At 37.6% G+C, this 72,089-nt stretch overlaps 1 protein-coding gene across 2 annotated transcripts; it reads right to left on the bottom strand.

The window, feature by feature from the left end:
- Positions 1-34,943: 34,943 nt before the first annotated feature.
- On the bottom strand, positions 34,944-71,739 carry SLC6A15 (solute carrier family 6 member 15). 2 transcript variants are annotated; one of them, XM_074901486.1, is made up of 13 exons: positions 71,585-71,739; positions 66,239-66,337; positions 62,040-62,504; positions 52,599-52,756; positions 51,993-52,119; positions 49,999-50,180; positions 48,802-48,912; positions 45,033-45,274; positions 44,722-44,914; positions 43,340-43,532; positions 40,456-40,615; positions 37,666-37,828; positions 34,944-36,283 (listed from the first exon to the last, which is right to left on the bottom strand). In XM_074901486.1, exons 3-13 carry the CDS (start codon positions 62,326-62,328, stop codon positions 35,912-35,914), a joined length of 2,190 nt encoding a protein of 729 aa, XP_074757587.1. In that variant the 5' UTR covers positions 62,329-62,504; positions 66,239-66,337; positions 71,585-71,739; the 3' UTR covers positions 34,944-35,911. The 2 variants fall into 2 exon arrangements, with proteins under 2 accessions (XP_074757587.1, XP_074757585.1); XM_074901484.1 differs by lacking the exon at positions 66,239-66,337.
- Between the last annotated feature and the right edge of the window lie 350 nt (positions 71,740-72,089).

Below are 72,089 nucleotides of genomic sequence, written 5' to 3'. Positions count from 1 at the left end.
TGGCAAGCAGTAAGTTATTGGCTCCATATGTAAGGTGGTTCACCTTTTGCACATACAAGATTTTGAGTATAGCAAGGAAATATGTAGCTTTTCATAGCTACAGTCCCCCTTAAGATGTGAAAAATACAATCTAGATCAATAAAGAAGTAACATTACTTGAATTATAACAAGACTTTTTGGTTTGTCAAAGCAGGGGTGAGGGGGAGGAAACTTATATTTGGCTATAAATACATTCCCAAATAGGTAACACAGATACTTTATCCAAAGTATTTTTCAGACTATTGCAATAATTAGCTTTTATCTTCTAGATGAGTAAGAATTAAGGATGCTTGCAGTCACCAAGCTAGTGACGCTGCTCTTGAGTAAGACATTTTCCAAGAACTAACTTTTTTTTTTTTTTTTAATGTGTTTTACCCTAATTTTACGAAGGATTACTTATATTTTTCACTATCAAGGAGACTGTGTATCTTTAGACAGTGGTTTGATTGAACATAATTTAATTGCATTTACAACTACATGGTTTTGGTCTGAGTTGACTTTGATAAACATCTTGTCCTGAGCTGATTGTAACATTTTCTTACTTCTTTTATTATTTCAGTACACTAGCTCACTGAGAAAGGACATGTATGTTTTATCTTTGTTCTAAAAGAATTGAAACCAAGCAACACAGAGGTTATACTCTACGGGGAGAATAACTGTTCAAGAACAACAAAGGTTTAATTTAATTCAGCCTGGTGAAGAATGTGTTGTCTGTCTTTGTGGATAAGAAAAATAAGGGAAGAGAAGCTTACAAAGATGCAGATTCCCTGTTGTCACCCTCTGAGGCACCACACATGCTTGACAGCTCAAAAGACATATCCTAGATGCATCACTGATCACTTCTGCTATTCACATCTTCCAGACAAGGACTAACCAAGTCAGTCATATGCATCTTCCAGACAGCTGTTTTCTTTGTGGGAAACAATGGGGGGTTTGGAAGGAAGAGATGCAAACTATCCAAAATGCCTTTAACTCCAACAACAAACAAGGTATTTTATAAGCCACTTATAAGTCATTGTGAAAGAGTGAAGAAAAAAATTATTGTTTTGTTGCAATGGGCATTTAGTTGTTGCTGCTAGACAAACGACTGAGATACAGAGGAGGGCTTCTCTTAGTGATAATGTGAAATACTAAAAATTAGGAAAAAAATTAGACATGGTATTTGTAGAAATTGAGCAACCAAGTGCAGATGCAGCCAGTGAATTTTATTTTGTCCCTACTAATAAAATGCCACAAATGTTGCCCAGCCTGACAGTGCAGGGTCTCAGGACTTACCCAGGCTTGCCTTGCCTTGACCTGGTTTTATCTCATTCAACAACCATCCAGCTGCCAGGTCAGCATTGCCTAGCCTGTTTTAAGCAATAAGGTAAAGGTCTGACAAACATTGACAGTTTCTGTGTAACACACAGTAGCCCTTTTTGTCAAATGAGGCTGGAGAAAACTATTGTGCACCTTTCAAACTTGATCTGTAAACCAATGATAAAGCATCAAGCTGTATTTAAAAACATAAATTTAAAAAAAAAAAAAAACAAACAAAAAAAACCCCAAAACCAAACACTAACAAAAAACACAATCACATCATATTCCTCCTAAGCAAAGAGCTCAGGATATAGACACGTCTTGATGTCATTTTCCTCCCAATTTCTGTTACAAGAGGAGGAAAATCTGTCTTAGGATCCACAGGAGCATTAAACAGGTGAGCAAAACACCAGGGAAAAGGAGTAGAAACTAGAAAAGGCCTTTTTTGTAGGATAGTTCTAACCCTGCTATTACTGAAGGTTTGTATTTATTCTATTAAAGTACTAAAATATTAAAAGTAGTAACAAAAAAATATTGTCTCCAAATATCTGGTGTGTTCTTTGTTCCTCATAAGAAGATTGTTTAATCCTAACAGGAAATTGGAATAAAAATATTTAAAATCTTTAAAGTAAATAAATAAATAAATGAAAACAAAAGTCTTTAAATTGAGATGCTGGTAGTTAGATTGTCATGTGAACAGTATTATGGAATAAGTTTCGGCTTTTATAGGTCCAAACCCATTTATTTTCAGGTATAGCAAACAGTTTGTTTTCTGCAGCTCCTGGTCATCAGGATCAACTTTAAATAGCATTCAGAATCAGATTCTCAAAGTCAAGCAGACAGATAAATATGTGACAAATCAGACCTCTCAGAGGCTTCTGGCTTATGTGCACATCTGACAGATAATCTGGGCCTGAAAGCAGGTGGAGTGGCATTAAATTTTTCACACTTATTTCCTGAAAACTGACATTACAGGCCTTCGTCTATCTCTGAATTAAGCCTGTTGCTGCTTTGCAGTCACAGTGAACATGGGCTTAACATCCATAAACCACATAAATCTGTTGCTGATCTGTCCAGAGGTCACTTTCAGATTGTCTTGATTGTAGTCAGCACTGCTTCTGTCTTTCTTCTATCCCAGACATTAACTGAGAAGTCTACAACAAAGGAAGGAAAAACGGAAACAAATGGACAAGCTGGGGTCCTTTTTTGTTGGGACAAGACTCACACTATAATGAAACCCAGTCTCTAGACAAACACAGAGTGTCTTTTTTATCACTATGAGGCTTTATCTCTGATGAGGTTGCCTGGTCTGCATCCTTTCTTCACCCTTTCTGTAGCAGGAAACCCTTTTTGCAGGACAAAGTTGTGAGACAAGACACACACCAATGTGGTTAACAGTCAAGCTCCAAAGTTTATTAGAAAAACAAGTCCTTATATATTCTTGTACATTCTAAAAATAACAGCAAATCTGTGTGTTGCTCTTGTGCATGCTCATTTCAAAAACTAGTTCCTCTCAACACTTTCGACAAGGACTACTAACTGCGTACTTTCTGCTTTGTTACTTTAAAGAATATTTTATTGTTATTTTAAAGAATATTTTAAAGCTTTCTGCTTTGTTATTTTAAAGAATCCCTTCTTATCTGTTTCTTCCCTAACAAGCACAAATTCTTTCACTTTTAGCAGTCAATCTAGACACCGTTAGTCTTCTAACACAAGTGCGTCATTAATTTAGATGTCATTAATCTTCTAACCTCAATGCTGATACTTTTACATTGTCAGTTATGCAGAAGGTTCGCTACCGGGCATACGCACCCACACCTTTCCTCTGCATGGTCCAGCCTTTGAAGCATCCATAATGAGAGAAGGGGGGCAAGGTTTTGCCAGAAACTAGTCACAGAATTACAGCATTACAGAATCACTCAGGTTGGAAAAGACCCTAGGGATCATCGAGTCCAACCATCATCCCTACTCTACAAAGTTCTCCCATACACCATATCCCCCAACCTCTCATCTAAACGACTCTTAAACACATCCAGGGATGGTGACTCCACCACCTCCCTGGGCAGCCTATTCCACTGTCTGACCACTCTTTCTGTGAAAATTTTTTTCCTAGTGTCCAGTCTGAACCTCCCCTGTTGGAGTTTAAAGCCATTCCCTCTTGTTCTATCGTTAATTACCTGTGAGAAGAGACCAGCACCAACCTCTCTACAATGTCCTTTCAGGTAGTTGTAGGGTGATGAGGTCTCCCCTCAGCCTTCTCTTCTTCAAGCAGTCCCAGCTCCTTCAATATCTCCTTAAAGGATTTGTTCTCCAGGTCCTTCACCAACTTTGTTTCCCTCCTCTGCACTCGCTCCAGCACCTCGAGATCTCTCTCGTATTGAGGTGCCCAAAACTGGACACAATGCTCCAGGTGTGGCCTCACAGTGCAGAGTACAGGGTCACTATCACCTCCCTACTTCTGCTGGTCACACTATTTCTAATACAAGCCAGGATGCCGTTGGCTTTCTTGGCCACCCGGGCACACTGCTGGCTCATGTTCAGCTGCTTGTCAGTTAGAACCCCCAGATCCTTCTCTCCCAGACAGCTCTCCAGCCACACCTCCCCAAGCCTGTAGCCATGCAGGGGGTTGTTGTGGCCCAAGTGCAGGACCTGGTTGAAGCTCATCCTGTTAACATTGGCCCACTGATCCAATCTATCCAAGTCTCTCTGTAGAGCCTCCCTATCCTCAAACAGATCGACACTCCCGCTTAACTTGGTGTCATCTGCGAATTTACTGATGACACACTCTATGTCCTTATCAAGATCATCAATAAAGATGTTGAACAGAAATGGTCCCAACATCAAGCCCTGAGGAACACCACTTTTGACCGGCCGCCAGCTGGATTTAGCTCCATTGACCACCACTTTCTGGGACCGTCCATCCAGCCAGTGCTTGATCGAGAGACCGTACGCTCATCTAGGCCATGAGCAGCCAGTTTTTCTATGAGAATTCTATGGAGGACTGTGTCGAATGCTTTTTGAAAATCCAGTCTTCACTCTGAAGTTGTTCTCCTCTACCATGAAGCTACTTTGCAGATAATGTAAATGGATATTATGGCAAAATATGTAGCTGTTCCACAAAGAATGATTTCGTTTCCCATGGCTCCATGCTTCAGAAGGTCCTGAAGGGTCTAAATCCTAAGTGTCCTCTCAGTGTCCTAGTGGCTATATAAATATATAAATACAGTGGATAAACTGAAGATATTTATTTCCTCGCAGTCTGACTCATTAGAATCATAGCTTCAAGGGACATGAGGAAACTAAAATATTGCCAACAGGCAAGACACAAAACACTCATATGATAATGGCAATGTCTGTACCTATTGTGCAATGTAGGACCCTGTCTCTCAGAAGGAAGGGATTCTAGATATGTCACTCATTCCTATCTTCTGGGATCTCTACATAACAAAGTCTGTCCATACATATCCCAAGGCTCACACTGGCCCTGTTTTAGACCATGCAGGCCAAAAGAGGATCTTTTCACTCTGTTAACTGAAGTGACATGAACGGCATATCCCCTTTCAGGGAAGTCTATGTCTGGCTGTCCTGAAGCTTATGAAATATCTAGATCCCTCCTACAACTCTATCAAGGGAGAAATAAACAGTAGCAAAAGCCAAAACTACTGTAGCTGGAATACTTCTGTATTAGCCTTACAGCCGAAGCCAATAGCCTCTGAGTGTCTACCTGTTGATAACCAGCCTATTACACTAGGAGCAATGAGCCTGAGGGACTAAAGCAGAAGACTAGGAAAGAGACGCTTATTGATTGTCACTAGTAAGCTGTGGAGATTTTGACTTAGTGATTCTAGCAAAGTACATACTGTAGAAATTTGTAGAAAAACAAGCTGTGATGAGTATTTGCATCTGACTATCAGCTCCACTGATAGTGGGACTGCTACCAGTCCCTTATGCAGTGGAGAAAACCTCCCAGAGAGTTCTCCAGACTTTGTGCCTGCTCACTCCTTTGTGGGTAGCAAACTTTCCACGTCTTTGAAACAACCGTAGAAAATCATATGTGGCAAATAGAATCACATAATTATTTGGGTTGGAAGGAACCTCTAAAGACCATCTAGTTCCAACCCCCGTGTCATGGGCAAGAACACCTTCCACTAGACCAGGTTGCTCAGTGCCCTGTCCAGCCTGGCCTTGAACACTGCCAGGGATGGGGCACTCACAACTTCTCTGGGCAACCTGTTCCAGTGTCTCACCACCCTCATAGATCTAAATCTACCCTCTTTCAGTTTAAAATCATCACCTCTTCTCTTGTCAATACAGACATTGGTAAAAAGTCTTTCTCCATCTTTCTTATAAGTCCCCTTTATTGCAAAACCATAAGTTTTCCCAGGCACCTTGTCTTCTCCAGGCTGAACAACCTCAGCTCTCCCAGCCTTTCTTCATAGGAGAGGTGATCCAGCCTTCTAACCAATTCTGTGGCCCTCCTCTGGATCCACTCCAAACAGTCCTTGTCTGTCTTATACTGTGGACTTCAGAACTGCATGCAGTACTCCCTGTGGGATCTCACAAGAGCAGAGTAGACGTGGAGAATCACCTCCCTCAGTCTGCTTGCCATGCTTTTTACACAGCCCAAGACACAATTGGCTTTCTGCGCTGCAAGTGCACATTTCCAGCTCATGTTCAATTTTTCATCCACCAGTATCCCCAAGTTCTCTGTAGGGCTGATCTCAGTCACTTCATTCCCCAGACTCTAATGATATTGGGGATTGCCTCAACCCAGGTGCAGGACCTTGCACTTGGCCTTGTTGAACATCATGAGGTTAAATAGAAAGGGAATCCTGGAGATGTCAACTCAGTGAGGTAAGCTGTGTCTGGTTATCACATCTGTTAATATCATTAAAAGCCTCTTAGTAAATCTTTTCCAGAAGAAACAAAAACAGATATCATAACTTTGGCTAAATGCTTGTATATTTAAATGATTTACATTAAATATGTTAATAGCAACAATAACAGGACTTCGACGTATAATTAAACTACTCATGCTTGGCAGGAAGTAGTAAGCCAACAGTTCAAATGGAAACCAATAACCCTGTCTTAGGAAAAAGAAGAAAACACCAGCAGCTATGTAGACTCTACGCCTGGTTAAAATATAACCATTTTAGAAAACAAAAGAATCTGAATTTATATCCAAAATCCAAAATCTAGAAGCTAACTAAGAAATAAATATCTAAACCTTCAAGCATGCATGTATGAGACATTAAACCAGTTTAGGGATGAAAAAGATTATGGAGAACTCAGAAAAGGATGCCCAGTCATTAGTCCAACAACCTCACAGCTCCTACCAAGTTTTGTCTTCAAAATTGGTGGATGTCTTTAGGAAGGTGGGGTCTCCTGAAGTGTCTCAGGAAGCCTATTGAAGAGGCTTCAATATTGAAATATTGAAGAGGCATCTGGTTGTTACATTTAAGCAAGACCTGCATTTCATATTTGGTTTACTTGTAATCTTTCTGCCTCTACCTAAAGACTTTTCTTCCTAATTAAATATTTTTGTTTTACTGTTAAGTTTGCCTCATACAACGAATCACTATGAGCAAGCACCAGGTGTGCCTCGCCCAGCTGCTGGAAATTGTAATCAAAGAAGCGAGCTTGATAGGTTCTTGCAGGGATGCTCCCATGTATATATAAAAATCTAAAAAGCAGATAACTATTAATTTGGTAGTGCAGATCAATTAAATGTGCAGTTATTTTTGGTTTTCCCTTTTCTGTCAAGACTTTTAGCTTTGGCTCCTTGCTGAGATTTTTTTTTTTTATTAACTTGGGAGGGAGGACACCCAGGATGAATCTGAGTAATGGAAACTTCAGTGCTCTATATGAAGTAGCCTATGCAAGTATTTTCAATTATGAGTAGGTAACCAAGTAGGAAGAGCAGGTAGGTGAAGTTGAGAGTAAGGAGTCTGGGGTTACAAAATGTCATGTTTGAATACAAATCTTCCTCTTGTAAGTCCAGATCTAGTGCCCTTCTTGTAAGAAGCAGTTAACAAGGTATGTTAATGCTCCGAGTCTGCTTCTAATCTTCATATGAAATATAGGGAATGGTGCAAACACGTAGTCTCCTTCAAAAGTAGTAAAGAGCATCTATATTTGTTTTGATGTAAATTTCTCCCTGCTAAAGGCCAAAGCAGCTTAAACTCAAGGCTGGGCAAACTCTGTTTCTGCTAGGATCAATAATGCGAGACTCCGATGGTGCTAACTTGAACATGGTAATTGAGACGAGGTTGCTTTGCATAAAGTCCAGTTTCCATGGTTTTCTCTTGTATATAAAGCTCTTTGTGTGTGGCTGAAGAAACAGTTAATATTTACTTAAATCAGCTTGTTTGAAACACTGGGAACTGGCTGGGAAGAGGCAAAACTAGGGGTCAAAGGCAGACACAGGGACTATTACAGACCCGTTTGCTATGACTGGTACAGATGATACTTTCTGGCTCTGTCAGCTGAACACTTACCACGGCTGAAGTCCAGATGTGACACTCCTGTGTTCCCTCTCTGCTAAGCTTCCAATAGATTATTACTCACAAATAAGTCTTTTAGGCTGATTTTGGAGAGATCCCAAGGTAGTCCCACAGATAGTTCCCACAGATGTTTTCCTGGATATGCTGTATCTAAGCCTCAGAGGGAAAGGGGTATAGGAAACCCCTAGAACTGATTGACTCAGCAGAACTAACATCCTTCTATTGTTATTTCTTTTTGTTGACACTACAAAAAAGTAATGGATGGATGCTGTGTAAGTTGTTACATCTGCTTGAATTCAAAGAGTTCACTGTAAAAAAACAGTCCACAAAGTGTCTATTGTAGTGTGCCCTCACACTCTCAGCAACAGTATTCATGCCTCACTTTTGTAATCCATGCATAGTATTATTCCTATGTGTAAATATTTCTTATCAAATCCAGATGTTACATAATCCTCTTTCCTAAACTTGCCAGGACACCTGATGCTAGAGCTGTGAAGGCATCCACCCGCTGTCCACACACATTAATACCTTGCTCTCCTAATCACATGACTAACCACCATTTCAATTTACATTCATACTAAAGGAACTTCTATAAAGTACTAATTTTGAGAGCCTCTTGTTTCTTTGCTGTTGGTCTTGTACTACATTGAGCATAGATGGTTTGATACTGTTGAATGGCTTGCCTAACTAGAGAGTAGGCTGGTAAGGGTGACCTGTTGTGTAGCCCTGACACAAGCTTGCAACTGTAAAGACTGGGCTGTCCTGTGTACCCCGGTAGTACGTCCTCTGTACCCTGTGGGGGGCATGGTCAGGTACAGAGATTTGAAGATGGCTTTTAGACAGCTGTTCAAAGACAATGTTTTAATAGCACTGGTGCTTTACCCCCTTGAAATCAGTGGAGTTAGAACACTACTGAATTCCTTCATCGTGACTGACTTGCATCTTGAAGTGTTTAAGAATCTGACTCTTTGAACTAGGAAATTAATTTCATAAATAACACAAACCAGCTACACTCAGAACAGAGCAGATATTTATGCTCTCTTTAATAAATGTTACATCACCAGGGAGCAACAAAAAAGAGAAGTCCCTCTGAAAAACAAAATAGTATTTTTCTTTTTTTTATATGAGACCGTAATGTTGCGTTTCTGTCACAATGGGATGATGTTCAAATAAGAAAATTAACAGTACTTCCTGTATCACTTTGTCCCTCAAGGATCTACCCTGGAGCAAAAATTATTCCAAAATTTTTAATGCAGATAAAATCCAGAGCACCCAGCAAAAGGAACAGGCAATACTGTCTTGCAAAAATGTATTCTAGTTAGTTTCCCATCTCTGCTGGAACTCCTTACTAAACTTCAAACAAGTTTTCATATTATCCAGATTATTTTCTTCTTTAATGTTTTTACTGCATTTTTCCACTGAGGTCTCTCTGTGATGGTAGATTACTCCCTCACTGTCTCTGGCTTATGTTTCTATTTATCTTTCTGTCCATCTAGCTATACATGTGTGTGTATGTAATATATAGAAATATAAACCAATGAGCTTTCATCTAGAGTCCTTATGTAATATATTACATTTATACATTTTGTTATGTGGATTTTATTACCTTAAACTAGCATGAAGCAAATGAGTGGTTATATGTATAATTTTTAGTCTGATCAGCTATAGACATTTTATTTTCTAACTATTATTTTCCTCAGTGTCTGTTGTGCCTTCTTCATCTTGCAGAAATTTTTGGGATACCTTTATAGTTGAAGGTGTTGACAGTGAAGACAGCTGTTTACGTACATGTTAAGATTTTTTTCTGTTGAGTACACAACTACTGCTGAAAAGTACATGAATGAGAACTGAGCAAAGCCACAGAAAAGAGAGCTTAGTAATATTTTACACTCTAACCCGACATAGAGATCCTCAGGAGTAAAAATATTTCTCTGCGTAGTTGCACACATTCTGACAAAGAAACAAGGGGCCAAAATGATTAATTGGTATTTTTTATTACGTTGAATATTTTACAAAGAATGGCTATGACTATTAAATAACTTTCTTAACTATATTTCTTAATGTGAAAGAAAATATTGATTTATTTATTTAGCATCTATGTTGGCATGTGCTCTCAGACCTGTCTTAGTCCTTATTCTTGAAGTAGACTTGCCCTTCTGAAATTGCTGTAAGTCTGACAATACTAAAGAAAATAAATTGAACATATGATGATTTGTTCTTAATACAGGACTCATGTATATCAGCAGAATAATGTACATTTTTCATAATTGTTAATAATGGTATAGGAACCAAATTTAGGCAGGTCAATAAAATTTAAATGTTTATTAACCCCAATAATGTGAATTGGTAGTAAAAATGTGGAAGTCTCAGGACTTCAGTTAAAACAACTGAGAAATTGAACAAGTTCAAATGGCAGAGTCTATAGGGTACAATTTCATTACATGCAGACCTTTATAAACTCAACTTCTTGTAATATACTAGAGTTAATTGGAAAGTAAAGACAGAGAAGTTTCCTCATAAGCATATTTTCCCCTTTCGTCTACACTTTTTAATGGGAAATCTATATTTTTTGTCAAACCTAAAAACCCAAACTCTGATGATTTTTCTGCTTTAGGAAACGGAAACCTGGATATTTTTGTCCATAAACTTAAAAAAATTGTGTATGTGTTGGCTAAAGCATCGGCATTCTTGCCAAACTTGGGTGCTGGTCAAAAGAGTAAGAAAACTATGCACTCTTTTCATTTAATTGGAAACTAATTTTGTTATTGAAAAAACGTTGATGCAAGATATTTCTTAGCACCAATAATAAGCCAAATACTGTGTGATTTAGCTTGTCCACCCAAAGGAGCAACCATGTATTAATTTCTCTGCCATTAAACATGGTTTTGAAAGTATTTAGTGACGGTGATGGCCAGGATAATAAGTCAAGTTTGTGTGTTCTGTAATTCTATTCTGAATTATGAAAGAGCCTTGGAACCTTTCTCTTTATTTCCCTACAGCTGAAACATTTTAGGGAAAATCTGACTTCAAAAAAAAAGAAAAAGAAAAAGCAAGACATTATAATGAAATTTTTGATTGCACACAAATGCCAATTTGATATTTCATTTTGTTTTAAAGTAAATACTATAACCTTAGAATGCAAAGACATTATCTCAGTTTTTAGGTTATGTAGTTATCTAAAGTCAGTATAAGAACTTGACTTAAGCCTATACTTCACTGCTATAAAGGAAGTAATAATTTAACTTAAATCCAACAGGATGCTGGGTTCTATCAAGAAGGGCATCACCAGCAGACATAAAGAAGTCATCATCCCACTCAGTGCTTGTCAGGCCACACCTGGAATACTGCGCTCAGTTTTGGTACCCATTGTATAAAAAAATATGTAGAAGTCTGGAGAGGGTCCAGAGAAAGGCCACAAAGATGATGAAAGGACTGGGAAGCCTGTGAGGAAGGGCTGAGAGAACTGGCTTTGTTCAGCCTTGAGAAGAGAAGGTTTAGGTGAGACCTTATCATCAAGTTCCAGTATTTAAAGGATGGCTACAAAGAAGATGGAGACGCCCTTTTTACAAGGGGTCACATGGAAAAGATGAGGGTTAATGAGAACAAGTTACTCTTGGGGAGATTCCGACTGGACACAAGAGGAAAATTTTTCACAATGAGAACAATCATGCGTTGCAATAATCTTCCCAGGGAAGTGATGGATTCCCCAATATTGGACACTTTTTAAGATTTGGCTGGACAGGATGCTGGGCCATCTTATCTAGACCATGATTTTGCCAAGAAAGATTGGACTGGATGATGCTTGAGGTCCCTTTCAACCTGATGTTCTATGGTTCTATGATTTATTTAGCTTTTTCTTAAATAAACATTAAAAAAATAACAGTTTCTCAGTTTACAGAAGTACAAATATTAAGTCCCACAATACAAAAAAAAATCTTTCTGGTTTGACCTTAAGAAACATTTCACTGTGTGGTCTGGTCAAGTCCTTCTGATCAAATTGTAATAATGTGAAGCAGATTTCATCTCTGCTTCTGGCGTGAAAAGAGAAGGCAATTAACATGGAATCACATTAGGAGTCATACAGTAGAAAGCAATGTACTGTATTACAAGAGGCTGCAAAAGATAGGGATTAACCTAATGAGTTTTTAATGAGACGTACTCACCCATTCTGCCTCATGGCATGAGGCTGAATAAACCATGTTTCCATACCTAGCCAATATATCTTTAATTTATGCTGTAGCTTTGGGAATACCTGTACACCAACCTCATTAAGCCAATAAAGGTTAAAGATCAAAACACTTAAATAATTCACCTGCTTTTTCAGAAGAGATTCTGACACTGCAAAAGAAGCTTAAATAGAAAATAGAGGACAACAGGATTTTCCTGTGAAAGTCATTGAATACTCCAGATGTCATTGTGTAAGTATAATCTAACAAAAGCAGGGATCTGTTTAATGTCCTGTAAAATAAAGGGGAATCTTTCCTTTGAACATTGACCCCTGTCCCATGTCGCACAATGTGTATTCACCATTGAAATGCTAGGTTCAGTTCTAAAAGCCATTCCCTTTTCAAATGGTGTGAAACTGAAATCTGAAAGGAAATATAGTATTGTAGTATGTGTAGAAGAAAAGCTTATTAGACTTCAGAAATAGTTAATAAAATGCATTCTTGAAATAGAAAATAAACTTAGAAAACAGAAATATGAGATAAGACTTTTGTTTCAGTCAAGAGGACTTTTCCAAAAAGTGTGAAATGTAACAGAGAACAGGATTACTTCTTTGTCTCATTTTTAACAGCTTGAAAAAAAATTACCAGAGCCAAAATGTGCCTTTAATGTTATTTTCAGTATTCCATCATGATTTTTATCAGTCCTCTCCCTTCATAACAAGGCCTTTTTTCTCTTTCCATGTTGGGGCCAATCTTAATACAGTGCAAAACAGATCTCATTTCCTTTTTCATTTTTAACACAGTCAAATGGTGAGAAGAAACATGCCAGACTGAGACTGATATGTTCCCACCCTCTCTTTTTTCTCTTTTGAAATAAGATGTCATTAAATTCCTAAACTGTTTCAAAGTGTTAGTTACAGAAAAGCTAACTATCTTAGGTGTTAAACATAACAGGAAAATCACAAGCCATGTTTTAAAGAGCATCAGTTTTTGACTGTTTTCAAAAGCACTAGGCAAAGAAGCTGAAAATAAAACAAAGTATGTTCAAAAATAAGAAAAAAATATTCGAAGGAAGACTTCTTCCAGCATGGGGGAAAAAAGCTAATACAATAAAACCCAAGGTTTTTTAATAGGTGTGGGGGAGGTACTTCCAAGCAGTTGAAAAGAATTGGAAAATGAGAAATCACGGTGAAAAAAGTTTAAAAGGTGAAAATAATGAAATGTAAATAAATGAAACATAAATCAGAACCAGACTGGCTAGAATAAATTGAGCAGAATTTACAAGGGAAGGAGGAAATAAAAAGAGGCATATTTACTTCAGAAATAAAGGTCCTTCAAAGGAATATGAAATGTAACAGAAAGTTGACCTAAGTGAAATGATGTGTAGTTAAAACTAGAAACATAATTAAAAGTAAAGTAATTGGAAATATTATTATGCAAATAAATCTGAAGACATATAAATTGAAAAGAACTAAAGAATAACAATTAATACCAGTGACTGAATTATAAAACCCCAACTAAATAAAATGAAAATTTGATTCAGAGTGCAAAAAATAATACAGCATGAAAAGTTGCAACGTCTTGAGTTTGTTCATTTCTAAAAGCTGCCCCAGTGGAATAATTCTGACCTTCATTATAAATATACAAATCTATATGGGAAACCATTCTTTTTCACAGGCAAAAAGCAAAGCTAGCTTTTTTTTTTTTTTTATTTGCAGTACAGTTAAGATTTTTATTTCTTACAATTTCTCAACAGAGAAGTTGAAGAAAGTCACACTAAAACCACAGATTTTTTTTTTTATTTTTACTGGCATTACTTTGGCAAATACATACCCTGAAACAGACCAAGTTAATACCCTTTTAAACCTAGTTTAGGATAAGAGAGTATCCTCTTCCCTAATATCCTAGTATCAGGCCCTATATATTTAATTTTCACTTTTCCAGGGCAGCCACCTGTACAGGGCCATCTTGACTGTCAAGCACCTACACCTGAGCACAGGACATTGTTCATATAGGAGCTGATGTTTCCTTTGCATGTATTTTTATACTAAAAGACAAACTTATCCTTCTGCTCATTAATTGGAAGTATAAGGGAGAAAAATCAAAATTTTAACAACTTTCGTGAAGGACCTATGAAAGATGCTATTTAAATTAAACCCTTTCTTAACTGCCCAAATGGGCAGGATCAAGTTCATGTTAATTTTATGTACTCTTAGAGGCTACCTGAGGTAGGAGCCTGTTCTTTTTCTGTGCTCAGTAATTGATGGAGAGTTCTGAAGATTTCATATCTTCCTGAAGGTTCTTGTGGAGGAAGATTAGACTTTTAACTCATCATTAAAGACTTAGAGGTATGCATCTGGGTTTAAATGTAATTTCATTTAAGCTATCTATTAACTTCAATTTTAAATCAGTGAAAACTAAGAAACTGCAATGTGAGTCTGGTGAATAAGGCTGCCAGAGTGTGTTTCAGATACTTCCACTTATTCTGGTTTTAAAAATTTAAATTTACCAATGACATTTTTTTATTCATAATATTGCTTTGAATATATTACCTGTATTAAGTATCTCTACAATTAATAGCTTTACTTCTTGTTTCAGTGTCATTTTCAGGTTGTAATATATGGATCAGAACTAAGGAAAAGCAACACTCTGAAATTAAAATACCATGCCACCTTCATTTTCTAAAAATAGCTTTAAGAATACAGTACAAAGTTATTCTGATCCACATTTACAGTAAGTATACATGTGAGAAAGACTTTCAAGACATAAAATCTTATTAATGAGTATTGTATTTCCTACTATTGGAATAATAATATACCATTCTCTTTTTTAAATGGAGTGTTATATTTCAAAGAGTATTAACTTTGGTTACGATTATACAAGCAACCCCAAAGGTTTTAAAGATCCTTTTAAAACTTGTTCTGATGACAATAACAGTGAACATGTGTTTCCTTTGAAAGCTCTGAAATGTATGGAACAAGCAGTTACTTGAGTAGATATCCTTAAATAGGAAAGATTACCTAATCCAACATGGAACAGATGATAGCTGCTCTCCATACTATGGTAACATTTTCTAATGTCGTATAAACAAAATGGAAAGGACACTGTTGTTTATGATTGTATCCTTAAATGTACAGTACCATATTCTAAGCTGGCAGTGAGCAACAGAATTAGAGAAATTAATGTTGCCTGATGATTTGACTTTTTCATACTAAGACACAACTTCTTTCCTAGTCTATGCAATTCAGCTGGCAGAAAGATTCACACTGGAGAAAAATAATAATCTTTCATTTTGTTGAAAAATATAAACTTCAGGGACATAAACCTATACTGGGATTGCAAATGTTTCATGAATCATAGGGCTGACATATAGGGTCATAAAATTGCCCCAGCAATAAAAAACACTGATGTAGTAACAGGCTAAGATAAGATTCTTAAAATGAGGGGAAGAAAGGGTGGACAACCATTAGTGCAGCTGCATTGCTGCCTATTCCTGGACAAATTCCTACAGACTATATTCCACAATATATCAGACTTAGGTGTCAGGAAATTTTAAGTTTTTCTTGGTTTCCTTTTGCCATACACTTATTTTAATAGTGCCAATGCTGATGGATTTTGACGTATTCAGACAAGGATTCTGTGTCCCTAAGTTAGATCCTTCACTGAAGAAGAGAGAGTGTTTGCTATAGACACTATACAGCCTCCACTGCCTCAAGCAAGTTTCTGAAATATCTCTGTGAACATGAACTTTTCCTAAGCACAGGATGGGGGAAAAGGCAAAAAAAATTCAAATTTGTTCTTCTGTCCATACTTACTGGGCCAGAGAGGGTTTCTGCACACAGTTTCAAATTCTTAATAAGTGTGCCAGTTAAAATATGGCCCTATGCTTTAGCATAACTTTTGGTACAGTGTTTTCTTATCCACAGTAAATCATCTATATCAAATGTGATTGTGTCAGATGAAAACTGTCTGAGGGAACACTATCAAAGGTCTATGAAAAAAGGTACTGAAGTTCTAGAAGGATGATTAACTGCTGCTCATCACAAAACTGGTGTGTGATTTAGAAGTTTTAAATACATTTATTAGTTATCTAGGAAAAATGAGCAGATGTGACTACAACATGTATTTGCCATTAAGCTGAGAGGGCAGTTAAAAATAATAAAGGATACAAAGGAATCTAATATGTATGTTACTAATGATTTTTAGTATATCAGTGAAATGACAGAGAACATGAAATTGTTCTTCATTAAATTTGCAGGTGACACAAAAAGAGAAAGGGTATTTGTATTGGATTTACATGGCACGGTTTTGGCAAATGGAGGGCTGCAGGGGTGTCTTCTGTGAGAAGAGATCAGGCTAACCCACCACAGTCTTTTCTGGTGCCACACATGGCCTCTGACGGAATTCCAGCTAAGGACAGTAATCATGAGAGATAACGGACAAACTTTGGTGTCAACATTGCCAGAAAGTGGCATATTTGTGGGGAACTTTTTGGCATTGTAATGTGGTGAAGGAATGAAGGGTGGAGTGTTTGGGTATTGTTACCTTTGTCAGTGCAGTGATGACATTGGTTTGACTTTGGTGTGGGGAATTCTTTTATTGATTATAAGCGGTTTGTGCAGATTGCATGATGAATGTAAGTTTTAATGATAATTCTTAAATATGTGTTTCACAGAGGTGAGAGGTGGATGTAGTGCAGGTGCCCAGGCACTGACAGCAGGGGACTCCAGGGGCCCCTGTGAGGAGAGGCTGGGGGTGCTTTGTGCTGGGCACAACCAGTCAGCTCCAACTGACCTGCCACAGAACACAGCTGACTCCTTCAGACAAGATGGTGACACCTCTGGAAAAATACATTTAAGAAAGGGTGAAAGACACTATGTGCCGTCTGGGACAAAGGAGTGAGAAAAATGTGAGAAAAACAGCCATGCAGACAGCAAGGTCAGTGAAAAAGGAGGGGGAGGAGGTGCCCCAGGTGCTGGAGTAGAAAATCCCCTGCAGCTTGTGGAAGGTTGGGCAGGCTGACCCTCTGCAGCCCATAAAAGACCACACTGGAGCAGATATCCATTCTGCAGCCCACGGAGGACCCAATGCTGCAGCAAGTGGATGTGACCCGATGGAAGTTGCAGCCTGTGGGAGATCAACACCCTGTGGGAAGGAGCCATGTTGAAGAAGTTCATGAAGAACTGTATCCCATGGAAGGGACCCCACAATGGAGCAGATGAAGAGCATGAGGAGGAAGGAGAAGACCTGAAGTCTTATGAACTGACCACAACCTCATTCCCCATCCCCCTGCACCACTCAGAGTGGAGGAGGTAGAGGAGTCAAGAGAGAAGCTGAGCCTGGAAAAAAGGGGTGGTGGTGGTAAGATGTGTTTAGTTATGATTTTGTTTCTCTCTATCCTACTCTATTTTTAATTGGCACTAAACTAATCTTCCTGAAGTTGAGTCTGTTTTACCAGTAATGGTAACCAGTGAAAGAGCTCCCTCACTCAACCCATGATATTTTTCATCTTACATTGTCCCCTTGATCTGCTGAGAAAAGGGACGGAGAGGTCAGCTGAATGGGCACCTGACAGCCAGCCAAGGTCAACTCACTGCTGTACTGAATAATGGAAGATTAGTTCTTATCAATATCTGTGTTGATACACATCTATGCAAAGTCTGTGCAGATAAAACCAACGACAATAAGCTACACAATCTGGAGGGCTATTTTTGAAAAGTAGTGACTAAGAAAAAGATACTGAGATAACCAGTTGAAGGATAATCGCTTGAAATTGCCTTCTAGCAAACGCAATTTTGGGGAATGGCACAGTGAATCTCTTACATGTAAGAATATAAGCATTGGAAGGTGCAAGTGTAGATACTGTGATTTCCTACATGGAATTTGTGAAAGCATTTGTCTATGGTATCCACATCTGGTGTTTATACAACAGAAAAATAAAAATGAGTTTGTTGTATCCTGTAGGTAAGTGTGGAATAAATTTTTTAAAGTATGAGCATATTTAACAGGCAGAAACTTCAACGTATGCAGTGGTTGGAGGCTAATGTAAGACAAATTCAGACAAATATTGAGGAATACATTTTTTAACATAGAGTAGCTAACCATTGAAATAGTTTTTCCAGTGAGGCAGTGAATTCTGTATCATTTGAAGTCTTTAAATAAAGGCTAGGCTATTTTCTAAAAAATTCTCTAGCTCAGAAGTTGTAGACTGGATGAATCACTCACCAGATAAAAGTCTACATCTTCTGCAAGCAGGTCAAGCCATGAGGATTCCTTGTAGACTTGAAATCTATGCTAATATTTAAGAGGGATTTTAAATGTGAGTGATAGGTTGGAAAAATAATTGCCAAGAAGACCAAGGAAAGTTAGGCACAAATTTACACTGAGGTGCTTGCAGAAGTGAAAAATGTAAACACAGATTCGTTTTACAAACACAGAGGTGTGCATCCAGTCAAATGTGAGGATTACTGTTCATGACTAGTGTTTCCCTTTTAATACCTCTTATTCTGGATGTTTTCTTATAAGACAAATTGAAAAAACTTTGGAAAAAATCAACAATTCCATAGGGTAGAGATTCTTTTTTATTGAGGTATCTGAATTTAATTATGTATATTGCATGTCTGTACGGTAATTATAAAGTAAAGGAATGTTTTAGTAAATGGGTGCAAATGGCAAGAAAAGCAAAGATAAGATGGTTCAGGATACTCATCAACCCATTCTTTCTGTATAAATACCACCACATAAACCTGCTTTAAAGGTAGGATCACTAGCATTTCAGCATGTCCAGATTTCTGGTATCTTCACTTTTCATAATTTAAGTGAGATTTACTGTGAAACAGCTCTAAAAGTAGGGTGAAGCCAAATGCTTATCACCAGCCATATTGTATATATAGTCCCAGATCATTTGTTATGACTATAGATAGCCACATATCTTCATTCAGGTTGGAACTTTCACCAATTTTTGGAGATGTTTACAGAACACTTTGAGTAGCTACAGAAGAAATTGCTTGTAAGTGTGTCCAGCTCTGAATAACTAGTACAGTATTTCTCCATGACCTTTTAGATAAGAAGCTGACTTTTAGGCAGTTGCTGATGGCAGCGGCAGAAACCAGCAAAAATAAGGTGTCTACCATTACACCTGAAACAACTTTATATTAAGCAAATAACCCTAACAGACTGTTATGGCTGGCATCATGCAAATGGTTTCTTGTTTTCCACTCTACATCTTCCATCTGAGCAACCATATGCTTTTATTATATAAACAATAATGCTCTGCTCCAGAAAATAAGAGTGATTAATGACTGATTAGCCATTGTTCCATACACTACCATGTGGTTCTTGCTATGCTTCAATTTAAATGCAGGCTTTATTGCCAACAGCTTTGTTCCACTTCCCTCAAAGCTTGCTTTTGAACAGTAGGAATAGCAAGAAAAGCTGCCAGAGGGAGGTCAAACTTTTCACATAGCACCTGGGAACACAAGAGTTGCACACCACTAGTCTGTCATAGGGCTGACCAAGTGGATCAGTACGGTTCCCCTTTCTTTTAAGAACACTGTATCTTGTGGAAAAGCAGTGTCTGGAGTTTTACTGAATCTTTCTTTCAACCTCCTGCTATTCAGTTCCTAGTATGAAAAAATAGAAATGAGTTGTGGTTTTTTTTCCCAGTTCATATGATGGCTATTCAGATTTGGGAGTCACATACAGTGCAATTTATTTGGTATCAAGTCCATTTTCAAACAGTTCAGGTTCAATCCTTTCCCTGTGTGTCCTACCCGAGACATTAGCAGCCTACCTGGTCTAGCCAACCATGATCTCTCCTTTTCTGGATGGCATTTATAGTCAGCTCATTTTTCACCTCCATGCTGGAATAGAGGTTTCCTGGAGCTGTTCTCCTTTCTCAGAATTGAAAATGACAGCTCAAATGTTCCTAGAGCATTTGTTAAATGGATTTTGGATGGTCTCTTAAAAATAGGCAGGACTGGATACTGATCAGGATGTCTCGCTCTACTGAACTAAGATGCATGGGGGCAGCAACCTCAACCCTTTTTTTCATTTTCTCCTTGGCTGCAGGGAAAAGGCATTGTGTTAAACCACAGCAATGTAGACTCAAATACAGGCAGAGTCTGGTGTAATTTTATGAGGTTATCACTTGATTCTCCCTCTGGTGGAACCTACCAGTTCTGTCTCAATTAACCAGGCACCAAACCCCCATCTCCTCATCCTTTAGAATATAGGCATTACTTTGAACAAGTGGAGCTGATGTTTTCCTTGTGCAATAGGTGGAACGGCAGCCGCTAACACATTCCAATATTGTATTGCACTTCTAGACAATGTTTACCCTGTAAAGCATATTTGCCAAACAGAATCCTACATCATCATGAAATCTTTTATCATTCATATTGTATATCAGCTGATTTCCAATATCTTTTCCCCATCCAAAAAAATAAATATTTTATGTCTGCTTTTATCCTGATTGCTGGGTGGTTGACTATGTGGGAGTTACTTGGGAAAAGCACAACGCTTTCAAATTGTGAAATTTAAAAAGATACACTAGGATTCTCATTGAGTGGTTTTATGAAAATATGAATCTGTCAATTGGTTTGCTTCAAATTATTTATTATTCGGTTCCTGTTGTACATGAGGATAAAAAGCACTTTTCAAGTACAACACCAGAACAAACCATTTTTATATCAAATCATTCATCTCCCTCCACAGAAACAAAAAGCTATTTCCCTAGAAAAGCTGCAAAAAAAAGACCATACAGTCGATTTAAGAAAATTGAATTTCACTTATGGCAAAATGTGACTAGCTAGTAAGTATGCATTTCTTCACAACAGCAGAGATAATTAAGTACCTTTCTACTTTATACTTCTGGATTGAAAGAAATAACTGCAAAGTTCTTAAGGTGAGGGTGTTGCTTACCTTTAGAAATATGTCTCCTTTCATATCTTAAAATTAAATTCATTTTCTGTATATAGAGAAAAGAAATTGAGTATCTATTGATAACTGGCTTCTTCTGCATTTTAAAGGTTTTCTCTAGTCCCTTGTTACTAGACAGAATGACATGCCACAGCACTAAATGTAATAGTTTTTCTGCTTATTTGGCTAGCAGTACCGTACATTTTCAGCAGCTACATGACTGTGTCTTTTTGTGTCCGTGAGTTGGATCTTTCCAAAGCTCAGAAGCTGATTCAAATAAACTATTAAAATGCGCAGGCAGCAGAAATGGCAACCTGCAATATCTTCTGTGGTTTGTGATGAATTTGAGCCATGACTTCTGACTCGTATTACTTTGTGTGGGTGGTCATTTGACAAGTTATCTGCAGGGATATTACTAATACACTGATACTTTTATTTGAAGTCCAAGCCTATCAGTTAGAATGAAATAATTCTGAAGAACAAATACATTTTATGAGGACAGGGAAAACTTACTTTCAAATGAAATTTAGTGTCATGAAATTTGCAGCTCTGGCAAGTGTCTCCAATTGGCTGACCTACCCATCACCGTCAGTTTCTGAGGCAGGTTGAGGAAAACTACCAACAAAACACCTCATTCACATGAGCATCAAAACATCCCAGCTGCCAAAAATCACCTCATTTTTATGACTGTATAACCCGCCAGAGTCTAAATATGACGATTAGCCACAACACTGTGGAGAAAACAACTGCTTTGATATTGTGAGGAGCTGAGTACTCACAGTTCCCCGTGATATAGTAGTTCTAATAAGAAAATCAGGCCTGATATGGCCTGCAGTTGTCTAAGAAGAGCCACTCCAACCGAGGTCTCAACATCTGCATGTACATTAACTGTAAGTGTTCTACTTTACTGAATACAAAAAACACCAAAACTGCTTGCATCAGTCTACACATGGTAGAGTTTTTCTAAAAAAGAGAAATAGATTCACCCATTACAAACAAATCGGGCCTTAGTACAAGGTTGAAAAACATTATACTCTTGCCCTGTTCTTTGAGTGGCTTTTACCAAAAATAACTGAGGAAAATGGGATGTTTTCAAGAAAATTTCAGTACAAAATAACCATCTTTCTTCCACAAAGAATTTCCAAGCAACTACTAACTTCAGCTTATCATCTTCAAAATTATTTGTAAATATCCTCAAACCCTCCTTGAAACCTGCACATAAGCTGTGGGAGGAATCGGCCTGTCAGCCTTACACAGCCTCTGAGAAACTGCTAAGCTTTGATGGAAAACAGGCCTAGGAAGATAGAAAAGAAACTGTTGAGTTGTGCCAAGGTGGCAGGGAAAAACAAGGGACAGCTGCAACACTGAACTGTGGAAAAGTAGTGAACTGTGAGAAGTTACCACTGTGTGAACAAGAAGTTGTTTGGTCTGCACAGTGTGTGTTAGAGTGGTCTTATGCCAATAGGAGAAAAGGTTGATAGCTGCCTAATTGCTGATTTGCTAATTATGAAGTAAGAGCTTTGGCGAGAGTATAAGTATGTACTATTGTAATAATAAAGGGTCTTTCCTTTTTCACTTCAGTGGAGAGTCTGTGCCTCAGTCACCACAATAAACCTTTCTTTTTATTCTGTAGACCTCTGTCCTGGTTCAGCTAGGACAGGGTTAAGTTTCCCCAGCAGATAGGGGGAAGGGATCTCCATGCGGGTTATTCATACCATGCTGACATCAGGTCCAGGCGCAGGAGTGCCGGAAGCTTTTTCCTTTGTGGTTTTGGTAGCGGGGAGCATCGTGAGCAAGCTGTCTGTAACCATTGCGGTATTTCTCTGTATATCTTTTGTCTTGTTTACTGTTATTACTGTTTATTGTTGTTATCATTGCTACTGTTGTTGTTCAGATTGTTTATTACACTATTGTATAAAATTTCTTCTTATTTTAACCCGGGGTTTGTGCCCTACTTGTGTCCGAGGGTTGGGGAGGGACAACGACAACATGGTCTCCGGTCCCTGCAGGGCTTAAACCAACACAGCCTCTGAATGACAGCAGCCTTGCCTGCATTCTTCTCACTCTGTGTGATGTTGACTGATTCAAATCTGGAGTAGGAGTGCCAAAATTATGGTACTAAACCACTTGAGAAGAGCTCCAGCTAATGTCCCTGATGGATGCTTTACAAATTTCCATTCTGTATGGGGCAGCATTATGTATCATTCTGTCTAACCCACTTTATACTTGATTACCTCAAGCCTGTGTCCATAAAACTTAGATTTTATACACCACACTGTACTGAATGGGCTGGATGCACACTTATGACTACATTTGAGAGAATGAAATGGATAGCCACTCTGCCCAGAATATAATGCTCTATACTACCATAAGGGAGAAAACAGATCAGTGTCATAGACGACTCTGAAGGCATTTCTGTCATTGAGATAAATGGTTTTCATGGGGATTGACTGATCTATCTGTCTCTGTACCAATCCACATTTCTGTCTCCATTAATCTATTTCCCAAGAGCTATGCAGTGTTTTGCCAGATGTTTTGCACAGATAGTAATCAGTGCTCTTATCAGCAAATCTTTGATCCAGAAGCACTTTAACAGTACACAATGAAAGTCACAAGAAATTAAAATGTACTTTTGTTAATAAATCTGTTAATCTCAGCTGGTATTTTTCTATATTGTTTTGAATTTATGAGCAACCTTTTGACTGAAATCTTAAAATATACTTGAATTTCCTTATGCCTACGAAGGGTTATAATTTTATTATTCTTCAGATCAGGTCATTATTATTGTTATTACAGTGATAAGATTCATGGTTGTACTATTCCACTCCCTGTGTAGTAATATTGGTAGAAAATTGAACCAGTGCATCAGTGACTCCTGCCCTTACAAAGAAGATTTTTGTCCTGACCAGCCACAGCCTAATTAAAAAGGAAAGCAAAATGAATTACATACCTATTTACAAAAGCCAGTTTCCTTCAGAGAAAGCAAGAGAATATATTTAACTCTCCAAGTGGCCCCCAGCACATCTGGCTTAAGATATTAGCAACCTGAGCGTTACCTGAGATCCCAGGCAGTGAGAAGTCCATGCTTTGGCTAAGTTAGATAGTGGTGAATGTTTTCTGTGGAGAGGGAAAGTCAAGGGAATCTCTACTGCCTGCAGAGCTGCCTGAGTCTAATCCTGAGTGTAAGAGACCTAGCACTTTATCACTGCTGATCCTATATAACTTTCCTTCACTTGAGTACAACTAGAATCCCCTATGCCTTCTTGAGAAGCTAAAAATAGAAAACTTTTATTAAATAGGATAAGAATACTCACTATCCTGTTCTGTCTTTGATGTATCATTGAAAAAATTTATTGTTATGGGAATGTTAAGATATGGATTGCAACTTATTCTTATTTATGGAGAAAATAATAGATATGAAGAGAGATGAATTAAACAATGTCACACAAGAAATCTGTGTCAGTTAGGTTTAGAATTGGTATTCCGCAATGCATAATTCTATACTTGAAGCTTAAGAAATTCTCTCAACTATTTATAACAATTATTTGGACATACTTATTGCATATATGAAACAGGCTTCAAGATTGCATTGCATGCCTGTCATGACATTCTTGGTGCTCAGCTGTTTGGGCGTTCATTCACCTTATGGTACAGCTCCACATGTACACTGGACAGCATCTGCTGCCACACAATCTCATTCTCCTAAAGCACGGTCATGTCCTATACAGAGCAGCACACCATCAGAAAATGTCAACATGCATTTGAATTTTCTACTTTTAAAGCAAAAAGTCCCAGTTAAATCTCTTCTACCTTAAAAGCAAAAGCAATGGGGAAAAGGATAGTGAAAATACTCAATTAAACCAGGTAAATGTCTGCTTTTCTGTTAGTTCAAAAAAGCTATGAAACAAGAACAGAAGAGAACTTAAGGTAAACACATTGGCTCAGGGCTATAGTGCTAGTGCTAATGTGAAATTGCACCAGTATCCAGTGTCCCTGATGCTAGCAAAATACATTTTGAAGTAAGGACACATTTCTTTCTTTGGCTTCATAAGCAAAGTGTCAGATTCTTCCTCTCCCTTCCAATGAACGTGATACGATCTTTGTATCTAGATCTGTCACAAACTTCATTTGTGATCTTTCTGGTCTTTGTCTTCCTCCAAAATGGAGATCACACATCCTACTTCATGAGAGTTTTGTGCAAGTACAGATTTAAAGTAAAAAATAAGAAAAAAAAAAAAAACAAAAAACAAACAAACAAAAACAAACACAAAAACCCCAACAAACCCACAACAACCCAAAATGTGCATCATGGGCCTCACAGTTCTGGGAAGGGACTAAAATGCTCTAAACTATTCTTGTATTCTCCCAGGCTTAAACTATTGGAGAGTCAGTGTTGTCATAATTCTAGCAAACAGGAAAGTCCTGTGTAGGTTGCGGAACCCCCTTTGCACTGCACAGTTTCCAGCAGCTTTCACAACCTTTATTCCCCCATTCCCAATTGTTGACAGTATCCTGCCTCCTGTAGGTTGGTACTTGACTGTTCCCAGGGCTAGTGTATGTGTTGGGAAGGAGGTGTATCTCATGGAAACTGGACAGCTCTATCTGTACCAGAAGAATCCTCATCCATACTGGTTTGAAGTTTTTAGCAACATTACCAAGCATTATTCTTAACAAAGATGACAGTCTCATACTTTTGGTAACAAAGGTGGCCTCATTGGAAACAATTTCTAAACTTGTTTTTATTGCTATAATTTTTTAAAAAAGAGATGAAAAGTTAAAGGTGGGGAAATACCACATATACAGCCACCTACAAAACATACTCTTTTTCCCTCCCATATAACATATAGTCTTGGCAAAAGTTTTTTTTACAAATAGAATAATTTCATCTTAATAGCACCTACCAATGAGTAGAATGGACTCCTCCATGTGGAAAGGAAGCACTTGCCAGCTCAGATGAATTCTTTCCAATGCTGTTGATGACGCAGCTATATTAGTTCAAGACTAGACTGTCAACCTAAATTAGGGGCCAGAGCACTGAAAATGAAAAAGATACTGGCACATACTGCACAGTTTGGCTCAAATATGTGATAAGCGAGCCAGGATGCATAGTACATGAAAGATTAAAAAATTAAAATCTTCATCCTAAATGGTTGAACAGGGACATGTTTTCACAGGGTTAGGCTGCCTGACACCCATTAAAGTAAACAGAAGTTTAAAACATATCTTCTGTCCCCCTTTCAAGTTTTTCCTCATTGTAGTATATACAGAGCATGAAATACCACATTTTCCCCCTAAGACCTGCAGTTAACAAAATGAGAAGTTAATTAATTTGGTTTATTATGCACCACCTGACTCACCCTCTTAACAACATACAAGCAATAAAATACCGAATAGAGGACTTATTTTCTCAATTTTGGAGGGGTTTACTGCTGTACTTTGTCTGTTAAAAAGGGAAAGCGGAGAGGATTATGACAGCATCTCATTTTGTCGCCATCACATTCCTCCTGCTTTTTCAACAATGGGGTTAGGGAGATGCAGGCTGGGGGAACAGAGTGATACTAGCCTACAAGGTACTTCTGTCATAAAAGGCAATTGTAAGAATGTTGAAAGTCTCGAGACCAAATGAGGTTTCCTTGACTTTTGTTCTATTCACATGAAAGGATTACATTCAAGTCTCACTACAGCTGAGTACTCATTTCTCCTTGCACAGTAAAACAGTATCTTGAGGGAACAGTAAGTACCTCCTGCTGAATCTGTTTACCTGTACCACTGTTTGCTAGGCCAGATTGTGACCTGTAAGGTACAATCCTTTATTAGTGGAGCAGACTCAGAGAAGGGACTTACCATTTTGTGCATGTGTGCCATGGGGGTATATTTCTGACTTTATACTGCTTTCCACAGTGGAGTTTATACCCTAGCTAAGCTTCTGGGACATGCTAGCAGAATGAATAAATAGCTGTCTGGATCTGTTTGTCCCCTGCAAGGCTGCATTTCGACAAAGTAGGGTCCAGAACCATGCGCTGTGCATCATGCATGTAGTATATGTGACGGTGTAACAAAGGCAGAGCACAAAGAAAATTTCTGCCCTCTCTGTTGATGTTTTCTTGTTCCAAGCAAGCAATACTTATAAAATACCCTTCACTACTGATGCTGACAAAAGTTAGAAACATTGGCATTTTTTTTCTCTTTATTAATCAAATTAAAGCAAGTTATTTTCAGGTCCATCTCATTGTGATATTAATGTTTGAACATCACTTCTTCCTCTGCATTTTCTTTTCCACAACGTTATTCCACAGCTCCCCTTAGATTAGTTGTCATTGTCCAGTCACCTGAATGCTTACCTAAGTACGTTTTAACTTCACTACTACAGGATGTGTTGTTGTCTATCAGTTTCCACAGATAGCATTCAGAGAATCATAGAATCATTTAGGTTGGAGAAGACCTTTAAAATCATCACGTCCAATCGTTGGGACCAAGGAACTTCTGAGGAGCTGTTTCAGTCTACGATGATAAAACCTTCTGCCCAACATCTGCTCCTGAAGTTGCTGAGACAGGGTATGTTTATTCCTCTGAGACCAATGGGATACTTGTTGCCATTTTTTTTCAAATCTTCCATCTGAAGAAACTCAGCTGTCCAACATCACTGCAAACTTCTGGTTTTATTCCTGAATCTGTGTCTTCAAGTGAGATCTTTTGTACGGCAAATAAATAATTATGCATGGAGCCAGAAAGGTTGCATTTTCATTACGCATTTTTCTTCATTTCTAGACACAGTCCTAAAATGTGCTATGCCACATGCTGAATTTCTGAAGTGTTTTGCCTAGGCTGCACTCAGAACTTCATATATGTCTGCAAATGTGCTAGGAGTCAAATCTCAGATCTGAGTTAGACACATTTGCATTTTCTTTGGAGAACTGGGTTCCCCTAGTTAAGTAATGATATTCTGTAAGATAAGATTAACCATTCAGTATTAAGACTGTGATGATGAGAGGTCAATAGCACACTCAAGCACACATCAAGACAGGGAAACCTACTGAGTCAATTCAGCAGCAGCAAGCAAGCAGAGTTAAAAACTAAAGGAGTAGCATATTATTATATTCATATTAAAGACATGATAACACACTAAAATTTTCCTCAGAATTTGCTCTAGAAGATTATTAACCTGCTTTAATAAGAATGCATTTTATGAACCCAACTAGTAATACATACTGTGAAAGTTCATGTACACATAGGCTTTTTAATGATAGATACACATAATATCGGCTTTTAATGATAGAGTGGATCTGAGAATTGTTCCTATGAAGCCAAAATTCACATTATCCAGTTATTCATCTCCATCTTTGGCTAATGTTACATGGTTGAGCAGATACAATCATTTCATTACTACCAAAAGAGAGAGGTCCATTCCCCATCCCACTCCAACTGTCTATTCCTTTCTTGACTGTACAGTCACCTCCTCCCTCCTGCATCCGTGCTTGCACTTATTTCATCCTGTGATGAATCAAATTTAATTCACAACATAACAAAAATTAAACTGAAAAAAAAAAAAAAAAAAAAAAGGAAGCATTTTGCTGGGCTAATGAACTGGATCTGTCTGTGAAAGTCTGATGAATGCCAAAGTGGGCAGGAGTGAGAGCAGGGAAAACACCCTCCTCCTCCTCCTCCTCTTCACCAAATTGCAAGATTTGTTCAGTTGCTTTTAAGGCAGCACAACAGCCCACAACAGGTGCTTCACCTAGGAATGGTTTGAAGTGTTTAAGAAAATGAGAATTAGATCCCTGAGTCCTTTACACAGCTAGTGCAGAGATGCAGCATGTGTACACAGTTGGAGTGTGATCTGGACCTGGATCCTTCTGACCAGGGCAGTATTGGCATAAGTGCTTTTGTCTAGCATAGCAATATGGACTCAGCTTCTCTGCATTTAAACTGCAAAGACAATTAAGAAACCCAATGCAGATAGATAGAACATAATTTGTATGTGTGTGAGAAATGCTGTTAGGCTGCTTCTGCAAATTCCAGGTACTTCATCAAACTTCTAAGTGAGTCTTGAGGGTTGGTGATTGTGTAATGAGGAAAAGACAGGAAAGGCTAGAAAAAGCTATCCCTCAAAACTGAAGGAAAAGCCTGTGCAAAGAAATTTAAAAACTGCGGTTCAGTCCATTTTGTTGTTTTGTAATGTTTGTGATAAACTCATGATTTAGTGTCACCAGCACTTTCTATATGGCTATATGGCCATATAACCATACATCATATGTTGGCTAATTTTCAGCTACCTGCCAACAGTAAAGAGACTCGATATTTTTGCTATTGTTTAGTTGTTCATAACACAGTTTTCATAGAGAGAACTGAATATTTCTAAGGCTGAAAGAGAAATTTCATGTTTCTTTCTTCAGTGGCAGTTGAGGCTTAAGCCATTTCCACCCAGCCCTTCCTTCCTGTCTCCACACAACCACATCCACTGTGCCAGCACAGCTGTTTGTGCAGCCTGTGGTGAAAATGGGAACCATCTGAGAAATTCTGGGGCAGCAGAGAGGAATCAAAATCAAAAAGAAGCTTATAACAATGTGTGAATTAAGATGTATGAGAGACTGACCTTGTATTGGGACATGTATGAAGAATATGGAGGCCTTGCTAAGCTGCCTCTAGAGGATCTGAGGTCTGGTGAAGATTTTACAGTTTCTTATGAAATTTAAAAATGTGTCTCAAGGACCCTCATATTTCTCTAATTCAGAAGCTCTTTCTTTATCTAGTGACCTTGCTTTTAGCCATTTGCCGCTTGTAAGACTATGGAATAATCTTAAATGTATTTGAAAATAAATCTTCTTGAGGAGTAAAGACAGATCCTTAAGTGCCAACTGTTCCATCCCTCTTGCTATTCTCTCAGAAAGCCAGTTGAATTGTAGCTAGATACATGTTTATGAATATGTATAGGTATAGGTAATGTGTACATATATTGCTTACAGCATTTTTGCAAGCCACTACTTTTTATGTCAGGTAAGCAGTTTTGTCTTTTATAATTTTGCTGTCTGAGGGAGAGCAGAACATTCATGACATCTTCATTAAATACAACATCCACGTTATTAAACAATTTTTTATTAAAAATGTTTTATACTTGAACAAAGCTGACCACTCAATTTCCTTAAAGACCACAGACATTAATGTCCCACCCATCTTATTTGGAAGTTTCTCCAGAGTGCCTCAGTTTCTCCTTTTTTGAGAACAAGGGCTTCGATCACACTTCTGTCCCACACAAAATGTTGCCCATTTATAGATCTATAGTTCTGGAACACTTCACTGCACAGATGCATTGCATATGGGAGGCTGGGTATCTGGTTTCCATTCCAAGGACCAGGCAGTAAAATGCATATCATTTAGGTGCTCTGAGTTTTTGGCTAATTTCAAGTCTGTGAGTAATGGCTGTGACTATTCTTATCCTTGACACTATGCAAATGCTCAGGAGGTTTACTACAATGTTAAATCACAGTAACGCAGTGGTTTCCAACTCAGAGTTTTTAGTCACAAACTCTCATCTTTCTTCACCTCATATCCTCATAAATTGAGTTTTCTGTGCTTTTAAGTAATTATTTTTCTCCTTAAGCCTTAAATTCATGGCACTATTAGCCTGGTCTTTTGGCCTGATAACTTTGTCTTCAAATCAGACTGTCAAAATAATTTTGGAAGGCTGCATTTCTTTAATATCTTTGCCCAAAACATCTCAAAATGCTGTATGAAAAATAACCAAGCTTTTCAGTATGTCAAAGGCACTTGAATACTTAAAAGGAAATTGATTCTGACACAACCCAAGTCTTTCTTCCCAGCCCAGCATTCTCTTGTCCTGATTCATTCCTCCTCTCCCCCTTTCCTCCTATGCTAAAAACTTCAACCACCTTTGATTAATACTTCTCTTTAACAGCTATATCTAACTGTAGACTATTTCTTCTACAGGCTTGATTACACCATACTTCACACAGCTATCAAAATCTGTCTTCTTTCTGAAGTCCCTTTTTTTTCCATACCTATTTATCTTTCCAGTCACCTCCTACCTATTCAATTTACACTTTGTTATTCATTGAATCTTATTTCTGCAGTACCTTTTTCTTTCTTCCTTCTTTTAATGATCTCCTATTTCAGTTCCACCTCTTTTCACCACTCTTCTAACATTTTTCTTAATTCCTTATTCTTTGGATTGCAAACCTGATTCTTCCTTTGCATGTATTTTCTTTTTACTTGAATCAGAAATCTGAAAATCAACTAGACTTCCTTTGAAGCAAATTTCTTTCTTCTTTACATACCATTTTTCTTTTCACTAATCAGTTCTACTTCTTTTATTTAAGAGAGTATCTAGTGATGGAAAACACATTTTTCTTTTTCTACCTGTTCAGTTTGGATTGAACATGAGACATCCAGAGGACATCTCAAAAGCAGAAAAAGATATGGGACTGAATAAAAAGGGAGAATGTCTACATCTGTTTCTTCACTGAATAAATTCTTTATCTTAATACCATAATTATAAGACTACGGCATGGGAGCTCTCATTGCCATTCTGTGTACTTTGTTGGAGAAAAGTCAGCAACAAAGATGGGTATCAATGCTGATTTGAAACAAGAGTGTCTTAGTTAATATTTTTCACTCATTTAATACTAAGTAATGATGAATACAGTACAGAAAAAAGACATGGTAGTTCAGTCAGAGCTAGTGAGAAATGCTATACACCCTCTTTACCAAAAGGGTTATACAGCTGCTCAAGGCATGTTTTAGTAGCTGCACTACTTTTAAAACTTCCAGATATCACAGAAGTTGCTTTCCTCAGAAGCAGAGTTGCAAGCCTGAGTCACTCCTTCAGCTGCTGTTCCTTCTCAGTGCTCCTTGCTGCCTCCTCAGCTCTCATCTACTTCATTGCAATTCTCAGCATTTACTGATGAAGGCAGGGAGAAGCACTGAAATCTAATATTATTATTAGTGTTAGTAATATTATAGTCAGATTCTTTTATTCCACTAACTTGTTAACTAATTAATTTGCTAATTTAAGAAATGAGAATAGCAACTAATAAGATATTTGAAAAAAAGGCATGTTATAAAATTACTGATTTCAAAATATTGACTCAGGAAGCTGTTGCTTGCTCTCAAGACCCAAAAGAATACTACGTGGCACTGGGATACTGACTGGTTTTGCTTTTACTAGCATTAATGATTTGTTGCATCTTACTTTCTTGGATATAAAAAATCAAATATCTATGAAAGCAGCTGAAGGTACAGAAGATTGGTAAAGTTCTGAGTTTTAGTGAATCTATGATCATTCTGAGAGTTATCTGTCTTGGTACAGAATAAAAATACAGCATTCCCCCTTTTAAAAACTCCTGAACATGCCATTTTACCGACACACACGAAATATGAGCACCATCCAGTGGCAAAAGAAGTAAATCACATCTTATATTTCCAATTTCCTCCTCTTTTCCCTCAAAACACAGAATCTAACTAGACATTTAAAAGTTTATATTGAATTTTCTGCATTTTTTAAAACTGGCATAACTACATTTCTGCTAATTTCTCAAAGATGTATTAGCAGGTTTTTTTGAGTACACTGCATCTCAGCTGAACAGTGGATGTTAGTATTTCACGGCGGTCAATAGTTTTTTCAGAGTATCTAAAACCCTTTTGCAAACACATCTGCTATCACATACATAACTGATTTCTCCCTAGTGTCACAATATCACTGTTCTGCTTACACCAGTATGAGGATTCATCTGCTAACATGTATCTATCTGCTTGCTCCCTGAAAATAGGGTTATGACTGTTCAATTTCTTTTTTCCTTTTTGTTCTTATATTTTTCTCTGTTCCCTTTCTTTCTTCTCTGCATGATACTCTGTAAAGTATCAATAAAATTTTGATGTATCAGAAAAGACTGAAAACAGGCAACAAGACTGTGTAATCTGTCCTACACTTCACTGAATTTGAGAACCTCTACTGGAGTAATGACATGGTAACGACAAAGGTAATGACATGGCCTTTGTTTGTGACATACTGATGCTGACAGATTTTGTTATCTTTCTTTGGTGAAATGAGATCTCAGAAAGCATATTGGTTTCAGAAACCTTAGGCATTCTGCAATAAATTCTATTGGAAACCTATTTTCACTTTCCCCATGGATGATTTTGTTTTTAGGCTATTTCTGATTGTGTAAACCACAAATAGGATTTTCTTTAATTTTAAGCATGACGGCCTTTGCAATGATATTATCCCTAAAAATAAGGCAAATTAATTGTGGTTATGACTGACATGACACACAGACGTTCTGACTTTTAAGTAGAAACACCTTTCTCTCCCACCCTCTACTCATCTTTAACTTCTTTTTATCCATAAGGACAGCAAGTAGCAACTTGCTCTCAGTTGAAGTATGAAAGCGGTGTGAGTTCTCTTAAACAGCAACTGTACATACAATTTCATACTTTGCTTCAGCAGTTCTTTCATTAATATCCAAGGACTTGGATGTTACACTTTACAGTAATTATTTTTAATGTTTTTAAACCTCCACATATAGGGGTTTTTTTTGACCAGTCCTGCTTTAGACAGGACAGACAGTGCCTTCACTTTTAGCTCATCAGACTAAACCAGGTTAAAAGAATTCTGCACTTCAGGGTGTCCAGTTATGGTTAAGATCAATTTATGAATCGAACATCTGGCAGTAGACAGGACATACATGCTGGGTTTTCTCATGCTTGAAAAATTTCATGAAGCTGATGTGAGACACGCTAATTGGAGTTATCAGGAAGCAACTGATTAAGAAGCAGTGGTTTAAATGAGTTGAAAATCTAAATGCTGATTAAAAGTGTTCAAGAAGACAGGCAAAAGGGCAGAAACAAGACATATAATCCCCAGCAGAATATATGTATTGTTTCAGCCCGCTGGTTAAGTAGCATTAGTCCCCTTTGTGATGCTTTAACAGAAGTAGGTATTGCACTCAGTAAGATCTTGCTCACATTCTTTTTTAACAGGTCTTGTGTAGCAGCAGACATTTATTTGGCCATCACCTCAGATTTAAAACTAGGACCTATGTAACTACAAGTATATGCCACTACAGGCAAGTAGATTTTAACAGACTTCTGCAGTCTATGGACTGGGCACAGAGGGGATGCATGATGACTACCCTGAGCAGTCACTTTAGAAGCCTGATGTGATAGGATGGTGGAAATCTGCTGCTGCTCTGCCACAGCAGTAGAATTTGGTACATGCCTGCTCTGTGTCCCTAATGGTGATCCATTCTACACATACTAATATTGCCAACTGATCAGTTATGAGCAGCCTGCACAATTTATGCCAGCTCTCCTCCATATGTTCTAATAAACGCATTTTAGAGGACTACTTTAAGCCTGATTTTATGTGCACAACTTCTAACAAATGCAAGGTAAGTCTGATAATTAAATATATCTTTTTCTCAACTAATGCTACTAGCTCAACTTTTTGGTGATTAGAAATTACTTCAAAAACTCCCAGGTTAGAAATCAAAAATTACCTGGGATTATTGTCCAAAGACAAAAGAGTTATCCCTAAGGAATTTTTTCAAGTCGCTAAGGCGGTTTGATTTAAGATTTTGTTCTTTTCATTTGTTTAGCATAGCCTTCCCACACTGACACACTCAAAACAATTTTGAGACTTGTATTTACCTCATATGAACTCATCTGGTTCTTTGATGCTGGGACAATGTAATAAGGTTCTTCCCTTTGCTTACTGGACATAGCTAAATCAGAATTTATGCCTAACTTTGAAGCTCTTTAAGATAAGGAATAATCGTACTAGCTTCCAGAGTGTCATGTCAGTTTACAGTGCTATATCTATGGTATTCAAAATAAAAGTTCTTATCCAATAGTTTAATTAAAGTGACTGATTTAGCGTTTTATGTTTTCAGGTTATTTTAGCATCTCTGTTCAGCTGTATGTTATTCTTTCAGCTAGTCCAGCTGAGGGAAAGGCAGGCTGTGTTACTGTAAGTGTATTAGGAAATCATAGAGAAATACCTTGTCAATTTCTTTATTCATGGGTTAAAATGTAATGCCGTACAGTTCTTAACAATTACCGACTGAAAAAAATGGTCTGCTTAGAGCAAAACTGAAGGAGACTAATTAAAAAAGCCATCTTGCTTCAACTTTTGAAATGATTACATACAGAATAATATACATATTTACATTACAAGTATATTATATAAATATAATATATATGTAATCTTGTAACCACAATAAATATCAAGGTCTTTTGTAGGCACACAGCATAGAAAAAAATGCAGAATCTGCACAATCCTTAAGATTTTTGGAGTGACTCACTCTAACATTGTTTTCGCACTGAAAAAGCAAATATTTTACACAAAATATACAGCCATAGTTTATGCAGTCCCCAGTGAACAGGGAATCTTTCCTCGCCTTCCTGTGAGTCTACTCCTTGATTTTCTAATGCTATTGCTCTATACAGCTATTACATAAGAAAATAGTTTGCAGGTTTGATTTTATTCAGCTAATAGCCTAAGTAATTATCAGTGCTAACAAAATAAGTACAGCATATCTACATAAGGTATAATACAAGTGTTTACAAAAACACGGGTTTGGTGAACTACTTCTGAGCTCACTTTTAATACTGGGGAGTTAACCTGAAAGCAGAAGAAAAGACTTTCAGTGATACCACCTCAGAAATATTTTATCATTTGAGTGAGACCTGGGCTTCAGAGATAGAAAGCTTTAAATTTAAAATTCAAATTCTTGCCTATGCTGGCAGATGTAGGGTGCAATTGATTCTGAATGTGTTCCTTTCAGTGCAAATGAAGACCCACAGAATTAATCCAAAGGGAGTTTTCTCAACCTGTTTGTACAGCCATGACATTTTAAAGACTGTTGCTATGGAGCACCTGAGATTGCATCCTAGTAAGTAAAGCTGACCACTTCTCATAAGAGAGTCATGATCAGTGAGAGAGGAGAAACAAACAGCATCTTTTTTCTGCAGTTACAAATCAGACTCTGGCATATCAGGCATATCTGCCATCAGGTACCCAATACCATAACGTCCATTTGGAGCAGTGTCCAGAGTTGGTGATCCAGTCTGTTTTCGATATATGTTTTTGCCAAAATTTGGAGAAGGCATTTCACTTGGACTCTTTCCATGAATCAAACTTGTATTATCTCCCTCCAAATTAACAGGTTCCTTTATTATCCGGCCTCTTTTGTAGGATACAGATGCTAAACTACTGGAGCTGTCATCGATAAGGTTGCAACGGCGCACCATGAAGACTATTGGGACTGGCAGTATGGCCAACACCATCAGAGATATACAGACAATCATTCCCCATGTTGGATAGCTGTGGAACTCTTCTGTAGCCTGAGCAACCAAAGAGAAAAACTATTAATACACCTTTACTTAAGAAAGAGGTAACCTGCAGTCCTCACCAAGCCCTGCAGTTTTCAAACACATACTCATCTTTTTGTCACCTTGTATTTACAATGTGGGCACCACTAAAGATCTAAACAGTTATGGAGATGTAGGATTGCTGTCTTTCTGTCCATGAGTATGACCAAAGCACTGTCACATAGTTTCTGAGTGCTCAGAGCATTCTAGCAGAACCCAAACCAAGATTTTCACATTAGGCTTTCTGCTACATTTGTCTGTCATTGTTCCCTGAACCTTTAACATATGTTTAGAACAGACAAGTGTGCAGTGGTATCTGTAACTAAGCCTGGAAAGTAAGTCCTTGTTCTGCAGGCTAGTAACTGGTCTAGTCAGAGACTGTCTCAGATCACCCTGTGGCACTGTTCCATTTTGAAAACTTCATGTAAACTATAACACATATACTGGGGCAGTGACTGCTCCCACACCTCTGCTGTATCCCTGAATTACTGTCCAACAGACTCAGTTTGCCTAATTTTATACACAGAAAGGAATGGTATGTTTGGTATTCTAAGGTATTTCTAATTTTTGAAGGCAAGAATCAAACCTAACAAGAGCATTTTTCTGAGAATCACGAGAAAGTAGTAGTGGTTGTCTGGTTAGAGGCAGACATCTACCTCTAGTAAAGCCAAACTCTTGTATTTACACTTTACCTGTCTTTGCTGTGATTCCCCGCTCTGGCTAATTCAGACAACTGTTCATTCAGAAGAGTTAATTTCTCTGAAATTAATTTCTCTGACATTTTACTCGCTCTATATTTTGTATGACAAGCCTGTAGAACCAGCTGAGGGCTGATGAGCCTACAAGCTAGCAGAACTCTTAGGAGTTACCTTGACTGAATCTCTCCTTGGAGCCAACACGCAGCACTGACTCTGCAGTTCACACAGACAAGTTTTTTACAAATCAAATTCTTATCAGAGACAGGTTTTAATGCTGTTGTTACCTACAATGTGGGATGTGTTCCCAAATGGGAAAATCTCTGACATGGCTAAATCTCAATATTTAATTCCACATAAAAAATTGATGTGATATCTGAAATGATTTATTCAGTGTTATCACCAACTATTTTCTGCAGTAAAAAAAGATTTAATGAAAGTGAACAACCTCTCCCAACCTTAAGAATTTCTTCAAGGAGAACTACTATAAATTTTAAAAATGGTTTGTTTTACATCAATGTTACTGGAGAGAAAAACAACTATGTCATCATTTATACTGACTCTTAATTTCTAATTGCAAACTTTTTTGTCTTTTCATGTATTTTTTAAATACTTCAGCTATGATCAGTATGATGGTGATGGCATCTGTTATATACATACCGTATCTTCAATCCAAGCACTGTAGCCAGGAGGACTTAACCCCATTTGGACAATGCTAGCTACCAGCAAACATAACAATACTAAAGGTGAAACATACTTCCACATGTAGTAGTAATACTGGCTTGGAGAAAACCCAAGCATATCTTTCAGATCTTCTATAAATCTGTGAAGGGAATAAAAGATTACTGTTAGTATGTACACTGAAATCTCAAGTGCTGTAATTGATACTTGGCACCTAATTTGAGGGAACAGACACACTGAAAAAATGCATGTATAGAAAATGCTACAGGTTACATTACTTGATGGGCTGAAAAATAGAGTTTGTATTACTAGTTCAGAACAGATGAACAAAAAGAATCGCTACACAGTGCAGTGCCTTTGTAAACTGCTTGCTGGACCATGCTGGAAAGATATTTAAACTCACATTTTTTTTATAAGATTCTTTTTCCCATCTTCTTATATTATGGCTACTGGGTTGTTTTCTAAGGCATGTGTCATTACTTTTGAGGACATATACAATCAGCGCATCTTACAGATTTTGCAAAATTCATTTTGAACCCACATGTGTGCTGCAGTGTAAAAAATAACTACGCATAAGCTACGGTTTGCATCATATAAGTTGTTGAAATAAAATTTTGTTAAGTTTTAAATCTGCATCCTTGTGCTTCAAAATTGCAAGTTATAATATGAACAAAACTCCTATTGTTGTACTCTTGACAGAGAAGTACATGGTTCCAGAGCCAGTAGAAAAAGAGAAAATATTTTTAGAATTAATTAGTTTGGAGTGTGCAAAAGTATCAATTCTGTTTTCACTCCCTTGCAGTCCCACTCCCTTTTGAAATTTGCATCTCAAAAAATCTCTCAGAGCAATAAAATGTTTTCAAAGCAGTTACACATGTGAAGCCATTGTCACATAATCTCTCAGAAGTTTTTTCAAACTGCATAGGTTGGAGTATTCTATCCTTTGTTTACACTGACATGACACACACTGTTAAAAAGCACATGAATTTACAAATGGATTGTGACTTCTATGGATGCCTGTTCTTTCTGGGATCTCCAGTTCTTCATTTAGTTTAACCTAAATCTATTATCTTCACTTTCTTCATCTCCATCTTACTTTTCCTCTTTTAAAAGCTACCAAGCCCCTTCAGCACCAATTTCAGCGTAGCAGATTTTTGTTCTTGGCTACAGGGATTCACATGTTGCATTTTCTTCCACCCTTGGATGCAATCCCTTTGGATGCAATGGTGGGGTTTTTTTTTCTATCTGATCAAAGACAATCTGGATCATCACCTACAAGGACGATCCCTTGGTGGTATCACAGCCAGTGAGAATGTGAAGTTGTGGATTCTATACGTTTTTGCAAACAAGTGTGCTAGGTTCCTGAAGAAGCATATTCTGGAGAAATATTCATCAGGAGAAATATTAGGATTACTACAGAGGGAGGTTCAGGTGGCTGTTATGAATGAGAAATCTGGCTGTTAAATTTGAACTGTATCCTGTAAGAACCCCTTCTGAAAACATGAACCAACTGCACTCTGATTCAGAGGCAAAGCATTACCATATTTTAGCTACACCTAAACACCAGCTTCCTTACAGGCAAGTTGCTGACTTTTGGCATGTCTACCTCCCTTCTCAGTGAAACTCTACCTGACTGGACATAACTAACCTGATAACCAGGTCATCTATTTCATCTTCTGTTTGCATGTGTAAAAACATCTACATGGTGTTTTCATGTCTGTGTGATCAATTTTAGGATTATACATGTGGGCCAAGCGGGAATTCTCCCTTAATGAGTAAGCAGACCAGGCACTACTTGCATAGACCAGAAACAGTGTCTGGAAAACATAAAATTAAATTTTCTTATTATAGTTTTATTTCATTATGGTGAGGGACTGGTTGATTACTCAGATTGAACAAGTGAAAAGCCAAATGAAATACCACCCATTCTATGTCACTCTTTATACATGCAAAGGAATCACAGATGTTTAAATTACTTCAACATGCTAGTATACCATACTCTGTTTTATCTGTAGATGGCATGAGTTATTTTTGATACAAATTCTTCTATTCTTTAAGTGTGGCACACATTGATCTTGCTTAGTGAATACATTCTGGTGGTTTCAGTATAAGATGTAAAAAATGAGAGGGACTTGGTCTTTTTTTCTCTTCAGCCATCATTGATATAAGGTCACTTAGCTTCATTGTCAACTGTGCTTCTTCCAAGTTTTGACCCTGTTATTTGCTATCATTTCCTCTATTTCCTCTCTCACAACTAATGCAAAGAACAGTTAGTTGCTACAACACCCCAAACTAAATCTAGTTCATAAACTGAAACTTTTTTATTGTTACTTCCATTAGAGTTTGCTTTGCTCCTTTCTCAGGCTGCCTGGAATACTGCAGATCTGTTCAGAATACTAATCATCTGCTGCTTAGGTCAGGGCTATTACTTCTTGAAATCTTTCTCTGGCTGTCCTGTTTCTACATAAGTTCCTCATACTTGCATATCCATCCTCATTTCTGTCTAATTTTGCCTCTTCTACTGTGTTCTCCTCTCTTTGGATCTGTTGCAATCACTCTTTGGCTTTCACTACACCATCCTGATGCAGTGTACCCTGCTCCAAACTTGTTCTTAAAACCAGACTAGATTCACGTCCAGATTGACCCACTTTCTACTTACTTGTATTTACATGTATGTCACAAATACTTCATGAAATGTAATTAAAATAGTAACAGTTATTGTAATGAATACTGTTGATATGGACATAGAGATACATTTCCTTTACTCACTTGTCTATTCCATAAATTCGGGTGACTGCAATATTCTCCAAAATGACCACGATAAGCAGGGGTAGAGTAGCTGAGTAGTCATCAAACATCGTCACAAAATAATTTCCAGAGCGCTGCACAAAGATCAGGCCAATAAAAAATGCTACCAAGCAGCAAATGACTGGAATGAAGGACAGAAATGTGAGCTGTAATTGTAATGAAGTCCACAAAGAGGAAATAAAGAGAGTTCGAAACCGCAAAGATACACTTTAATGCATTATTTCACATGATCAAAGTTAATAACATTTTACTTTTTAGGAGGTCTCAATTTTAAGAATATTAGAAATCCTACCAGTTCCCTACTTAACAGAAAAGTTATGAAATTAGAATTACTGGAATTGCTGTATTACAGCAGTATTTCTCATTAAACATTTAACTTAATATGAGTGCAAGGCTAAAGTAAACAGAACACCATACCTCATGTTACTTGATCACTAGATCACTTTTTTGGAATTCAGAAGTGAAAAGAACCAAAGTTTCAGACTATGATTCTAAAAACTTATGAAGGCTGAACAGACTTTCCCTAAAAGACCATTCACTGCATGAAGTTCCATTAGGATCTGTCTAAATGTATTCGTGCACTAAACAACAACATTTCTGCCTTTTGTTCAGGGATAACCCAAAATTTATCTCTTGAATGCTTATACCTGCATAACAAATCTCAATAGAATTTTTTCCTACTAAATTCATCAAGAATAGGATTGAATCCTTAAGCAGCCATAAAATAAGTAACATTTCAACAAACTGTGAAATCGATTGTAGTTTGAGCACCAGTAAGACTGATTCTCCCACCTGAAGTGCCCTCTTCTTTACCCCACTGGGAACTCAGGTTAAGGATACACCTAAGCAGTCTAAAATTAGGTACAATGAATCTGGGCGGAAATATAAAATATCCTTACAGAACATACGCATTGCATAAATCTCAAATAATCAATTAGTATTGATTATAGTAGTGAAAGGAAGACAATGACACTTTTTAAAATACTGTGGTACAAGTCCAATCACTATTTTCTATCTTACAGGAACTACTGTTAAAATGTTGTTTAGAGAATAGAAGAGACCATTACAAATTGATGTCAACTCCCAATGCAAGATAACAAAACCACAAGAACTCAAATAAAACCTCCTTGACCTGAGTTTAATTTTTCACACTGAGTTTTATTACTGACCCTGATCAAAAAATTAGAACACCATAACCATGTGTATGTGAACTTAGAAATCCTTGCTATTCTTATGTTCTCCCATTGTGTCTTGTCATTACACCCCAAAACTATGCATCTTTAGTTGTAAACTAAGGCTCTGGTAGGTGTATATTCATCATAACTTGGCACATATACATGCAGACTTAAATTTGGAAATAATTTGAACACAAAGTAACTTCAAGCATATGAGCTGGGTACCCTGAACTCAAGAGAGTCTGAACTGAAAGTCTAGTGCAAGAAGTTGCAAATGTGCTCACACTTCTGTAAAAATTGAAGATTTGTGGTTTTAAAGCACAAATTCTAGTACAGGCATAATCCTTGTAAAATCCCACAGACACTCCACGAAGTATAACCCAGGCATTTCAATTTTATAAGTTAATTATAAAAACACCCCATCAAGTCGTAATCCTTTGAGCACAACTGAGTTTAGCAAAAATCATGCATGTATATCACTCAAAAAAATTACAAGAGAAAGGAAGTCCCTGAATATTCCTTTATCTTAATAGGTTATTGTGGTTTTTGTCAAACACAGTAACAAGGAATTACTGTAAAATGCTCCATTGTTCCAGAGTAATGACTATATACCACAGTATTTGCACACATGCTTAGGAAGAACAGCTAATTTCTAAATGTCACGCTGCTATATTCTATAAGAATGTACAAGCTGATTAAAAAAATAAAAAAGCAAACAAATGCTCAGTAGGTTAGGACTTCTCAAAAATCAGTTTATATTTATTTAGAATTTTATTCTTAGATCTAGCAAAGCAAAAAACCACATTTTCTGTTAAATATTATCTAAGTAAGATAAGAAAAGCAGTCAGGACAGAGCAGTGCTCTGCTGCATCAGCGGTTCAGTCTTATAAAACATATTATTTCCTTCACAGAGCTAGATAATGTTAAAGCAGCTTATTATATTTTTTATTTTCTATCCCTCCTGTCACAAATACTGATGTGAAATCTGAATTTGTGCATAGGTTATCAAGTCCCTTGCAGCTGTCTTGAAGATTTTCAGAAACAACTTTCATATTTTATGCTGATGTTCTATCTCAAAAAGGTAAATTGGTACAAGATAATCACAGCTACATGAACAGGCAGCACCTCAAATAACTTTGTGCATTTAAATAAAATAGATTTTAAAAACATTAGACATCTTATTTAAGACCCTTTCCACATTCAACAGGGAAAAATATATTCCACTAGGAAGTAGCTGCACTGGTTTTTAACATAATAAACATTTCATCATAAATTAAGATTAATTTGGCCTACCTAGGAATAATTTGTAGTAATTTGAAATGTATTTTCATTCTTTCCTTTTCCTTTGTTTCCCTGATATGTGACACAGGCTGGAATGGAAAGTATTCAGGAAGAGCTCAGAAGGACTGACAATACAGAAACTTGTAACAGAAATCCACCATTAAAATTTAAGTTCTAGGATGTTCCTGGTCTTGTAACATTCAGGAAAACATTTTACATGCAGATATTAATGTGCCTATGCATGGAAGTACAGTCTGGAATAAAGTGATTTACTGCTCATTTACAATGTCAGCACTGAAAACTTTCATGTCAAAAAACAAGTCTTCATACTCTCAAAAAAAAAATTTAGCTTCCTGCTCTAGTGAGAAAAGAAAGTTTGTGCAACTCACCAGTAAGAATTTCTTTCCTGACTTTGAAGGTATCAACAATGGGTGTGATGATGCCTTCAATGGTTCCAAACATACTTCCAAGTCCCAGATTTACCAACATGAGGAAGAACATGACTGACCAGAAGGGAGAAGCAGGGAAGTGGGTCATTGCTTCTGTAAAGGCAATAAAAGCTAAACCAGTTCCTTGAACTGCCTGTCAGTGAGGAAAAAAATCCATGTTATTATTCACGGATAGTATTTCATTTGTGGTGTGGCAATCTGACTTTGTGTTCATGCAATGTCATTGATTAAACCTTGAAAGTGGAGTGGGCAATTACTATCTGAGATTCTTCCAAACCTGCAAATTTAATACTATTTACTGAAACACTGGGTTTGACTGAGAATCTATAAGTTGATTTATATTAACAACACCTCTTTCATAGAATCATAAAATACCAAGGTGGAAGGGACCTCAAGGATCATCTGGTCCAACCTTTCTTGGCAAAAGTACAGCCCGGCACCCTGTCCAGCCAAATCTTAAGTGTCCAGTGTCGGGGAATCCACCACTTTCCTGGAGGGATTATTCCAATGGCTGATTGTTCTCACTGTGAAAAATTTTCCTCGCGTGTCCAGTCAGAACTTCTTTCCCTCTTTCACTGATATTTTAGCATGAGAGCTATTATACAGGACTGCTACAAAATACACTCTGTTTTCTCCATTAAGTATATAAAGGATTTTTTGTTTAAAATCTATTTGTTTAAAATTTAAATAGCAGGAATATTACAGGAATTATAGGAACTTTTAATGTCTAAGATACCAATATGACTTATTTTCAGTTTCAGAAGATGCTGGTGCTACTAGGGGTCAGTGTTTAAAATAGAAAAACCTTTATTACAGATCTGGCTTAGTGATAAGATTTCAAATCAGAATGATACTCATTAAACAATTATCTAATAAGTAAGAAGTAACTTTTTTTTACTTTCCAGTGAAGTGGTATTTATAGTTAATATTTATATTTAATAATTGTATCAGCACTAGAAGACATCATAGTTTATTTAATATGTTGAATAGGTACACCTCTTTAGTTTTTGGAAAAATTCTCATGATCAACTCTTCCAAAAGAAAAGAACTTTAAAAACTTATGACCTCCTGAGGAGAGCAATATAATGATCAAAATATATCATAAATCACTGAAGAATATATTAAGACATTAGACTCAAAAGTCCTCAGGTGAGCTGGAATGCAAACCTGCACAGAACCATGTTTTCATATGGATCTCTACAGGTGCACTGCTCATAGGTACACTGTACTGATACTGTGTGTAAGTATACTTCACAGAGTATTTCAAGCTTACAAATATTCATTTGTTCATAATGTATATATTTAAGACTTATTACTCTCACCTTATTAAGCTCATCTTCAATTTGACAAGATTTCAGACCAAGAGAATCAAACTCTTCTTCTTTAACTTTCTGAATAATGTCATAAACTAAATTGTAATCTTCTGCTGTAACGCTTGAGAAATTAATATGATGTGGGATCATATCCTGACTCAGATTGCCTATTTTCAAAAGTTTTAAAATCTTCTCTGAATTTCTGTAAAACATAATAAAACAGAGAAATCAAACTCAATGATCTGCATTCATTCATAAATGAAATATACCATTAAAAAGGTAAAAAAAAAAAAAAAAAAAAGAGAAATGGATATTCATACTGGGTAACACATTTTTCATTTATGATATTGGCTTTGAAGCCCAGAACTGCAAACACCACCAAAGTTGCCAGCACAGAAGTGAAAAAATTGATGAAGGACACCAGTACAGCATCAAAATGGCAGTTGTTGTCTCTCTTGTTGTAGCTTGAAAAGGCAATGACTCCACCAAATCCAAGCCCTAAGGCAAAGAACACCTGAGTAGCAGCTTCTCTCCAGACCTTGGGCTCCAGCATTATTTCAAGCTGTTTGAAATTAGATATAATATATGTCAGCTATAAAATGCATTTCTATTATATGAAAAGACAACAGAAAAAAAAACAGGAAGACAACCTATATCATAAAATGCTAATACGCCACTACGAAGGTATTTTCATTATGATAAAATGAAAGCTGAATGTTGACACCTGAAGTTGAGTGAACTTATGGCCCAGAATTTCTATTTCTTTTATATGATATGATCCTTAAAGAGAAATATGCTATACAGTATGTTTCCAACAATAAGATGCTACTGGAGCTATATGATAACTGGAATAGCAGCTATTTAATATTGATAAACAAGACAGAACATCCATATTTTTTCTTTTTTTTTTTTTTTTTTTTCAGTATTTATTGTCTTTTTTTTACAATATATGTACAGGCAGCTGTTAGAATTAAGAAGTATTTTGGCATGATCAACCCTCTCATAAATGCAGTAAGTATGCTTAAAGTTGCTTTGCTGTTACTTTTCAAAAAAAAAGGTGAACACGAGATACGCATGCTTATACGGAATTCTACTATATTCAAATATGTAAAGCAAATTGCAACATATGAAATAAATGCTGGCCACCACAATCTCTATAGTCCAGAAGTCAAATCTCCCTTAAGCCAGATGCCTTGAACTTACCCTAAGCTAAATGGGTCATGTCTTTGAGGGACAACTAAGCCTTTTATCGAAAAACTTGTATCAAAAAGCTCATTCAGATGACCATACTTCAAGAAATATCTTTGTTATAAAGTTACGAGTCATCATGTGTCTGTCTCAGATTCTTCTAGATACTGAATCATAAAAAAGAAGTACATGTGAAATTTAAACATTAGATATTTTCAAGCTGATTCAGGGCCTCCATTCATTTAACAGTGAAAGACCTTACATCTGCACATGTTTTGGGTTTTTTTTAAACCCTAGGCTTATCGAAAAAAGTGTAACTAAAAAGCATCAGCATAGATGCCAGCCTCATCAGACTGACTGTGTTACTCTGAAGGGAAAAAGAAAATCTGCTATTGTTTTGATAATATTTTGAAAAAAAATTCCAGTTTCCCATAAAGGTATAATATTATAGATAGGTAGCATATAACGTCTTTATGAATTTATATATAGCTAAAATACAATGTATTTGAAGAAAGGTGTTTATTACAATAATCCTGTTTCTGTCTTACAAATTTTTTTATAATTACAATGCACAAGTAGCTATTGCATAGTTCAATCTGCCTGTATCACAGTCATGCTACAACTTTTCCACTAGAGGGAGCTCGAGGAATATTCTTCATTTTACCAATCTGTAAACGATTAAGGTATTGAAACACTTCTAGCTTTCTGCAGTATATCATTTGGTATTATCAAAGGTAGTACGATCTCCGGTACACATTGCCTAGAATTTCAAAATAAATTTGTAATTGATCGGGTATCATATTTTCTGTGAAATTTTAGGGGCTCTGTATTTAAGCTTCATACAGTCCTACAGTCTCATTGCAGCAGTTTACTTCAGTGGGCTTTTCATATACCTTTCCTTAGATTTTTCATTAAGGTTATTATTTAGAATTTCTGCTTTGTCCATCAACCATACCAAACAGAGAAATGATCTCCTTTTCATTAGCCCTGTGCTCTCACATCTGCACCAATGTATGCCAGTCCCCTGCTGTGCTGACACAACTCTTCTGCTGGAATGTTGTGATCAGTCTGTGGTCAAAATGTGGTCATTTCATAAACTAACTAACCGAGGGTCTCCTCTCTCAGGTACATCTACCTGGATAATTTTCAACCTAGCTCAGTTTAGCAATCTTTTGTATAGTCTGTCTGCCTAAATAAACTGTTAGTTCAGTGGAGCAAAAGGAAACAAAAGGTGGGGGAGTCTGAATTCCTTCAGGTAGTTTCATATGAACGTACAGTCCAAATTAGTGCTCAAGTACAAAAACAATCAAAAATTATAATGAAAATACTTTTGAAGGTTTTTATTCACATTACATTCACATACTGTATGTGACATACAGGCCTCCTAACCTCAGATTTAAACCACAACTTGAGATAAAGAACTGGAAGCCAGTAGAAGAAAATAAAAACATTTTTTCTTTCAAGATCATTTATGTGAACACTTGAAACAACTGTATAATTTAAGTTATAACTATAAAGTAAGCATCAGCTGCAACTTATTTCAGGTCTAACTCGTGGAAAGATGAAATGATGAAGAGGTGTTGGTATTCAAGGGGAGGTTCGGTGTTTACTTTCCCTCAGTAACTAGTGATACTTCCCTAGTTAAAGAAAGGATTAACACTGTGACTGAGAAACCTAATTATAACTTTGGAAGGTCTGTATTCCATCTCTGCTATTGACTTCCTCTTCTTCAGTAAGCATTACCTTTCTCTGTTCCTCAGATTTCCCAAATTTACCTGAGCAGCCTGCAAGTTCCTGCAGAACCATGACTCTAAAGCCACAACAGTGAGTGAAGCAGAGCACAACTGTGTATCACAATGCAAAAAATAATAATGTGATAGCTAACAAAGGTAATTTTTATTGGATGACATTTCTCCAGACTCAAAACACCTGGAATCAAAGCAACTGACAGCACCCTGTCATCTGGCATTAGCCACTATGTGCATTGATTTTAATACTCCTATTATTTGGCTTTCATTCTTGAGACATCACTCCCATTCTGCTCAACTGTATTATGAAATGGACTTGCTGGAAAGACCATTTCATAATACAATATGAAGCCCAGACATTATGCATTGCTGAGTATGGCTCTGACTACTCAAACATGCTGTTCCTGTAGTATAGATACAATTGAAAGCATGTGAGATGGGTGTGAGTAGAATTTAGATCTTCAGGCTAAGGAATGATTCATAACATCCCTTCTTACCTCTGTAGTTATAAAATCTAAAGTTCAATAGGACACATTCCCAGTGAAAATGTTGACAGTAAAAAAAAGTATGCTTAGACCTGCTGCTATCTTGGCATGACAACCATAAGAAACATGAAGAGGAAAACTGAGGTGAGTACTTACACTACTACAGTATTAAAGAGAAGTGCCCTGTACTTTGGGCTGCTATGCAAACAGCATTAATTTATTTCTAAAAAGGATCAAATTTATGCTCAAAAGTGACAAGTTAATTATGTAAAGCCATGACAGAGTTCAAGGTAAGGCATTTCACTGTGACATCCCAAAACTTGACATATTTCAATCCTACAGAATGGCAAGAACTACGATTCACTTCTCTTTTCAGTATTTGGAGCTCTCCAAACATCCTGAATCCTGTAAATAGTACTTTCAGTTGCTTAGCTTTGTAAAGGCATCTAACTCTGGGAACCATTCACCTAAGAGACGTAACCCTACACAGACTCTTGGAACACTTACGACCCTTTGGACCTTAGGGCTTGATATTATGCCCCTGAGGTCAATAAGAATTTTGCAAATAAACCAAACAGAAATATGGTCAAATATTCTATGAAGACGATAATCTTAAATGAGATCATTCATAAACTTGAATACACCACAAACTGTAATTAAGCACATACCTTAGGTGTGAACATGTGACGAATTCCATCCACTGATCCATTAAGGAGCAGTCCTCTGATCAGAAAGCATAAAAGTACCACATAAGGAAAAAGGGAACTAAAATACATGATCTGAAAAACATTAAGAAGAAATTTAACATGACATCTATGGACTTTTATTTTCAATGGCTTCATTCACTACTCAGTATATTCTGGATATATGACTAAATTACTAATCATATGCTCTAAGAAATATACAGAACACTTTCCAATACCCTTGTCTCTGCTGAAGACAGAAAAATCTCCACTGTAAAATAATGTACCGTATTAAAACAATATGGTTGTCACTGTGTGGACACTGATAACTGGTAACCGATAACAAACTGCTGGGCTTCCAGGGAAATTCAGTACGAATTCCAGAAGATGATGATGAGAAGGACAGAAGTAGGCGGTTTTAGAAATGCTTCACTAAGATCTCTCATTCTGCATCACTGAAAAGCAGATCTATTCTGTACTTTATAGTTTAGTAAAATTATTCTCTCACTAAACTTGTTTCTTTAACTGAAATACACTAAGCGGTCACAGAAATTTCCACCTCAGCGTCAAACTTTTTAATAGCAAAGAATTTTGCTATTAGAACAGATTATTTTTCATCTGAAAATCTCACTGAGATCAACAGAGCGAGCAGATCATTCACTAGCCAATCCAGTTGGATGCATGGAAAGGAAAAAAGACAAGGTGACATACTCAGATGCAAAGGCCTAAGTTAGTCATTAGTAAAAAGAAACAATCCAGAATCCTGTTTTAATGACAGAAGCATGGATATCAATGACAGTAGCAATAAAAAGAAAAATGGCAAGGCATTTTGAGCACTGCAATTGTACTATGAGTATATATGGAAACCTAATTCCTTAGACATTCAGAAACACACAGACTTACACGGCACAATAAAGCTGAGGTACACTTACTTGCAACAGTTATGCTGCTAAGAACAGAAATACTTCTTCAGATCTCAGTTCCCACTAAAATTACTACAATTTTAATGCTTAATTACTAGCATTCCTCTACTTGAGATTATACAAATATTGGGGTGAGTCAACGTTTCTAACCTGCTCCTACAGATTTCATGAGAGAGTAAACAAAAGGTGTGGTGAACAAAAATGTTGTGAAGTGTTTCAAAGTAAAAAGTAAAACACTGTAGGTAAACAGTATACTCACTTTGCCTGAAGACTGAATGCCTTTGATCATGGCTAGGCATACCATGACCCAGGCAGCCAGCAAACAGATAGTCATCTTCCAATTCAAACCCCCGCTCTCTGACAGAGAGCTAGAAATATTCAGTGCTTCTCTGTACCAGTAGTAAGTGGTTGCAGAACTTTTTTCACACTCTGGCTCCACAACTGTCAAGAGATGTTAGCATGTAAAGATTGCATTCAGGACAGAAGTATTTTCCCAACATTTCTTAAGAATGTTCCACCAATTCTCAATATTTGTAATTGTGCTGTCACCATTTACTGACAAAGTAAACTCACAAAGAGTCTTAAGACACTGTCTGAAAGAAAAAGTAACTACTATCAGTGAAAGTTTCTGGGTATATCTTTTTAAAACACCCTTTTGGGATAACGTATTCCTCTGTATATGGTCACTCTGAGTCCTAGGCAGAATTTATTTTTCACTTAAGTACTAAATAGTAGGCAGATCTAGATGAAGACATACATTCCATTTATCACACATAATATTAGAATACCTACATAAGATATTGTGACATATACTATGAAAAGTATCTCTCTGAAATTGAACTCAATTTTGAAAATATATGGAAAACAAATTCTCAATGGTGTCTGCTTTGATATAACACTCAAATCAACAGGTACTTAATTACTATTATAAATAACATAATGCACCAAAGTGATGAGAAAAGAAAAAAACAGCTCCTACACAGCTGTTAAATGAAAGTTGCTATGTGTAGTCCAGAAGTGATTTTTGTATTATACTATAATTCTGCTTTATTCACATTACCAGTCTAAGAAATTGTGTGTATCTAGACATACATCATACAAAGAATTCTTCAAAGAAAATAATTATCTTTTTTATAAATTACTTATATATGACAACCAATTATATCTCTAAGCTAGGTTCTGGGTCAATTAATTAAAATATACTAATTTTAAGAAACCTAACACAGGTATGAGATCTTCACTGAAATAAACTATCTAAGATATAGAATGTTATCAAACATAGTACTTTTCTTTGTTCAGGCTTAGTTCAGACGACCGCTGTTGAAGTTAGGCTGACACGCTGTACCTTAATATTTAGGCAGGATAAGAGTACATAAACAACCACTGTGGCTCGATTAATGGACAATAGCTTGTGGATTACAATCCATCTGACTGTGGGCCAACATTCACAAATACTGATTATTTCAAACAACTGAAGGAAGCAACTCTGGCAAAGACACTATAAAAACACTGTACAACTTTTCAAATGTCCCTGGTTATGTTCTTTATTAAAGGGGTTAAAAAAAAAAAAGAAAAAAACACAAAAGGGAATTAAAGAAAATACAGGATCTAAAATAAAAAGAAATATTTCATATTTCAATATCAAGGATAATGCAAAGTGTGTAACTATTATGAGATAACCAAAACCAAGGGATAAGGGACTTTAATGCTGTCGTGTGATAAGACCATCTCATTATAGCAACAAACCAATGACCAGCTATCTCATTTCTACTGGCTTACAAAGCAAACAATGCTTTTATTACATGCATTTCATTAATGTTTACAGTTTTCCATTTTCTGCTTTGTTAGTAATGCCACCCTTCTTGCTTTTTGACAGGAGGTATTCTAGTAATTGAAATGTAGAAATATCCTTCTTTCACCTTTTTCACCAAATAAGCATAAAAAGCAGTATCAACAGAAAAAAGTAATAAAATTTTTTTTTCTGCAACATACTACAAAAATTGCTCTCCTGATTTTATTATGCTTTAAAATGCTATTTCCAGGGATGTTCCTTTCCAAATATAGTATATTTATCTTAGGTTAGGTTTTGCTGTAATTTTTCCAAGTATTATAATCTTTTATTATAATTGGAAAACCAGATTTGCATACAACACTTTTTCCCCACAAATATCGCTGAATTTTTTTCTCCTTTTTGTTCAAAAATCTCAAATCTTATATTTTATATTATTTTTAAGAACATTAATATAGACTTACAGGTATGAGATGTATTTTTAACTAAAGGACACTGGTCCCATGGTAATGGATGCTGAAAAGATTGGGAAAAGTAAAACAAACTCCATCCAATAATGACATTGTAGTACAGGGCCACAAAGAAACATACCTATTAAAAGAAAAAGGCAGATCAAAAAGTTACACTTATTAACTACATTTGCAAATTTTTTTAAAGTCCTTCCTGAACTTCTGCATATCTCTGCACATCAGCCACTGAACCTAGTTTTAAGTAAAATAAGTCAGAATAAGAACTGAATGGCTTGCCCCGTTAAAGTAACGGCATTTTTTAAATTTTCACTTTTCACTTTATTTATCATGTAACACCTATACTTTTACAGGGGTTTTTTCTCCAGAAGACTACTCTGTTCCCTAGTTCCTAGTCTTGAAGGAATCACAAAACACAAGCTGACCAGTTTTACAGACACATCTATATGAACATTTTTGAATGTACTAATTTAAGATCTTCCAAAACACTGCAAACTGATCTTGATGCCCAGCTACAAATCAGTGGCCTTTCCCTGCAGCAAACCAGGAAGTCTAAATCATACAAACTGAAAGCAAACCTCACAATTAATTTTAAGAACTTACTACGCAGCTTGCAAATCCAATTCCTCCAAGTTTAGGGCTGATGTAATTCCACACACCAATACTCCCTCGGCGGATCCTCTGCCCCACAGCAAGCTCCAAGAAGAAGAGTGGAATCCCTATTATCAGTAGCAAAATTAAGTATGGCACAAGATAGGCACCTACAAAAGGAACAAAGTATAAATCAGAGTGAGTGGAAGAAGAGTCAGAACTTGACAAAACAAATGTGAAACTTTCCAATAGCTTCAATTTTGGATTAGTGGCATTCACTGCAAAGCTTTTTCAGTCACATGCAAAAAAAGTAATTTTACCTGAAACTTGGCCATACATCTTGTAAGACATAAAAAACCCAGAGACATTGAATTTCTAAAGCACTGTAACATTTTGAGGTAAACCTTACTGAAAGTGAGTTATTATCTAAACTAGTTATTCACTTGTGTGAAATTTTGGGCATTTGATCAAACTTTTTAGAGATCTCGTGAGGCAATCAGGAGCTGAATCAACATTTCTTAAAAAACTCTACGCCTTGACTTGTAACAGAGCAGCAAAACCGCATTTATGAAGGAAACATAGAAAATACTGTGCATACAACATTACAAATTTCATCCAATCTTAAACAGTTTTAGGAGATCATCTGTTGATTTCTCCATATGCACCTCAGATGCTCAGAATGGGGATTTCACAATGTACAGAATAGTGATTCTATCCAGCCAAGCAAGAAAACTATCAGACTACTTCTATCAGGCTTCAGACAGAGACTAGAGACATGAGGCGGAAATGAAGTGCTGTAGATCCAGATCTTTCCAGATCTTGCAGTATGCACAGACTCTCTTGAAGACATATTTGAAAATGCAACTATTACTTCACCTTTATACATACATACATATATATATATATATATATATATATATATATAAATTCCTTTTTTCAAGGTGTTATTCCCAGGAAGCGGTCATACAAAATTCTAACTTAAGGATGTACCCCAATTTATTTCAGTAAAGCTAACTGCAAGCAAATATATCCATACACTAAGAGCACTGATAAGTTCAGAACCTAACTCCCTCCTTGGTGGTGCAGAGTATTTAGTACAAGCGCTAACAAAACATTTAGGCATCGGCAATTAGAAACATGGCACCTAATTTTCAAATGCGTAGCCCATATGCTGCAATATAGAGTACTGTGCTGGCCAACTAACTCAAACGGCTTAGGACTTTCGATTGCAACCACTGAAAGGCTAAAAAAAAAAGCACCTAAAAGATGCAGACTGCAGCATGTTGGAGGAAGCTACAAAGCAAAGATGTAAAGAACTCAGAAGCTTAGACTCCAAGCTATTAAGTTGTATAATCAGTCTATTCATCTCCTTGATGAGAGAGAAGCTAAACAAAGTTCGGAAACCAATTTGGGATTTATTCTCAACTCCAGCTAAGTCCTAAATTTCTTCATCCAGCGTCAACTTTCTAGGGCTTTTTTATGAGTCCATCAAAACACTGTCATTTGCCTATAATGGAATACTGTTTATTCTAGAAAAGCTGAAGTGTCCTAACAGAAGGTCTCATATTTTCTGGTATCATCCACTCCTATTTAGGTCCACTTGCTATTTTGCTCTTCTTGACATACACACAAAGTGGACATCACCTTCCATTATAAAGATCTTACAAAGATTCTACGCATGGAGTAACTACAGTCTTGAATCTACAAATAATAGGAAAAAAGACAGCGGAGAGAAGATCTGAGGAAAACTACTGGTGGACCAGATGAAGAATATTGATCTTATTTACCTCACTGTCTATAGGCTATTTTTAGCAATTAAAGAGCTACTTGTATTTTATTTTCATGACATGGCAACATGATGAGCAATGATACTGTTTGAGCAGAATGAGGTCAAAACCTGTGCCAGGCTCTGAACAATATACTGGTTTTAAGGTTACAATACTCCCTTCAAAAGCCAAACATTATGATCTATCTACCCATTTCAGCACACTATGAAGTGTCTACTTAAGTATTATTTCTACTAAGGTAGCAGCTATATTCCCGTTCAGTACTTTGGTGTCTCTTGTGGTTCATCTTGTATGTGTACATAACAGAAAGAACACAAAGGACTTACTTTCTACTATGAAAAGAGAGACAACAGAGACAGAATGAAATAAATGTGAGGAAACTGAGGAATAGAGTAACAAACACATTCTGAAATGAGGGGGAAGATCTGTCTTAAGAGTATATAACACAAATAATATATTCTCTCAAGATTTCCGTGAGACATAAGTTAACTGTTAATTCACATTGCAAATGAAAAGCTTTGGCATCACTATCTTTAAAAATTTGGTCATACAATTAATTGAGCGCCAACAGTACACAGCTTTTTAAATCATACAACACTACCTTAAATGATACCTGAGGTCTTAATTAGACAGGTGTTGCACAGCTGAGCAGAGACAAGCCTACAGCTCAAAAAAATTGGGGCCTAAGTAACTTACCCTGTATCCCACTGGATGACTGTACTAGAGCAGGAACTGAAAACAGCTCTTCAGTGTCCCAGTCCACAACCTTAATCACAAGGCTGCAAAGTTAAGTACATGTTTAAAGATTGACCTGATGCGGTGTGTTTGATGGTGCAGTATTAATGTGAGATGCAGTTAGATTCAACTAAATGCACTAAATAAATGTGGTCTTAAATCCACATTACATTATAAACGACACAACACTGAAATTCAGTGTGGATAGCCAGGCAAGCTCACATCCATACTGCAGGGCTTGTGCAGAGCATCTGAAGCACTGGTCTTCTGATCATTCAAACCTGCTGAGCTCCACTCTGATGTTGTACCCCTCCCAAAAAGAAGTACATAATGGAAAATAATGCACATATGAGTTTCAGTGCAGTATAGTTTGGATGTAGCTAGATTATACAACTGTGTATCACAGCTGCAAAGGGCTTCTGTGCCCTATAATCAACATGAAACCAGAGCATCTCCGGACAGCTATTTTGTTTCAGCCTTCCCTTGAAGCTAGACATGCTTCAAAGAGCTAAGTCATCTTCACTTCATCATGAAACAGAATCACTATGGAAACAGCTCAGCATGTCTCTTATTTTCCAGTACATGAAGACATGGGTCCTTGCAGTTACAATATTGAATAAGGATCATTTTTACTTGAATCAGAACAATACATGCTGGCTTTGAACAGCATCCTACAATTAGTTACATTGTCTGCTGCATCTACCAGCTAAGCAGCCTTCTGAGTATTTCAGTCCCATGCAGTTCAGGATACCAAGGTCTCCCTTCTACATTTTCAAAATTATTCTAATGTAAAGTGACTTTTTTTAAAAAAAAAAAATTATTTATTTTGGCTTTAAACACTGGCTTTCGTATTTAAAAACTCATCCCAACCTCATAAGGAAAAAAAAATATCCTTCTTCACTAGAATGAATGACAAAGATACAAAAGATTTCAGGAACTGGTGAATGTTAATACTGTGCACAGCACTGCTTTGACTTCTTAAATTTTTTATTTAACCAAGAACTGTAATGGGGTAACTACTAAACTGTCTCTCTTGATATTACTATATATACTGCATTTGTCAACATCATTGATAGAAGTGAAATATTAATATTGGTTTTCATTTAAGTTCTTATAAATGCTCAGGGGAAAAAAACAATGTAAAATAACATGATTCATAGTGATTAAAGAGTTGAAAAACAATTCCAGAAACAATAATGAAAGAGGACATAACCATTGCCATCTTGATACAACAGAAGAACTTTTCTTCTAGCCATTCTTAATGTAACCTAAAAAATATAACTTTGAAGATTTGTTTCAACTGCTGCTGTGCTAGGTTTTAATTAAATGTCTAGTGTGATTTAGTTCTTGTTCAGTGAAGCTGAGCTTTACCACCATCTTGAAGAGACATCCCAGTTCTTATAACTTACTGGACACTTAGTACTAGAAAACAAGCAAGAAGCTGATATTCAGAAGATTAACTTTTTCAACGTTGAATGTTAAAATTTTCGAAGTTGTGACAAGTGGGCAACAAAACACTATAGGTTTACAGTCTACTAAACTACTGTATGTGAAATTATTTACCATTACAAAATACAAGCTGCTTTTATCAGGAAAAATCTTGACAAAAGGTTTTATGCTTCATTTGCAGGTTTGTAGTCTACCCTACTGATAGGATAGTCTTCCTGTCACTAGTCTTTCACAATTTAAATATGCTCAGGTTGTGCCTATTTACAAAACTGCTCTTAAAAGGATGAAAATCCCCATAGCCAATAAGCTCTAATGAAGAATTAAACTTGCAAAATAAAAGTAAGACATTTTCAGCACACTGAAGTACTAAATTTCAAGTCTGATCATGCAGTTTAAATCAAGACACGCAAAATAATATTGAAGTCATCATGAATTCAAGGCACTGATTATAAATTATGGATCAAAAGCTAAATAATGAAGCCACTGAATCAGTACTCAGTGTTGGAATACAAGGGAATACTTGCTTTCCTCCCATTTCACTTGTATTACACAGTCAGACTGTAGCTTCTAATGACCAGAAGGGCAACGAAGCTGGTGAAGGCTCTGGAGCACGTCACGAGGAGTGGCTGAGGGAACTGGGGGTGTTTAGTCTGGAGAAGAGGAGGCTGAGGGGAGACCTCATCGCCCTCTACAGCTACCTGAAAGGAGGGTGCAGAGAGCTGGGGATGAGTCTCTTTAACCAAGTAGTAAGCAATAGGACAAGAGGCAATGGCCTCAAGTTGTGCCAGGGAAGGTTTCGACTGGATATTAGGAAGCATTTCTTTACAGAACAGGTTGTTAGGGGTTGGAATGGGCTGCCCAGGGAGGTGGTGGAGTCCCCATCCCTGGAGGTGTTTAAGAGTTGGGCTGACATAGCGCTGAGGGATCTGGTGTAGTTGGTAACTGTCAGTGTGAGGTTAATGTTTGGACTGGATGATCTGCAGGTCTTTTCCAACCTAGATGATTCTGTGATTCTGTGACTACTCAGTCTTTAACGGTTTACATATTATTTCCTCAGCAATATCTGCTGTGCTTTTTATAAGACCACATAACTGTTCAATCTGCTAGTACTTCAGTATAAATCCATACTTAACTGTAAAAACTCATGATGTGACTCTACCCATGTCAATCTTATCAAAACACAATAGCAAGATAATCTGCTACTGATTTCCCTATGCTGCTCAGAGCTTTTATGTGTTTATCATTGTTTACTAGTTCTTTTAATTTTTATGCCTTTTTAGACATTTAGACTTTTAAGACTGACCTTAAAATATCAGGAAAATTAAGTTAATACTTATGAAACTGAAACACAAAATCTTTGAGTGTGCAGTACTTTGCAGACTCCCAATAATACCTGCAATACTAGAAGCACTTCTTAAATAACTATGTTCACTTGTCTTCATAATAACACTCACTCAAATATCACCTATTCTAGCAGAACAGCTAATTTAGTTTGCTTTTGTTTTTTCTAATATGTGAAAGTACCATTTTACTTCTGCTAATCCTAAAGGAAAACAACAACTATACAATAAATACTTCCTTTATTTGAAAAAAAGTGAAAGGCATGCAAGCTATTCACCAATTAGCAATGAGCAGCAGGAAAATATTGTCTAGTTTGCCACTATTTTATCAGCCTCATGGCAAGACTGGGTAGACCTAAGCAGTTTATTTTTAAGGCTCAGTATCAATCATAGAAAGCTGAGGCAGCTCTGAACCTACTGCATGCTAACATAGGTTATGAAATTGTTGTATATGAACTGTGCCTATCTGAACAAACACATGTATTAGTCTTCTTGTAGTAATGAAGTAATAAACTGTACAGTGTACATTGTAAGAATGATAAATATATAAAAACCCTTTAAAGCTAAGTTAGAGCATACCCAGCTCCAATGCGAATCACCTTTGTGAGGCATCAAGAAACAGCTTTTTTATCTGTTAGGCTTCACAGAGTGGAAGAGATGCCTTAAGTGACAGATGGGGACTGGGCATTTCCTCCCAGGAGTAAGGAGGATCTGTGGTGAGGACAGAAGTGAAGGAGGCAGAGAGATCTATAGTCAGTTCCTCAAAACTTCACTGAACACCTTCAGCCCCTCATTCACAGAGCCTAAAACTCCTCTGGGCCCTCCCTCTCATCCCAAACCAAGAAAATGAGCACCCTGGAGTGCTCTCAGTCTCCTCCCAGCCTCTTTTTTTCTCTTGATTACTTCCTGCATTACAGTTACATCCCCAGTGTGGATCAAAGTTTGTCCCAGATGCATACTAGCCTCCTCGTCACGTCTCACAACAAACTTTTTCCAGGAAAATGCCAAGTGTGAAAGCCAGCGAAGAGCTACCCAGTCTAGCTGTAACTTAATTGAGCATAAAAGTTACTAGATATTACTCTAAATATTTTTGAGTTTATATGAGTTAAAGCAACAGGAAAAACTGTTAAAGGATCACAAGAAATAAAGTGAAGGAAGTTTTTTTGGTGGTACAGACCAGAGCCAGAAATAGAGACTGGAGATACCTATGGCCATCCAAGTATCAGTGTAGTACAGCAATACACAAACTGCCTTTAAAGATGGTATCACAGATACCTCACTGAAGCAAGTACAGAGCTCTGAAGTCAGGAGTGTTGGTGTACTACAGGCCATAGCCATAAACAAACCCAATCTCCCTAGGAAAAAGCGTAGTAACCACCCTATTTTTTCTCCACAAAATCCTCTAATAATACACATCAATTTGGGCTAACTTGCCTGTGTCTTTCCTATGCTGATTTTGCTGATTTTGTTGTTCTTGTCACAGAACTTTAAAAACACAGACAAAATTGGAAAATTTCTACATGGTTAGGATTTGCCTTCTCTTTCACTGGTGGCTTTGAAACACTTAATGTTGAAGAAACCTGTAAAGGAAGCCAATGAGTAACTGTTTTTTACTTCCTTTTGGTTTAAATCTGAAGTGTATTTATTGGTTTACCACTTTTTAATATACTCCTCTCACCTGATGATATCTGCCAGACACAAGTTCCTTAAACACAAGGAAGAAAATTAAAAATGATAGGACAAAACTGAAAGTGGAGACCTAGACACAGGCTTCAAGGAAACAGTCCTAACAAAAACCCACAGAAAGGCTGTTTACCTTATACTCAGAGACTTCAACAGGTATTTATAGTAAAGCTTTCTCAGAAAAAGACTACAGAACAATTCTGACACTGTTATTTTGAATGGGTTGCATTAAACCACTCTAATTTTACCTAGAATGAAACATATATGAAATATGTGTAGCAGCAAACAAGAACCTCATACAAAATGCGTGTAGGTTTCTTTACCATGTATTTGAACTTTTGCTTCCATCTCCCTATTCTTTTATGCACGTGTGAGAATTACCTGTCCAGCTGCACACACATACACAGGCATTAATGTACTTTACACATATCAGTGTTCTGTGTTGCCTTCTCCATCTTGCATTATGGTTAACTTGAAAACCAGGAAAGCTTCAGCTCTAATGATCACTTGCTTTTCTCTGTTGTTCTGAAGGTTGCCATTTGCTAAAATGGTGCAAAATTATTGTTAAAAGCCAAATACATCCTTGTCTCAGCCATGTGCAGAAAACGTTGTCTCCACAGACTATGTTATATATCCAAGTTCCTGCAGTTATAGCACAGGGGAAAAACATTAACTTTCAACCTGAATTGACTCCATATTTATTTTTCCAAGTTTGATTAATGAAGTGCCATAATCCCTGAAGGTTGGATTTCTTTCTAAAATGTGAAATTATTAATTAATTTAATCCATTTATATTTGATGCGAATTAAATGTATACTCACTGGCAGAGTAACTTTAAAAGCATCTGACAGTATGAAACCAACTTCCTCAGGAGTATACCAAGAGTTCTTTTCTGCTGGTTCAAAGGAGAATCCAATGGGCTTGCAAAATCAGTAACTATCTACATTAAGCACAAACTTTCAAAAGGGACACAGCTACACAAAACAAACTGCTGTAATGCATTATCCTTGAGACTACATCTTGACACCATACTTAGGATGAAACAATACAGAATATAACATTTACCAGCTACACCTTTAACTACTAATCAGTTTGTTTTAAAAAATATTAACAAATATAATGATTTTTTCAACTAGTAGTGGCACATGATCAGTTCTATACTGTGTCTAGTAGACTAGATGACTCTGCCATCCACTGAAAAGCTATGGTTTTTGAGAAACTACATTCATGTTTTCTCAGTTAATACTAGTTACAGATGAGGAAAATTTTACATTCCACACAAATCATTAAATCAACCATTTAATGAATTTCTCTCCAGAATAAAGAAGGAAAAAAGGAAGTTAAATGAGAGTGAAAAAAAATCTTCAGTAACTAGATATAAAAGAATTTAGACTTTATCCTGGAGATGGAACATTTGAAAGGGTAAACTCGATTTTTACTGCTTGAACTAAGAAAAACCAAATAAAGTACAGAATTATTATCTGTTTATATTCCAGGCTCACTTCTATACTCCTTAATTACATCAGTTTTGTCACTAAACTTTTTAAATCCAGCATGAATAAAATGTTGTTCTTTATTTTCTATTCTGTAGTACAGATTAACTTTTTGCATCACAAAAAGTGACAGGTTTGTTTTGAATTCAGCTAAGCAATCAGCTACAATAGGTTGTACATTAATATAGTACAGTAGGGTACAGTATAGCATAGGATAAAACACTAATCCTGCATTCATAGAGGAAGGAAGATCTCCAGCCTCACACTTCATACTACATTCAAGACCACAGATGGACAATTAACAAATAAACAGTTATTTTTTAAAGAAATGCTATTGTTCAAAGGTAACTTGCTATTTAGGAAAACAGTTAACTATAACTGCACAAAGCAGATGCATTCCCTTAACATAATGATTTAAATTATTATCAGTAAAAAAAAATCCTTTTCACTCCTACAGTATTTTATTGCTCTTGCAAAGTGTATATCATCATTAAATGGACTAGAAGCTAAAAGCAATTAAATAGTTAGGATGTGAAGCTTAGTACCACTAAATACTAAAGACCAAATACTGCTTTGGTCTTTAAAGTAGATGCAGATTTAATGCCGTGACGTATTGTCCAAGTACTATGAAGAACACTTGACCGTATCAACAGCCTGGTCCTAAATAATGCAGCCCCTCCATAAATATGTTTTGCTTAGCCACTAATTTGATCACTACTTAAGGTCATATCAAGAACTTTCTCCCCTAAAATGGGGAAATGGAATCTTAGAAGAATCTGATACTTACTTTAACAGATGTGTGTCTCTAGATAAAGAGAATACGGGTTTTTCTTCCTAGGCTCTAGCAGAAATTAAAAGAAAAACCTGACATGCTGTAGTAGGTTTTACCATGAATATCTTTGTTAACCTTGAAATCTGAAAGCTTAGCTTCAGCATTTAGCTACAACTAGCTATCACAAGACTTACCTCCACCATTTTTCTGACACAGATATGGGAATCGCCACACATTCCCCAATCCCACAGAAAATCCAACTTGTGCCAGAATATACTGGAGTTTGCTGTTCCAAGCAGGTCTTTCATCTTCTACATCCGAGCCTTCTTCAACATCTACATCTTTTTCTTCCTGATCATCAACCATAAGTTCACTCTTCTTAAAGGCATCATCTGAAGAGTCTTCATTAGAAAGAAGGTCCTTAACAGACTCAATGACCTCATCATCTAGTTCTCTTTTCACTACCTTGCTGTTCTTAGGCATTTGTAATATGAGAAAAACAGTAAGGAAGTCAAGGTCAGCTGAGACAGATGGACAAGCACTGAAGAAAGCTCTCCTCTGCTTGGCTAAAAATATTGAAGAAATAGACTGAAGATGGTGCCTGGTGAGAATTAAGAGTAAGGATTTCTGCTTCTGAACGTTAGTTCTACTGAAAGTATCTGTGGGGGGAAAAAAAAAAAAAGATATTATACTATTATGCAGAAGAAACTTAATTTGAAATCATATGCTTTGGTTTACCCATTTCTGTTTATCTCAATGATTTGACAGCAGGAGAAAAAGGTAAGAAAAGGATGTTAAACCACTTCCAAATTGCAGGAATTAAGTCCACTGTTTGGTCTTAAATGTTTATGTAGAATACACTCCATTCACTTGCTGAGGGTTTTTTTTGGTTTTGTTTTCTTATTTCCCAGTGACTGATAGCTAATTGCTTGTATTTTGACAGCATAACAAGCTGCTTCTTATCAGACATAATGGGGTATGCACTTTACATAACGTTTAGAAGCCAAATTTCTTTACTTCCTGACTTAACAGCTGGACTTGAATTTATTAAAAATATATTTTAAACAAAGTTGATTAAGTTTTTCAGACCATTTCAGAAAGTCATGCAGATATTAAAATTTTAATATATAGAATGCACCTAGTGCTTCAAAAGCAAGGGTGACTTATTTTCGTGCATTCTTCATCTAGGAATATATAACCACAATCATATTTTCAAAGAAGAGATGCTCATCTCTTATGAGCTTTGATGCTTTAGTTTCTTAGAAATATCAAATAATTAAACATATCTGAAACATCTGAAAAGCCATAACCAAATCAATTTTAAAAGCCTGCTGTTTCAGACATTTATGTGCAGACACAAAAATGTCTGTATTTGAATACGTATTTTTCTTTAACAGAATAAGTAATTTAAAAAGACACAGACTTGCTTGCAGTTGCCATACTGAAGGTAACCAACCGTAAGATTTTTGGGGAGGAATGTTTTTCAATAAATTCTTCACGAATCACATGGGATAAAACTAGTATGTGCAAAGTCATCTGCACAATTAAGAGTCTTAAAAGGGATTTAGATTATGTGTTAAACTTCATGAAAACCCTAAAAAGGGAATACACAAGGAGTCTAATCAAGAACTGCTAACTGATGAGAATCAGAAATTACTCCGGGATACATGAGGCCTCTCAGCTTTTGCTTATGGACTTGCTGCAACATCTGGTCTGTAAAATGAAGGCTGTATAATGTTCTGATGAACTTGCCTGTAGCCAACTATTACTGGACTGTTAGCACAATAATCAAGAGATCACACACCTCAGGACAGCTTCACTGACAGACCAGAAGGAAAGATTTTAAAGACACTGGAACTGAGCCCACAGCTTATCAAGATGAGACTTCACAACAGAACTAAAACCTGTCACCACAAGTACTACCACCAGCCTCGCAGCCAACAGGACAATTACCTTTTTTCAACAGTTTCCAAGGATTTGGAAGTTGAACTTCACCCTAGTTGCCCACTAAATGCCACTGTAACCTCTTTTCATTCATTCCCTAGACTTCCATCACTGCCTTCTCACTTTCCCTCTCCCTCCTGTTACTGCCTCCTCTCAGCAACTCCAGCTCTGGCAATCAGCCCAAATTTTTTCAAGCACAGTACAGCCTACTGGATTGTGACCTGCTTCATGCTCACCACTGTTGCTGGAACTGTTCAGGGTCCTATAAATCCTTCTTTTGACACGTGGTGGAAGTAGTGTCAGGCTTTGTTTTGAAGGGTATCAGTTCTTAAAAAAAAAATTAAGTGTATGAGCTATACACAGAACAGTGTAATGTGGAAAGAGAGTTGTAAAGACAACAGAAATCCTAATACTGTATCCTGTATATCTGGGCTAATAAATGTTTGTTCAGGCCTCTTTTTATCTGTTTTGTGGTTTGGGTTGTAAACTCTTCAAAGGACTACACCTTCTTCTAGTCCACGTACAGTTCAGTAGCTGAGAAACCTAGGTAGAACCAGAATGCAAACACCAATCATATGTTAAATTGAAGCATTTAAGCAGTCCTAATGGAGCTTTGGGACTAAGCCACAGCATCTGGTACTTCAACCACTACCTTCAGTCACATTACAAACTTTTCTTTTCCTTTTGTTCCACTCATGTAAATTAGAGCAGCTTCTCAGTTCCAGCAATTAGTAGTAAGTTCAGGGAGTACGTTGAAACCATTTTCTCTCTGTATTTAATGTAACAGATGCACAAGTGAAACTACATCAGTATCTGTCTCTAGGTCTGAAAACCTTCTCTAACTGTAATAAGTAAACGGTATTTTCAGTCAAAAAGGCACAAGCCACAAATCAGTAAAATTATTAAAATGTTTTTAAAAGTTATCCCTTTTCTTATATAAAATCCCCTGTAAAAAAAAAAAAATATCTAAAATTAATCTTGAACTGACCTGACAAGTATCTGAGGGAATTTAACAGAATGGAAATTGCTGAACAGTACATGGTCCAGTTAGAAGAACATTAAGAAAATTTTTCTGTCACTGAATTAACAGTAATCAATAATCTGAGTTAAATAAACTCTTGGAAAGAACTTACTAAATCAAACAAATGAGCTAGATTTTTAGGATATCTTACTAGCACTGTCCTTGATACGTTAAAATGTCTCATTGTTTTATCTTTCAGTATGAGAAAGAGTCTTTTTTGACATACAAGCAAACTACAGACCAAAACTTTCTTTCTCAGAACACACTAGGAATTTTGTTATTTTCTTCTGCGGATGGAGAATCAAGCTTTAATGCATCAGCATGCAGAGGAAAAGTAACCTGACTCAACTGCCACATTATTAGCAGATTAAGCAATAATAATCCCTTGCAACAGGGAATTCAGACCCAAATTAGCTCCCTGGGAGATCTGGGCTTGCTATAGAACTTCTACTTCAGCTTCAGGCCTGCATTCAGAAATGCTGGCACAGGGAGATAAGACCTGTAAAGCCTTTGCTGATCAAACTACAAGTATTTGCAGTAAGACTCAAAGGAACTTCATTAGTCAAAGCACCAAGAGACACACTGAAAAATTCTGCTGCCCTTTTCTTTCGATCTTTCTTACATTTAATGACTAGTCAGTTGTACTAGTTCTGTCCAACACTGCCTGCTCCTCTTCACTGTTATGCTGGCAATGAATCTTGCGTCGGGCTGCTTTTTGACGCATCTCTATTCAACAGATCTGCATCCCAATATATAGACACTTACTAGATGAACATCATCCTTCTAGTTCTCTCAACTGTGTAATACCAGCAAAGTTATGAGGCTGGAGATCTTCACAATCTGTACTGAAAAACAGGCACACAAAAAATCCCACTTGCTTACAAATTTGAAAGTATAATGAGTACAACTGCCCCACGTTCTTGCAGTTACACACAAGTGTCTTCAAAAAATCATTTGTAAAGCAATCACATTTAAAACATCCCACAATACGGCTGCAACTGATATAACTAAATATTAAAGAACTTTTAGCAATGCTTTTCTGACGTAAATTGAAACATGATTATTTTTACATTGTGTTTCTTTTTAAAACCAGCATTCCTCTCTGAAAAGGAAAGCCAAATAAACCCTCCATTATTTTCTAACACAGTGTACTTTATTTCTATTATCTTACTTTTATATCTGATAAAAACACAGCAATTTGGCAAAATTATCTGCATTCAAATTTTAATGCATTACAAAAAAATCCTCAAATCTCCTTTGAGCAAAAATAGCTTCAATCTTCAATATGAGTTGGAAGGAAAGAAGGGGAAAAAATTAAAATAGTGGGTTCCTACTTCATAAAAGACTATCAAGAAAGTCCAGTCAGAAAATAATTTTGTAGAAGGCTACTGTAACATCACAAAAAATAGAAAAAGAAAGAATGGATACCTTTTTAAGTTCACTGTTTGCCAAGAGAGAAAAAGATTAACATTCTGTTCTTCAGAACTCTGCTTTCTTCTCTGATGAAGCAGTTAACATACCAGCACACTGTTGTGGGGGTAGAAAAATGTAATATAAGGCTGCAGCCAATTCACATTACTATAATCTCTGCTTTGAAGATAGATTTTGATAGCGCAGTGTACCAGTCCAGTCCCACAAGCTTATGTCTTGTGCTCCTATTCACACAATCTCCACCTTGACTCCAGTGAAGAAACCAATATGATTCAGCAGAGGACACAAAACCAAAATCAGGATTCTCACCATGGCAGATGTTCCTAAAAATTCTTGACTGATATTCATGCCAAAGGTTTCGGTCTGTATGAAATCACTGGATGAGAATTATATGCAAAACTGAGGAAAAGGAGCTTTTGTACCTTGAAGGAAACCTGTAAAATGCATCTCAAATACGAGTCTATGAGCTGTGCAGAAGAAAGCATGATGGGAACAACCAATACAGAAAAAAGAAAACCAAAGGTTTAGGAGCAAAGGACTGCTGTGAGTCTGCAAAAAAAAGAATCAGGCCACTGGTGCAGACAGGAAGGGGAGCATAGCTACTGACCGTCATATTTGAGTGAGAAAGAGGAAGACTGCAGGAGCAAACCAGGTTTCTTGAGAGTACTGACTGTGAAGAATGGCTATCGCTGGGGGAATCTATGTACAGATAATTATTTCAGTAAGAGTTACACTGTGTTACAGTACTCATTGCACAGAACGAATTACTGCTGCAATGCAGCATTGTGTTCTTTGGCGGAAATAAGAATATGCACCGTAGCCTTTTTGCCTAGTCAAGCTCATTTTTATCTACTGAAGCAGCCATTATGCTGCTCTTCAGCATGAACTACATGATCTAGCACTTTGCCCTAGCTAGTTTAATACAGCCTGACAGTAACAGATATAGATTCAATAGGTACTTAGTTCAATCATAATGAAAGATAATTATAGTCTACACAATGAAACTCACATTTCTCTGCATTCTTCAGTGATGTTACCCCAGACATGCTAATGCATGTTACATATACTACATTACACTGTAAAAAAATAAGAGCTCTTCGGGCTACGGGAAAATTGAAAGCATTAGAAAAAGGCAATGTTTTTGATTCTGGTGCCTCTATACAATTAAATCGTTCAGACTATAGCAAAACTATTCAAAGGCACAAGACTAAATTCACACCTACTGCAAATATGAGTAGTTTATACAGAGTTCAGTGACACTGCATCTGTTTCACATCGCTGGGAAATTTGTTCTCAGTTTCTACAAAATGTTCTTCCCAGCTTTATCTTACATCAAGACGCTGCACAGTCTCAAATGCAGACAATTTCTCTCCCAGATTACTCTCCTTAAATTTTAGTTACAGGAGAATACTTTCTAGTATTATAAGACAAACACAATGATCTGACAAAACCAATAAGGTTTCTTTCATAGAATTGTTCATTCATAGACTTAATCTTAACAGCTTGTATGACTTCTTCCAAAGCAATGGCCCAACAGAAATGCCCAAGAGAGAAAATGTTACAACCTAGGGCTCTTGAATGTCAATTTTTTTCTATTAATTGCATGAAATCTCTAAAGACTTTATTTGCCTTACTGTAGTTTCTCACCTGCTTTCACAGATTTCTCAGTATTTTCTTCTCACAAATCAACTTCACTGAAATACTTCACTGACTTACATGGTGTGTTAACTGTAATTTCCTATTCAGATGGAGAAAACGAATCGCTTATTCTGCAGTCTTTTCTTATATGTACTTTATTGAACGAACAAAATCAGCAGTTACCACTCCTCCAGCTGAAGCTGACTGAAGTAATCTCGGCAATTCTGACAATACTCCACCCTTGACTGGTCAAGATCAAAAGGCACAACTGCTGGTAACTTGAAACAAAATCTCCATTTTCTAAATTCACCATCTAAGCTACAAGAGGACTATGACTTTATTATAAAATCTCATCATGCTTCTGAGAAATGAGAGGATATAAAAGTATATTAAATATTTCATTAAGGTACTGAAGTTATTTAAGCTGCAAAATCAAGTACTGGAAGTTAGACATTGCCAGATATATAGTTGCCCTGAGACCTCAATTCTCTGCCCTCTGTGTTTTGGAATGGATCAGTAAGTGTATCAAGTCGTCCTTGGGAAGAATTTACATGGTTACTTCTTTGTCTCTTTTTTATACATAAGCAAAGAAGCTGAACTGTTCATAGACAGGATAGCAGAAATCTTGCTTCTCCGGAACTCTGATTAATTTCAAGATATAGAACACACCTTCAAGTTATGTTACAGTAAATCCGCATGTCTTAAAAAAAAGCCAGATTAATACCAATTCTACTACAGAAAATCCAACGCTGTAAACATCCTATTCCAGTTTCCCATCCCTTCTCCATTTTGGCTTAAGAAGAACATGCTGAGTCATTAGCACTGCAGTACATGTTTCTGACACTTGAAATACAAAAATTATATCATTTTCCAGTAGCAAAAAACTATTTTGCCAAAGCGGGAAACAGACTACTGACATCATGAGTTAGATTCAAGGCACTGTTGTACACGTTATGCAACCTTTTCCTTTTCTTTCTCCCATACAGAAAATAAGGAACCCCTAGACCTAAAAGTGCATGGTAAGAATGAAAAGCTCTATTTCAGGGTAGGTTTCTGGGAAGATCAGCCCAATTACTGCCATTACCTAAAGCAACTGTTCTGGCAGTTACCACTTCTCTTTCACACTACTTTGTATGGGCTTGTCAGGTTTTGTGCATCCAGCTCTTCAGTAAAATAGTGCTCAGTTATCATTTGTTGATGATACTTCTTTTTCCTAAATTATTCAAGAACATTTCCTGAGTAATGGCAAGGTTACTTTGAAGCAAATTTCAAGGAAGAAGGGAGTTGCTTAAGTTTTGAGATGCCACCTGATGATATGTCAAAGTTATTCTGTGGCCAACTCAGAATTCAGAGATCTTTAAAGTCACATGGAAAAGCTGCTACTGGTGTTACCATTTTTTACAATCTATCGCCACATCGGTCTATAAACTTTATGAACAAAGGACCCCAAACTGTTCTTCCCAAATCAACAGGTATTTTGTCTTTTGAGCAAGAACATTATTCCCTGATGTGAGTGAAGCAGTCAGTACAATGAAAAGTAGCTGGGGACACAGGTGAACTAATCCTTAGTGTTGTGGACACTTCTGGTTGTACACTAGAGAATTAAAAAATATAATACTTCCCAAGTGACATAATTTCATACCACTTGAGCAGCCACTACTCCAATATATGTTAACAATGCAATTTCTACCAAAAGGCTCTAATTAGTGGCTTGTGTTTCTGAATAACCTGTGATATTTTTTTTGGTGCATACAGGCTTTTGCAATAGACTGCAAAGAAAAGAGGGCTGACAAAGTTGTTCAATCTGCACTACTACTTTTTCACTTGCTTGCCTGTAAGAAAAAAGAAAACTGTAAGAATGACAAGACACTAAATGTCGCAGGGACCCCTTTATGCTGCAAGACTAGTTCAAAGATGCCTTAGCAGTTTCGCTTACTCAGTTTCACTACTGGTGGCACATCTGAACAGCTATGAAACGGTTTGGTTTTTCACGCACAGATCAAAACCAATGGGATTTTTTGTTCTTGAAGCTGAAGTGCAGAGCTGAGCCCAAAGGGAGTGTCTGATATGCACTGAATGCAAGCTGTAATGGTATGCATAATATATCCAGTGCACATGTACATGACATCAGGTTACAAAATCTTTACTTCATTTATACTTTTCTTTGGAGAGGGAAACACAAATTTGGATTCCTGTCCTATAATATGTCACAGTGACATATTGATGGTGATATACTATTTAAAAATAATTAGGCTTTTCTTAGAAATCAATACTGCATCAGTAAGCCCGTTAGGTAGCAATAGCACAGAGAAAATAAAATGGCTGATGATAATGAGGTCTTGACTACATCTTTTACAAATAAAGTGAAATTTACTTAAATGGAACAAATCCCATTGCAACCTCTAATGTGGCAGGTAAGAGTGACTGTGCAGACACATTTCAATCACCTCATTTACTTCCACAACAAAAGCAAAGCCTTGCAAAGAATTCCAGTTCGTTCTAATACTAGCAAAATGGGAAAAAAAAAAAAAAAAAAAAAAGATGAAAAAGAAAGCAGGCAACATGTTCATGGGAAATAAGAATAATTAATAAGAAAACCGAAGAGAAAAAAATCACTGGGCGGAAACTGGAGATACGAATCTACCCTGTGGATGTGCCGTAGGACAAGGGGAGTGCAACCACTGAAATGCTGAACAGAAAATAAACGCAAGGCGCACAAAGGTTGAGAGACGGTTCTCATTACCATACCCACCCAAACATGGCTGACACCAGGGTGCACCAGCCCCCCGCCCTCCGGGGCTGCTCCAGCCCGCGCGGGGCGAGGGATGCGGTGGGGGAACGCGGGCCCGGCCCCGCCGGGCGACGCCCACGCAACGCGGCAACAGGGCCGCGCCCGGCCGCCGCCGGCGCCCTCGCCTACCTCCCGCGCCTCCGCCCGGCCCACGGGCACGGCGCCCGCAGCCCTCGCCCCGCCGCCTCGCACGCTGCCGCCGGCGCACGGCGGGGATGGCCGCCCGCGGGCCGCTGCCGCCGTCACCGGCGATAATGCCGCTCCCTCGCCTGCCGGAACGGCGAGGCTCGTCCCGCTCCCCGCTCCCCGGCAGCCGTCCGCGCAGGAAAGCAGGAGACAACCCTCGCCCCCTCTCCCCCTGAAACACACGCTACAAACACATTAAGGTGTTCTACGCCGACGCGGGAGATGAATGAACTTTCCATCACTCACGGTGGGAATGGGATATAAATTCCCCGTCCCTCAACAATAATTATAAAAAACAGCCCGTACATCCTTTCAACCTACCGCTGAGCTAAGGCACATGGGCGGCTGCCAGCGGGCGCTCGCCATTGTCTCCCGAGGGGCCGGTTCCCCCCGTGCCAGCGAGAGGCTGGCGCCGGGGAGAAGGCAGCCCCCCGGGGCGGGGGAAGGACAGGACGACTACGCGGGACCCCCTGCGCCCCGCAGGAAAGCGGACGCCGGTCGGAAAGGCACCCCCCGCCCATCCTGCCCCTGCCCGCCCATCCTGCCCCTGCCCGCCCGGCGACACCGGCGAGGTGCCTGCCCGGCCATGCGCCCCCCGCGGCCCCGGCCGCACTGCCGGGCTGGGAGAGCGCGAGTGGCGGCGGCGCCCAACTCGCCGTCCACAGCGGCCGCTCCGCGCAGCCCCGCGCAGCGCTGTGCGCTCATTGCCCAGCCCGGCCTGGCCTTACCTCCGCCCGCGGGGCTCGCCGGGCGCCAGCTGCGGGAAGAGGGGGTCCGGGTGCCCCCGCGGGCGCGGCGGGGCGAGCGGAGCCGTGCGGGCGCGGCGGGGCTCAGCGGCGGGGCTCAAGCGGCGGGCAGGCGGCAGCCAGCACATGTGCCCAGCCCTCGCTGCGACGGCGTTTAACGACAGACATAAAAGCGGCGGGGGGAGAGGAAGGGGGAGGGCAGCGCCGGGCCGGCGGAGCCGCACCTCCTGACGCAGGGAGGAGCGCCCCCCGCCACCCCCCCCAGCCTGCAGCGGCATCGCCGCCGCCGGAGGCGGGCGGGGAGGAGGCGGCTGCGGGAGGCGGCAGAGGCGGCGACGGGAGCTGGAGGAGGAGGGGGAGCAGGGAGGAGGCCCACCGCCGCGCCAAAAGCCCCGCGGCCGCGTGACGGTCCCCGGGTGCCCGTGTCCCGCAGGTGGGCTGCGAGCGGCCCGCCCGTGGCCTTATGTCGGCGGGGTAGCGGGCCAGA

The sequence above is a fragment of the Athene noctua genome, chromosome 3 (genome assembly GCF_965140245.1).
Source record: "Athene noctua chromosome 3, bAthNoc1.hap1.1, whole genome shotgun sequence".
Classification (NCBI taxonomy): domain Eukaryota; kingdom Metazoa; phylum Chordata; class Aves; order Strigiformes; family Strigidae; genus Athene; species Athene noctua.
Note: the sequence above shows the minus strand (reverse complement) of the source record. Positions and strands in the feature narration are given on the sequence as shown.

Bases quoted from the DNA above. Each gene is read 5' to 3' on its own strand.
- SLC6A15 (XM_074901486.1), bottom strand. From the start codon at position 62,328: ATGCCTAAGAACAGCAAGGTAGTGAAAAGAGAACTAGATGATGAGGTC. The intron at 50,181-51,992 runs GTAAGTCTATAT...ATCTCTTGACAG, and splicing joins TAAAAATACATCTCATACCT to TTGTGGAGCCAGAGTGTGAA. The intron at 45,275-48,801 runs GTATGTGCTTAA...AATTTCAAACAG, and splicing joins GTCACATGTTCACACCTAAG to CTTGAAATAATGCTGGAGCC.